The 72089-nt window shown below is 39.0% G+C and overlaps 1 pseudogene; it reads left to right on the top strand.

The window, feature by feature from the left end:
• The first annotated feature begins 55277 nt into the window (after positions 1-55277).
• LOC133776477 (U6 spliceosomal RNA) lies at positions 55278-55376 on the top strand (annotated as a pseudogene).
• Positions 55377-72089: the final 16713 nt, after the last annotated feature.

The following is a 72089-nucleotide window of genomic DNA, read 5'->3' as shown; positions in this document are numbered from 1 at the left end:
ATCATGATCTACCAACCAAGATTAGTGGGATGTTTTAAATGGATAATAAAGTCAAATTCCACGTTAATGACCTCAAGCTTACTTGTCAGCACAAGCTAAAAGAGGAGATGATTTTTCATTGTTTGATTTGTATTTCAAATATCCAGTTGATAAAAGAGCTAACAAAATGTATGAAATCCCTGAGAGCTCACAAATAGTAAACTGAAGGTAAAAACAATTTGTTTAAAGTGAAGAGTTAAAATGAGAACAAATAGCTTCCTTCCTAAGTTCCCAATGAGATGCTTGATTGCTAATGCCAGGAGCAGAGCTTTTTCAAAACTACTGAAACTTGTGAAAATATGTGCCTGTGAACTCAAAAGAGGTATCTGTTGGAGGCCAATTTTTGAAATTATGAGCCTGTCAATCAACCTCCATCTCACCCCATTCCCACATTTACCCTATGTTAGGGTTCTCCCAACAAACAGAACCAGCGGCATATAGAAACATGACATTTATATGAAAATTGACTCCCAGTATTATGAAGGCTGAAGAGTCCCATGATCGGTCACCTGAAAACTGGGAAAGCCAGTGGTGTTATTCAGAGACTGAAGGCATGAGAAGCAAATCCAGCAGTACTGATGTCCAAGAGCAGGAGCCACTGGATGTTCCAGATCCAACACCTTGGAATTCCACCCGAACCCTCAATAGACTGGTTGAATTCTGTTCATATCTATGACAGCATATACCTTTATTCCATCTCATGATTCGAATGCCAATCTCTTCCACAAAAAATCTAAGAAAGTGCATTTTTTAAAAAAAGAACTTATTTTGAAAAGCAGAGGTTCACAGAGAGACATTCAGAGAGGTCTCTCATGTGCTGGTTCACTCTAAATGGCTGCAATGGCTTGGGATGGCCAGGCAGAAGTCAAGAGCATCATTTGAATCTTCCACGTGAGTGCAGGGACCCAAGTACTCAAGACATCTTCTGCTTTCCAAGTCACATTTGCAAGGAGCTGGATCAGAAGTGGATCAGCTGGAACATGAGCCAGTACCCTAAGGGATTCCTGCATCGCAGATGGTGCCTTTACCCACAGTACCACAATGCCAGCCCCCAGAAATATATTTTAACAGCCATCTGAGCACCCTGAAGCCAAGTGGACACATGAAATTAACCGCTCTAACCTCAGTCAACTTTAACTGAAGTACCCACTTATCAAGTACTACCAAATTGTCCAATCATTTTAAAAATTTCATTTTATTTAAAAGGTGGGGTGGGTGGCAAAGAGAGAAAGAGATCTTCTATCTGCTGGTTTACTTCCCAAATACCTTCAACATCCAGGCTTGAGCCAGGCTGAATGACAAGGGGCCCAGGTATTTGAGCCATTATCTGCTACTCTCCCAGGCACATTAGCAAGAAGCTGGATTGAATGCAGAGGAGTTAAGGCACACTGCCATTCCAATATAAGATGCTTACATTCCAAGTGGTAATTTAACCTGCTGTGCCACAACACTGGCCCCAAAGCAGATTTCCTTGAAAATAATTTAGACCCTTTAGCAAGCCGATGACCAAGTATGATCCTGCCACAACCACTTACCTACTGAAACAATAATTTTAACAGCAATTCACATACCAAGTCACTCTCAGTTGAGCTACAGAAACCAGGTAAGAGACCATGTTACTTGCTTTTGGTATAATAAGGAAGTGAAGAGTTGCACATGTAACTGCTTAACCAGCTCCAAGTAGCACAGATTAGAGAAACAGGCTTCCAACTTGGAGAAGGAAGAGGGAATAAAGTCCGGTCCTTAAATTTGAATTCTAGTGCCAATCCTGCTACAAAATATTCAGAACCAAACAGGCCCATCTGCCCACATGTCTTTATCTGCAGACTATTTGTAGATTCTATATCCAGGTGGCCTCTGCCATCCCTCCACTGAGCTCTAACACAGTATATAACACTCCAGTCCACGTGGGGTGCAGAGCAACACTCCTAGATGGAGATACCCACCTAGAGTTGATAGTGACCACTAGCATCAAAGAACTTGTAATTAAAATAAAAGTCATTCATAAGCACAAAACAAAGGCTTCCCAGAGAAGGTCATTATTGAAACCCCCCAAGTTAAACAATTATTGTAGGAGGAGTTGCTTAACACACTCCAGAGAAAGTCTATAAAGCAGTATCTTTGAACAGAATTGAAGAATACTTTCCAATGGCTTTACATTAGTCTGGTTAGCCTTTCTCTTATCCAATGGACAAAACACTGACTTACAAGGCATATGGGTCAGGCAATCTGAGATTCCCCAATGCTGTCTCTAAGATTAGAGGCATCAGTAAGAGTTCAGGCCAATATGATGGGGGATGTGTGTCAAGCTGTCATGTCTGGGTTTTTTCATTTCTGTAAAATAGATGCATTATTTCTGATAAATCCTGAACATTTTAAAAAGCAGAATCATATTACCTCTCAGCCCAATTTGTACATAACTGAGCAGTTACAGGAACGGTGTAATTCTGTATTTTTCAATTCTACATGTCTAAACCATTTTAAGCAACAATTATTTTGCCCTTTGACTCATCCTGTCTTTCCTGTTGTTGTAAGTTTGTTTTGTTTTTTCCTCCTTCACTGTCCCTTCTACTCTTCTCCCTTATTCTCTAAGAACAACACATGTTTTAAAGCCAAAGTGAACCTGTATCCCACAGATCTCTGTGTATCAACTTAAAATATGGAAATTTTCCAGAGGAATGAATAACCAGGCTACAGATAGTGGAGCGGCTGGCTTCATCACCCAAAGTTTAGAAGTTCTCTATACTTCTGCCTGACACTGTGGTATAGCAACTTAAGCCACTGTCTGCAGTACAGGCATCCACTATGGGTCCCAGCTGCTCTAGTTCCAATCCAGCTTCCTGCTAATGCACCTGGGAAAGCAGAAGATAGCCCAACTGCTTCGTCCCCTACTCCCAAATGGGAGTCCCAAAAGAAGCTTCTGGCTCCTAGCTTTGGCCTGGCCCAGTTATAGATATTGTAGCCATGTGGGGAGTGAACCACTGGAGGGAAGATCTCTGTCTCTTTCTCAGGTATCTACCATGAGGCACTACTACTGTAATACTGACTTTCAAATAAAGTTCTCTGAGCCATGTTCCATAAAATGTGAACCTCTTCAACCCATTTCCTTCCCTCTCTGAAACGCATGTGCGCGCGCGCACACACACACACACCTGCTTTCAGGACTCCAGTTTTTTAGAGCTTCTAAGCAGACAATAAAGTTCCCAGTGTCCTTGGCCTAGGCCATTCAGTTTACCAGGAGACACTGGGCAAGAAGCCAAAGATTCACTTTAATAGGCAGAATGTATTTTCTAGTGATTCATCACTTCCTCTATAAATTAGGGAAACACATTTCTGCTGAGGCTAATGATTTATTAAGAGGACTTTCAAGCCATAAATCCTCCCTCTTCCCATTCTCTGGGCAGTAATGGCAGTGTCCAGGTTCATAGAGAAATTGAAGATTGCTTTTTACAGAGGTGAAAACCCTTTCTAAAAAGCAGTTATACTTGCTGAAGCTACTGTCAGAGACCTAGGTGGGCCAGCAACTGCAGATTTGAAGTCACGACACTCACCTCTAATAGGTTAGGGTGTCCTGGATGACAAGCTGGGATGTGGTGGCAGCTCAATGACTCCTGGGAGTAACTGGGACAGTTATCAATATTTTACCTGCCAGCTCTTATCCTAGCTTTGTCCTGCTCTGTGATAGGACAGCTGAACTTTGCAGAATGTAAATTTATTTTTAATCAAAGGATACCTATATAACCTCTCATTTATTCCCTCCATGCTTAATATCTTCTATAAACAAAGTATCTACAAAAGTTAGATTCCCACTCACATTATGCTTCACCTTTCTCACTGAAAATGAGAAGACACAGAAGGTCACTTTTTCTCCACTCGAATCTCAGCAGAGGTGTTCAACCCCCACGTGGAAAGCAGACAAGAAAGATTACATCGTATGATCAAGAGTAACACCTCCAGCTGCTATGATTGTATTTATTTTTCACAGCAGCAAACTACATTTAGTTACCACAGTGTACAGAGACTAACACATCTGTCATAGCAGGCAGTGAGCATTTATTTGGATCATTAACAATTCCTAAGCCATTCATCACAGCAGTGTTAATATATTTGTCTCCACTGAAGGAAGCTACCCAAAGGTAATACGTCACTCCCTGGAATTTTGTTTTTGTGTCAATAAAAATTATTAAGCTTAAAAATGAATTATTATCCAAGAGTGTTTATTGTGTTAAACATTACTAAATTGGCAAAGGGTAATTACTTTGAATGTAAAAAGTTGATTTTCCTGGTTGAATGACTACTTAAGGGTTTTTTTTCCAATGGTAAAAGAGTTCACTAATCAACATTTAGGACATAACAGAAGGGGCTCAGAAATTTTACTGCTAGTCTATTACTTTCTCAAATTATACACAGGTAAGGCCAAGAGGCACTTTTTGTAGCACAAAATTGACATACATTTCTCAAACACTTTAACATTTATATTTTGATTGACTTCCTTGGAAAAAACGATTTTCAAGCAACATATGAGATGACCACTGTGACCCCTAATTGAAAAATACAGTACATCTTAGTACACATAAGACAACCCACATTAAATAGTGAAGAGTATTTTTCTTTTAGAAACATTAACCTATACCTATAATACTACATGGTTGGCACATGGATCTAATAAAATGCATAAGGATCAACTGGGACAGAATGTAGGAATATTTTCTCGTTTTTTACATTAACACAGGTTTATTTTTAAAGGTACTACACTTAGATCAACTGTACTTGAATGAGTTATATTTATTGATTAGTAGATATTCTGCCCTTATATCCTTCATTTGTTTATGGTTAAGTTCTGACACATAGGGATTTTTAACTTCGTAGACATTCAGCTTGGCAAAATTTCAGGATTTTAGGCCCTTTGGAGGTTAGCTGGTTGAAAAATCTCCTTATTCTACTTGCTGCAAAATTTGTTCAGAGCTTCTCAAGAGAATGCAACTAATCAGAGGCAGAGTGGAAATTAAGATTCAATTCTCTAAACAGTAGTTATTTTTACTATTAATTATTGATAGAGGAATTCAAGCAGAGTAATGCATGAATCATATACTTATATGAACAACATTTGGGCCAGCATTGTGGCATAGTGAGCAAACCGCTGCCTGCAGTGCTGGCATCCCAGATGGGTGCTAGTTCGTGTCCCAGACGTTCCACTTTTAATCCAACTCCCTGCTATTGACCTGAGAAAGGCAGCAGAGGATGCAGAAGATGGTGCGTTTGGGTCTCTGTTGCCTATGTCGGAGACTTGTGTGAAGCTCCTGGCTTCAGGCTGGCCCAGTTTTAGCAGTGGCAGCCATGTGGGGTGTGAACCAGAACATGAGAGATCTCTGTCTCTCCCCTCTCTGTATCTCTGCCTTTCAAAATAAACCAATAAATCATGAAAAAAAAAAGCCTACTTTATCTCAGGCACTTGAGATGCAGATATTTATAAAGCCAATAATAATCTTTGACTTCATTTTGCTTATAACATAAAACACGCAACACTAATCAGCTATGTGGATCTATTTGCATGTGCTATAGCAAGGTATTGATAATATCAAGTATCATTTTAAGGATCACTTAAGATACCATGTGGAGAATGTACTAGATGATCAAGAATAGAGCCAGAAAGACAAGGCAGAGATTACAGTGCTGTAAACATGAATAGTAAGAGCTTGATTTAACAACAGATTCCAATGAAGAGAGTAATAATAATATAGTTTGTTGTATAACCTGGGTAAGGGAAGCAGGCCTGGATAGAAGCAGATATTGAACTACAGGATCTCTACTAGTGCTGCAGGGAATTATGAAGTTAGAAATGGCCTGGTGGAGATACTCCAAGTTGAGGCAAGAATGCTGGCCATGGCCAGCGCCATGGCTCAACAGGCTAATCCTCCGCTATGTGGCGCCAGCACACCAGGTTCTAGTCCCGGTCGGGGCGCCGGATTCTGTCCCAGGTGCCCCTCTTCCAGGCCAGCTCTCTGCTGTGGCCAGGGAGTGCAGTGGAGGATGAAGAAGCACCTGGCTCCTGGCTTCAGATCAGCACGATGCGCTGGCCACAGCGGCCATTGCAGGGTGAATCAACAGCAAAAAAAGGAAGACCTTTCTCTCTGTCTCTCTCACTATCCACTCTGCCTATCAAAAAAAAAAAATTTAAAAAAAGAATAAAATTTGACATTCTTGTTTATGATGTCAGTAATCACCTGATTTCTTAATGTTCTTTCTACTTTTTAAGAGTACTTTAAGGCCAGCACCGTGGCTCACTAGGCTAATCCTCCGCCTGCGGTACTGGTACTGTGAGTTCTAGTCTCGGTTGCTCCTCTTCCAGTCCAGCTCTCTGCTGTGGCCTAGGAAGGCAGTGGAGGATGGCCCAAGTGCTTGGGCCTCTGCACTCGCATGGGGGACCAGGAGGAAACCTGGCTCCTGGCTTCAGATCAGTGCAGCACCAGCTGTAGCAGCCATTTGGGGGGTGAACCAATGGAAGGAAAACCTTTCTCTCTGTTTCTCTAACTCTTGCCTGTCCAAAAAAAAAAAAAAAAAAGTACTTTAAGATACAGGAAAAAGGAGCCGGTGTGGTGGCATATTGGGTAAAACTGCCACCCATGGTGCTGGCATCCCATAGGGACACCGGTTTGTGACCTGGCTGCTCCACTTCCGATCCAGCTCTCTGCTGTGGCCTAGGAAAGCAGTAGATGATGACCCAAGACCTTGGGCCCCTGCACCCACATGGGAGACCTGGAAGGGGCTCCTGGCTCCGGCTAGGGGCAGCTCCAGACTTTGCGACCAATTGGAAAGTGAACCAATGGATGGAAGTCTGCTCTCTCTCTCTGCTTCTCCTCTCTATTTGTAACTCCAACTTTCAAATAAATAATTAAATCTTTAAAAAAAAAAAAACAGCCAAAGAAATTATTTTAAATTCAAGCCTCAAACACTACACTCTCATCAGTTCCTGCTACAATATTTCCTATGCATGAGATCAAAAGAATTTGTTCAACTATTTAACACAGTATACATAAGTTAAACTTTGATTTCTAGGCTCCTCATCTACCAAAAAATGTCTTTTTAATTCTTTGTTTAAGAATCAAATTCAGCTGTACTTTGGAAAATACTAGTGGTACAATTTGATTACAGTGAAGTCAACCTTAAGTACCTTTGCCCAAAGGGAGGAGTAATAGATATTAAAGTGCTGTCTCAAGTTATTCAAATACACAGAAAAACAGACTTCAGGAACAGGATTGGGGTTAAATACCCCTAAGCAGTGCTTTCTTTATATCGTTGCCTATGGTCACCTCTTTATATTTGCTTCATTATAGTGTTCTCTTATGCCCATTCCCAGGTAGCATAAGACGACAAAGTTCAAGAGCTTTGTGCTTTATTCAAAACCATCAAGAAAACTATTCCACCCTACTATCAAAATTACTGTGTATTTGCTCACATAATGACTTATTTATTCTTCTTCATTATGTTATGCTTTCTTGGAAATTTCATCCAATTCCCTTTCCAAGTTCTTTTGTTTTTTGTCTTCAGTAATTTGAAGCACAGGTGGAGACTGCGTCTTTCCCAATGTACAAATAGAAGGCAACACAGCTCCATACACGCAGCCCTTCATGCACCTCTGCTCGTCTCCGAGTAACAGCCACTCTCACGTCCATCTTCTTCTGGGAAAGGCCATTACTGAATCCCTTTGAGAAGCAATATGATTAAGCAGGAAATCAAGGTCCTCATAAAGGAAGAGGAGTATCCTGGGTCACTCTGACATATTGACTTCAGGAAACACCACGAATTTTCCAGTAAAATGAAACAAAATAAAATAGGAATAATCCTTATCAAATAAAGACACACTATGTGTTGTCAAGAATTTCTAGATCCATGGACTCAATTCAGAAAACTGAAATGCATCTTTACCTGGAAAGAAAAAAAAATACCTCTCTAGGCCTTATCATGCCTTCCTCCTTCATATTATTCAAATTTCTGCTAACTTCACACCTCTTCAAACACCACTATCTTTTTCCTTAAGCAACATCCATACTTTATATTCCTTACATTGAATGTTTTCTCATTTTTCATCAGTAGATTACTCCTAGTGGAATTTGAGGAATGTATCCTTGTCTTTCTAGTTCACAATTACTTTCTCATCACCTAGAAATGTACCTTAAACAAGAAAGGATTTTAAAAAAAAATGTTGAATAGGTGTACAATGATCACAGGAGTGAATATGGTTTTAAGCAAAGAGGATAAAGAACTTTTGTAGAGACTGAAAGCCCTAGTTTAATAATGAAGTACCCAGGACTCACAGAACCTTCAGGGACAGGCTTAACACCGAACAGTAAGTGGTAGCATTAGAACTTAAATAGAGGAAAATTTATAATGACCCACTATCTTCACATGTATCAAGTATCACATACACTGCCTCGCTAGTATATCATGAGGACTGTGGCACCAGCAATATGGCAGAGTGGTAAAAAAGAAGACCTTTTGAGTTAGAGAAATCTGGATTTAAAAGTTGTCTCCGTCAGTGTGAATTAAATGCAACTTGAGGCAAGACAAGGTATCTCTTAATGTGGGCTCTGGGTGAATTAGGAAAAAAGAAAATCCCTCTGGCATATTGATTAGAAAATATGTTCCCACAAGACTGAAATTACCATAGCTTGCAGATGAATAAAATTTTATATAATCAAACTAGTACATGTATATTAGAAATGCATTCCTGGTTTTCTTCTTCTGACTGCAAATTTATAGAAATGGCAATTGTGAGGTATAAGAACGTGGTAAAAATAAAAATGCATCGAATATACTATGAGACTCCAGGTTCTAGGACTGTACTATTAACTCTATTAGTGATAAAAAGCCCCAAGCTTATCCCAACCCTATCTTAAAGAAATAAGTCTAAGTGAAGAAATGGTGAAGGAAACTAAGAAAGGCAAAGCTTCAGACTTAGAAAATATAACTCAAGAGATAGGGATATTTTATACAAGTGCATATGCAAAGGAACACACAAATGGGGGTTAAATTCTCTATTCCAAATAAAAAGAAAAAGACTTTCTATCTTGGATTTACTACAGCCTGTATTTTAGAGAACACTTATTTAAATCTTCTTAAAAGCTAAATCAGACTCTTGTTAGGTTTAAGATTCAGTACTATCTTTCTCATAGATCCAAAAGCCATGTCTTTGAAAGGAATCATCAAGCCAGAGAGCTCCCCTCTCTCCATTTCTGTAGGAAGGTAGCAGTTGACCTTCCGTGGGTGCCTTGCCCTAAGCTACGGAACTACCTCCTGTAATAAAAATAGTTTTTCCTCTGGATAAAATTAATAAGCAAACACAAATGGTCACCAAAATTATCAGATTAACTATGTGTGACCAACAGTGCTGTCAAATCCTCTCCCTTCAAGACTGGGGAGAGCATTTGGCCCAGTATTTAAGATACTACTTGTGATGTCTGTAGCCCATACTTGAGGTGCCTGGCTCCATTCCCAATTCTAGCTTACTACTGAAGTACTTTCTGGGAGGCAGTAGATGATGGTTCTAGTAGTTGCGTCCCTGCTGCTACATAGAGACTCACATGGCATTTCCGGCTCCGGACTCAGCCCTGACGTCTGCAGGTTTTTGGGGGTTAAATCAGCAGGTGAGAGGGGTCTAAGTGTGTGTCTGTCTTCCCAATACATAAAACTTAAAATGTAAAAACTAGTTACTTTATATCTTAGGAATATAATGCAATGAGTTGTATATGCTTGATTATATCTGCATTGGCTATAATTTTAAAAGGTAGATTTTTCCCCCTCTGTAACCTCTCAGTTGCCTGTGCTGTGCAAATTGTTTTACTGTTTATTCAATAATAAAATTGTTCTCTCCATTTCCCAACATTTTTAAGAGGTTTTCTTGTATGCAAGGATGTTTTGTTTTTAATTCTATTTCCTGAAAATTTACTACCACGGAGTAACAAAAACCTTGAAGAGGAGCTTAAAGAAGGGAGAAGTGGGCTAACACTGTGACGCAGTGGATTAAGCTACTGCCTGCACTGCTGACATCCATAGGTGTCCTAATTGTCCCACTTCCAATCCAGCTCCCTGCTAATGTGCCTGGGAAAGCAGAAGGAGATGGCACAAGTCCCTGGGTCCCTGCCACCCAGGTTGGAGACCTGCAAGAAGCTCCTGGCATCAGGTGGGCCCGCACTGAGTTGCTGTGGCCATTTGGAGGGTGATCTAGCAGAAGAAAAATCTCTCTCGCTTCCCTCTGTAACTCTGCCATTCAAAGAAATAAACCTTTAAAATTATTTTTTTAAAAAAAGGGATGATGACTGAAGTAACTAAAGAGAAATAGTTTTAAAGAAAAAAAAAAAAAGGAAACTTACTACCAAGGCAAAAGTAACAAAGGGATTAGAAAAATCATGAAGCAGAATAGTTTACACTAAAAAGCTGATTTATTAATATATAGGGAAGGCCCAAACATAAAGAGTAAATCTGAGTAAATGAAAAGAGATCATAAAATTAGAGGGAAGGTATTTGTAAACAATAATCCCAGGGAAGAAAATTTGGTAACTGGGGGCTAGTGCCATGGCGCAGTAGGTTAAGCCTCCACCTATAGTGCCAGCATCCCATATGGGCACCAGTTAAGTCCTAGCTGCTTGACTTCCAACCCAGCTCTCTGCTCATGCACCTGGAAAAGCAGAAGATGGTCCCAAGTACTTGGACCTGTGGACCCATGTGGGAGACTCGGCAGAAGCTCCTGGCTTTGGATGGGCCCAGTTTCAGGCATTTGTTGAATGAACCAGCAGATCAAAGACTCCTCTCTCTCTCTCCCTGTATGTCTCTCCTTCTCTGTAACTCTGCTTCTTAAAATAAATAAATCTTAATTTTAAAAAAGCCTGCATAGATCAAAATGTCAAGTTAGATTCATTGAAACACAACCACACTAGGTAAGTTTATAATAGATTTCTTGGAAATGTCTGTACTTAAAAAAGATAATCTGGTATCTAAAGAAACGAATTCAAGCAGTGGAAGATGTGTTTAAAATATAAGACATTTTTCTAAAATAAAGCTTTATAACTGAAATATTAAAGTAACATAGTATATCTTAAAAGTTTGATCTACAACATTTAATACTATCTCATACACTGCAAGAATATGGAAACAACTTTCTTTCATCAAGGCAGAGAAAGAAAAATATTCTAACATTCTTTAGGCTCAAACGTTCCTACTTCAAAATTGAATGTCATAAAACTTAAAGATTAGTATTTACAATCGTCTGAAAGATGGACATCCACATCATGTGTACAAATAGGCTTAAACACAAGTGCTATAGTGAATAAAAAGGTTCACAAACGCATTTCAGTAGAAAGTTAAAAACAAAAAGCACTCTCATCTACAGTTAGTCAAAGAAATGGAATGACAACATCTAAAAACTGGTGCTGGGAAGTGAACCCTTTCCAATGCAGATTCTTTATTAAACTGTGAAGTGAGGTTGTCACACAAAACATTAAAAGTCTTGTCAGTGGAGCAGACATTGGTGTATTAAGAACTGGAAAGTTCAAATCTCAGAGTGCCTGGTTCTCATTCTACATGAGCTTATGTTTCAGCTTCACTGACTGTGCACTCCCAGGGAGGCAGCAGGAAATGGCTAAAGTATTTGGGCCCTTGGTGCCCACAAAGGGAGACCTAGAATAAGTTCCAGCTTTCTGACTTCAGCCTGGCCCAGCCACAGGTGTTGCAGGTATTAAGCATTAAGCAGAGTAGACAAGATTTGAAGCAGGCAGTAAGGATTCTGGATATGGGCACATCAAGCAACAACTTAACCACTACGCCAAAAGCCCATACCTATTTTGACCTCGATTTTTAAATTTCATTTTTGTGCTATAATCAGTTTAAAATCTTTGTAAACAATATGCGAATTTTAAACCAAAAAAGCAGAAATAGACAAGATTTCCCTTAGTAAATTCTCAGGGTTGATAGGACTTATTTTTATATATGTTACACATGCCTAAATTCTCCTTTAACCATGTCTCTATCCACAATCTTTGGACTTTCCCAGAGGTACACATTTCTAATTATTCTGCTATTTATATTTTCAGATACATATCTATTCATTAGAAAGTATGCAGGCATGCATACATGTGTATCCAGTATTATTTAAATATTTGCTTAACAGTTTTTTGTATAAGTCTGTAACTTTCAATTTTTACTTAGTACTGTCTTACAATCACCTAATATGAAAAATTCCCATTTTTTGTAAAGATTCATTTATTTCTTTGAAAAGCAAAGTGATAGAGATACAGAGAGATTTTCCAACTGCTAGTTTAGTTTCTAAATGGTGTCAGTGGTCAGGACTAATCTAGTCTAGAACTCCACCCATGTCTCCTACATGGGTAGCAAGGACCCAAGTGCTTGGGGTGTTATCTGATTTCCCAGGTGCATTAGTAAGGATATGGATTGAAAGCAGGGCACCTGGATCTTGAACTGGTGCTCTGATATAGGGTAGAGGCATTGCTAGTGGTGGCATAGCCCACTGTGTCACAACACCAGCCCTCTCATATTTGTGTTGGTTGTGTAATATTCTACAAGGTGGCTACACAATCATTTATTTAGCCTTTTTCTTCCTTAATTTCAGGTCATCTCCCATTCTTTCCTATTACAGGAAATGTTAGAACACAAATATTTTCTGGGTCACTTCTGAGTTGTCCTGCTTCCTTGAAGCTACAAAAAGAGATGCTACATGATCAGTGAGAACTGATTCAATGCCCTTGTCATGAATAACAACTTTATATCATCAGAATATTTAGCTCTCACGTATATGGTATTACATATTTCAAAATGATTTGGGATGGAAACTTCTTGGCAGAATCACCATAAAGGACAAGATAAACAGAGATTTAGTTCCCTATAGGATAGGCAGGTGAGTAACTGAATAAGAAGTAAGGTATTAAATCTGACCTGTTAGTTTTTAATTAGAGTTTGATATTCTAGAGATTTTTGTTTGTAAAATTGTTTTTGAATGGAATTCTCTCTACTAGTAATCCTGCCAACTGTGAAGTCACATTTGGGCATGGCTAGTATATTTCCAGAAGGCAGCTAGAAAACTTAAAAAAAGAACACTTGTGGGCCAGAGGTGTAACACAGCAGGATAGACTGCCACACACAATCCCAAAATCCCTCCTCAGAGCCCTGGTTTGAATCCTGCCTCTCTGCTTCTGATCCAGCTCCCTGCTAATGTGCCTGGAAGAAAAGTAGAAGATGGCCTGAGCATCTGGGCCTGTGACACCCACGTGCAAGACCTGAGGCATAAGCCTGGCCCAGGCCAAACCATTGCAGCCATTTGAAGATGAATCAACAGATGCAACATCTGTCCCTCTGTCATTGTCACTCTGCCTTTTAAATAGACAAGTCTTTTTTAAATACAAAATAGAAAAACATTAAAATATAACTAAAATAAAAATAGAAAAAGATTGAATAAAGAAGTAAAAAGGGTTGAATAAAGAACAAGAACATTTGCTCTTAGTAGAGGGGTGCCATCTCCTTGGAATTGTCTCCGAAGGAGAACTCTGTATATTTCCAGTCAGTAGCAGGACAGTCTCATATTCTTTAAAAACACAATTACATCCTGGATGTGCTTTCTCACATAAGGGTTACGAACCTCATACCAACCTCCACGTTTACCCTGTTGCCTCTGTACATGAATTATAATTAGAACCTCTGGAATTGTGTCAATAATAGGACATGCATATTTATTGTAAAGTGATACTTTTTGTTGTCCCAAAGTCACAATTCATATTTTTCATTTTTTTAAGCCAGGAAAGTATGAGAGGTATGGAGTAGTTGGCTTGACTCACTTAGCCAAGTCACAGCCTACGGCTGAGAAATTCTTTTACCATATCCACAGCTAAGGATAACATTTCCATTAAAAAGTTAGGATCAGGGTAGCATTGTGGTGTAGCAGGTAAAGCTACAGTGGCCTGCAACACCAGTCTATTACATGCGGTCTGGTTCACATCCTACCTGCTTCTCTTAGGTCCAACTCCTGACTGGATATGGTCTGGATAAAGCACCAGAAGTATCCTTTTGGGCCCCTGCTGCCCATTTGGGGGATCCAGATGAAGCTCCTGGCTTCAGCCTGCCCAGCGCTGGCCATTGTAGCCATTTGGGGAAGTGAACCAGCTGATCAAAAATCTCTCTCTGAAACTATGACTTTCAAATAAATACATCTTTAAATAAGTAAAGTACTACTCTTTATAAAAATCAAGATCCATGGCCTCAAATAATTTGAAAACTAGTGAATAGAACATAATCAATAATATAAAAATTTGATAGCTATTGGAGTTTGCAGGAGCAGGAGGGAGTATAGGAGTCTAGTAAGCAGAAAAGGTGTCTTTTAATATCCTCTTTGAGCCAGCCTGGGCTCTACACATAACGTTTGCCCCTAGGTACTGGGGCTTTACTCATGCCCTCATTCCTCCTTACTTCCCTTCAGCTGCCCAAGTCCTTCAACTCTGTTAAGGCTCAACCCCCAAATTCATTTAATTAATATAACTCCTAATTAACAAGGATCTTAACAAGGATGACCTACCAGGACTTCGGTTTTGGGTCATAAAATACTTGCTTTATGTATATAATTTTTCAAGTTTTAGGAGAAAATAACTTCATCTATGTCACATCTCAGAACCACATATATGGTGTGGGGGGTAAGGAGAGGAAACAAGAAAATGAAAAAGAAATCACTGTCCAGAAATTTGCTGGATCAGAGCGAGATCATCAGGAAGCAGCTTTCCTTAGCTGTCTTAACTACATATGAAAGTGCCAGGACAAAGGAAGACAAAGCTGACACACAGGAGGCTTTCTTTTACATAGTAGAGAAGCCAATCCATTTTCTGAAAGATATCACTAAGTTACTCTCACTAATTTTCTTTTCTCAGGTCAGGTTCTCCCCTCTATACCAGTACAGAGCAGAAATCAGAAAAAAAAAAAAACATATAAATACCATAATCCAGCTTTTAATTTTATATTATCCCTGTCTGAGGCAGGGTAAGATCACTTTTCCCATTCACTCCACGCATTCAGTATTCTCACCATATGAAAAACACCAACTATTTTTCTGTGTCTTTACAGCATATAACCTCCACAGAGTCTGTTACCCTCCGCTCTGCCTCTCTCAGACTGTGCACATCATCTATTATCTACAGAGACCTTTAAAATAGATGTGTTCTCTTGGGGGCCAGCACTGTGACGTAGCAGGTAAAGCTACTGCCTGCAGCACTGGCATCCCATATAGGTGCCAGTTCAAGTCCTGGCTGTTCCACTTCCGATCCAGCTCTGACATCACTTGGCAAAGCAGAAGATGGTCCAAAGACTTGGGCCCCTGCACCCATGTGGGAGACTTTGAAGAAGCTCCTGGCTCCAGATTGGCCCAGCTCTAACTATTGTAGCCATTTGGAGAGTGAACCAGCAGATGGAAGACCTCGATCTCTCTCCCTCTAACTCTGCCTTTCAAATTAAATAAATAAATCTTTAAATAGATGCATTCTCATTGTTTTCTGTACTTTTCTCTCCTGCTTTCATTCTTGTATCTTTGCTCTGTGTTTTCTTTTTCCATAGGTAAATGGGGTACAACATAGGAAATATACCTAACAAGGCCATTAAAATTATATCTGTGACATTGATAAGGATACACAGAAGTACACACATATTCTCAGAGACAGAAGATTGATTCACCGGTTAGACATGTTTCCCTCCTAGGAGCTCCAGTGAAATGGAAGCCCGAGACTACCACTTGATTTTCCATGGTGCTACCTACAGGGAGTCCATGGGAAAAGGCTGATTGAATAGGATGGTCTCTTGGTCCCCATCTCCACTGCTTTTCAGGTGTCTTACCAACCAAGTTCCTTTGGGTCCAGATCATGATGGATGGCACCCAACCATGTTCCTTGAGCATCTATCTTCTATCAACACCCAAAGCTAGATACATCTAGCTTGCTTTCTTCTGGGACAATGACTCTCAGCAAAAATATTTGTTAATTATAAAGTGCATAATTTCCAAATACCCTGCATGACATTGCACTGGCTGAAAATTATTTAAAATCCTGCTTCAGGGGGGAAGGAAAGCTTTAATAATTTAGGCCTTCTTGGCTTTTTAAATTTTCTTTTTATTGCATTTTGGCAGGGCATCCTAAGTATAAATTGACTAAAATGAGACATCGCACATGGAGTATTAATTACCACACTATTAAGAAATCTTATAGCTTTGCCTTCTGAGCTGAAGAATGGCAAAATGTGAAGAAGCTGAATTTTAAAAATTGCCAGCTAATCTTCCTCCACTTAGCACACAAGTCATACAAATGTTGTAAAGTATTTTTCATTTTTCCATGTTACTTTAATTCTGTCATTGAGAGCAACTATGGGCCTGAATGAGGCTAACACTGGACTCGGCGATATTGCACAATGGATCAGATTAAGAATTTGTCTAACAATCAAAAAGTTAAAAAAAAGAAAAAAAGTGGGAGTTTAAGTCAGGAATTCTATCTTAAACCAAAAAAATCCATGAAGATAGCTAAGATTTAATGTATCACTCTTGTTCCAAAAATAAAAATGAAATCAGATGCTGAAGGGGCCAATGTTATGCGCAGATTAAAGCCACCTTTTGAAACACTGGCATCTCCTATTTGAGTGCCGATTAGAGTTGTGGCTTTTCTGCTTTTGTCCCTGTTCCTCCCTATGCACATGGGAAAGCAAGGGGAGATCCTCTGAGTATTTGAGTCCGTGCCACCCACACAGGAGATCCAGATGCAGTTCTAGTTTCCTGGATTTGGCCTGGCTCAGTCCCAGCTGTTGCAGCCATTGCGCGATGAACTACAGAATGAAGACTCCCACCCTCTCACCCCTCCCACCTCTGTCACTCTACTTTCTAATAACTAGAATAAATATTCCTTTTAAAAGACATCCTGAAATCTTGTGATATGAGAAATTTACACATCACAAATTTCACACCATATAGACACAGTAGAACCGCATTGAATCACAGATAATAGAGAACATTGAGCTACTGGCACTGGGTGATATGCATTTTGGGGGGTAGGTATTTGCTAATGAGAGCCACAAGACTTTAGGAAGTAGTTTATGTTGTACCTGGGATATCAATTTGTCTACAAAAAGACTTTTGAACTCAACCGTAAGGTCTTCATTGTGGGTTTTATATGTTTTTAAAGGGAAGACTTCACATCCCCTTCATGGAACTTGGCTTGGTGAATTCATCACAGGGAAAACACTCACCTGAGTAGCAATGGTGAGCAAGTTAACGGTACAAACATAGTGGTGAAAAATAAGACAGTAAGGAAAAGCTAAGTGGTTGGAGAAAACAAAGAATAAATGAGTAGACTACATTTGTCCCCACACACAACCATGATTCCACCACTTTTTATGTGATCCATGATTACTCACAGTATTGAATTATCAGATTTCCCCTTGTAATCAGGCAACAGAAAACGATCTGCTTTTTGAAAATCCCGTACTGGTGGTACCAGCAAGTAAATTAAGACTTAGAAAAGTAATGCCCTACTAAGTAGAAAAGAAAGAAAATAATTTATAGAAGACACGTTTGTTTGTCTGGGAAATCAAATAATTTTTAAGCAAAGCATTAAGAGGTTTATGTATCAAAGGTTAACTAAAAGGTACATGGTGAACTAAGTATTTCACAATTAATTCTATACACAATTGGAAAATGAGCTTGTAAATGTTACCCTTTATAAAAGCAAAGAAATTCTAAGTGCTAACATTTATAAAAGGTATAGAAGATATCTATGCTAAAAACTAAAAAGAAAAAAAAAACTAGGGGTTAAAAGGTCAGAAGAAAATGACTATAAAATTTTCACTTCTATAAAAAGTTTCAAAATTCAACTTGGTACAGATAAAATGATCCCCAAATTGATCAAGGATATTATGTATTACTAGTTGCCACTGTTGTCACTGTGGAAATTAACAATTCTAAAATTCAAATGGAAACTGAAGGGTCCAAGATGACCAGAGGCAATGTTGAGGCAGAAGGAGAAAAGTGGAAAAGGTACAAGACCAAACAGTGGTACTTACTTCAATGTTGTGGTATTTATGTCCTGAACACAAGGACAAACAGTCAAGAACCTAGAATCTAGAAAGTACCCGTACCTGTAAGTGCAACTGGAGTCACTGAAGATAAAAACTGCAATGCAGTAGAGGAAGATATAAACTTAATTTTAAAAAAATGTGTCCTTATTTCACCTCAGACTACAAATTAAAAAGAAAAGCTCACAAATCTGATAGGAAATAAACAACACTCTTCAAAAAACAAAAGATAACAATATAGCCAATAAATATGTAAAGAGGTGTTCAAGGTCTTCAGACATAACCTATATGCATTAAGAACATAGTTAAAATGAAAATATTAACACCAGCTAGTGGTAGTAAAATATGAACTAAGAATGAATAAACCAGAGCCCTTGTATATGCTACCACTGAGTTAAACTGACAGAGCCACATCAAATCATTATCCAGGATTATCTATTAATGCTAGACTATGACGTATCCTAAAAGCCAACAAGTTTACCTGTAAACATCCACATATCCAAAATGTTAACCAAAATGCCAACATTTGAATGTAGCATTTTATCAGAAGCAAAATGGAAACTATCCCCATAGCTTCGAACATTAAAATGAATGTATGGATGGAGAGTCTCACATGTTATTCCTTCCTAACGTAATTATTGAAAGGCTATGAAAAACATTTAAAACAATAGAATACATGCATAGATGAGAAACTGTATGTTTCTATCTGCATGAGATATGAAAACATATGAAGCTCTTCTTTACTGTTAGGAAGTATTAACAGTGCTAAGCTTGGGCTATGGAATATTGGGGGCTAGTTGAATGGATGTGTTATGTTTATAAATACTCATCAAGCTGGAAACATATGATATGTGTATTTATCTCCATTCATGCACACATCAACATAAAGTACAAGTATCAGAAAACTTGTGGCACCATGGTTTATGACATGGACTATGAAGATAGATTATCTGGGTTTCTTGTCACTGCTAACTCTATGGCTCAGTATTTATTGTCTGTGTTACCTCAAGAAAGTTGGTTACTGCCTTAGTTTTCTCATGTATAAAGTAGCAGTCAGAATGAGTGCTATGTATATGAATGCTCCCTTAAATGGACAAAGTGATAAGGAATTTGATCATAAAAATAGACATGGATCAGGGAACAAGGACAGCCTTCTCACAAAATTCAAGCTACAAAGTTCTCATGGGCATGAAACGGGAAGACAACATAAAAATCATGAGGATAGTGGGAGAAAAATTATAATCAGGATAAAAAAATTAGAATATTAAAATAAGTTCCCCCCAAATTTTAGGGTCCTAAGTGTATACAATAAGTAGAAAAATAGATAAATCCAGAAGGAGAAAAAAAGCTAGTAGAATAAGTATACAAGTGGCATAACAAAATACCACTGGGGCACATAGTAATCAGAATACAGGTATTACCATCTAGCAGCACTGATGTGGCAGAAGTTTACAAATAAAATTGACAAAATTTTGGCTTCTTCACTGTAAGACAAACAAAACAATTAAAATAATGAAGATGAAGATGTAAAATCTGTCAGACAGCACACTGATAAATGCTGCCCTTGAAAAGCAAATGGCATAGAAGCAACACAATAAGGTACAGACCCTGACTTACAGGAAGCAAAAGGAGTAGGCATCGTTACAGCCACTTCAAAATATTTTTAAATTAATCTAAAGGAAAACTTTACATACAGCAAATATATTTCTGACAAGTGACACTGACAAGCATGTTAGATGTTTAATACTGTTTAATGAACAAAAACATTAACTGAGAGTAATGCATACATGATGAAAAAGCATTCTTCCCTAAAAAATGTCTGCAATCTTCTCAGGCAATTGTAGCAAGCATGGTTTTTTTTAGAATTTTTTTAAAGATTATTTATTTATTTATTTATTTGAAAGTCAGAGTTACACAGAGAGGAGAGAGGAGAGGCAGAGAGGCAGAGGTCTTCCATCCGCTGGTTCACTCCCCAGTTGGCTGCAATGGCCGAAGCTGTGCCAATATCCAAATTAGGAGCCAGGAGCTTCTCCCATGCCTCCCACATGGATGCAGGGGCCCAAGGCCTTGGGCCATGTTCCACTGCTTTCTCAGGCCAGAGAGCTGGATAGGAAGTGGAGTAGCCGGGTTTTGAACCAGCGCCCATATGGGATGCCTGTGCTTCAGGCCAGGGTGTTAACCTGCTGCACCACAGCGCAGGCCCCACAAGCATGATTTTAAGTAGTGTAACACTGTGATTCTAAAATCAGAATTGGACTTGATTTAAAAGAAATTGAATGTGAAACACATATCCTAAATTTTTAATCATATTTAAGTATACAGTGACATTAAATATATATTTTTGTATGACTATCATCACCATTCAATCTCTAGAACTCTCTTCACCTGGTTTCACTTATATTCAGTACACATTAAACAGTAACTCTCCATTCCCATCCACATTCCAAAATATCTGCAAACCATGATTCAACTTTAAAAACTTGAAGTTTTTTTTTTTTTTTTTTTTGATAGAGTTAGATAGAGAAACAGAGATATGTCTTCCTTCTGTTGGTTCACCCCCCAAAAAAATGGCTGCTACAGCCGGCGTGCTATGCTGATCTGAAGCCAGGAGCCAGGTGCTTCCTCCTGGTCTCCCTTGTGGGTACAGGGCCCAAGCACTTGGGCCATCCTCCACTGCCTTCCTGGGCCACAGCAGAGAGCTGGACTGGAAGAGGAGCAACCAGGACAGAATCCGGCACCTCAACTGGGACTAGAACCCGGGGTGCCAGCACCACAAGTGGAGGATTAGCCTAGTGTTGAAGAGTTTTAAAACTAATTTCCTCTATGGTAACAAAGTCACTCATTTTTCAGCTTGTTTGTCATATGTATTCCCAAGAACAGAGACTGCCAGAAGGGGGACCATGACACTCTCCTAGTATTCTGTATGGAATCTCTGCAGACAACTCCCAGATAGCAATCTATATTAGGATGCAGCCAGCATTGTTGGTTTTCTAGCTTGTAGCATTTATAAACCCATGACATTATGGAACAGGAAAATTCACATTTTTAACAGATCAAGATAAACTCACCTTTCCATTTTGCTATAGCTGATGTGAATCAAAAGGAAGACCTCTTCATATTTATGACCTTCTGATCTACATACTCAGCTATAAATAATCCTCTTTCAAGACCTAACTCCTTTAGCTTCTTTATGTTTTGAGCACCCAGTATTTGTTCATGCTATCATACAAACTAGTAGGCACACAGTGTCTCAAGCATTTCCTTTATGAATTTTCTACTTTCAATGTTGTATATTTGCACATTGCTTTTAGGCAAAGTCCTAGTAGACATACATCACTCATGCTTCAACCTCAGCAAAAACGGTGAGAAGACAGAAATTTCACATGGAATTTGGAAGAAAATCAAAGCCTTGCTAGATCTCAGAGACCCAGCTGACATATGGAAGTTTGAGGGAAGATATTTCTCTCTAACCACACTCAGGCCAGACAAAAATAGAGCCCAAAATGTCATTCCGTCTAGAAAAGACCTCGGAGGAAGAATCACATGTTGGAGAGGGTGCCATCTGACCTACCTCATATAACTGGTTACAAGTGAAGAGGCAGTTACTCTGATATCTGAGTTTAAAAACATACAAAAATAATTATACTCTTATACACGTATTTTTCCAACTAATAATCATACATGGCTTAAAATTATACTAAAAAAACTGCAGCCCAGCCATCCCACTCCTTTTAATTTACCCAAAGGAAATTAATTTGGCAAATAAAAAAGCCATCTGCACATTAATGTTTATTGCAGCTCAATTCACATTAGCTAAGACCTGGAACCAACCCAAATGCCCATCAACAGCAGACTGGATAAACAAATTATGGGACATGTACTCCATAGAATACTATACAGCAGTAAGAAACAATGCAACCTGGTCATTTGCAACAAGATGGAGGAATCTGGAAAACATCATGCTGAGTGAATTAAGCCAGTCCCAAAAAGACAAATATCATTTGTTTTCCCTGATCAGTGACAACTGAGCACCAAAGGGGAAACCTGTTAAGTGAAATGGACACTATAAGAAACAATGACCTGATCAGCTCTTGTCCTGACTCTAGATGTACAATGTAATACTTTATCCTTATTAGTATTTGTTGTTGTTGTTATTGTTCTAGTACTAGTGGTTGAACTCTAATTAACACACAATTGTTCTTAGGAGTTTAAATTTTAACTGAAAAGTGATCCCTGTTAAATATAAAAGTGGAAAAAGAGAGGGAGGAGATGTACAATTTGGGACATGCTCAATCGGACTTGCCCCAAATGGTGGAGCTAGAAATGTGCCAGGGGATTCCAATACAATCCCATCAAGGTGGCATGTACCAATGCCATCTCACTAGTCCAAGTGATCAATTTCAGTTCACAATCGATGGCTCTGATAGGTCTAAGAGTCAAAGGGATCACACAAACAAGTGTCTGCGAATACTAACTGATAGAGTCAAAAAGGGAGAGAACGATCCAACATGGGAAGTGGGATACACAGCAGACTCATAGAATGGCAGATGTCCTAAACAACACTCTGGCCTCAGAATCAGCCCATAAGGCATTTGGATCTGGCTGAAGAGCCCATGAGAGTATTGTAGGCATGGAAAGCCAAGATACCACGGAAAAGAAAAAAAAAGAAGACCTAAATGAAAGATCTCAGCGAGTGAGATCCCAGTGGAAAGAACGGGGCCATCAAAGAAGGAGGTACCTTTCTCCGAAGGGAGGAGAGAACTTCCACTTTGACTATGACCCTGTCGGAATAAGATCAAAGTCAGCGAACTCTAAAGGCTTCCATAGCCCTGGCAACTCATGACTAGAGCCTAGGGAGATTACTGACGCCATGAACAGGAGTGTCAAATTGTTAAGTCAGCAACAGGAGTCACTGTGTACTTACATCCCATGTGGGATCTGTCCTTAATGTGTTGTCTAATGTGCAGTGATGCTATAACTAGTACTGAAACAGTATTTTTACACTTTGTGTTTCTGTGTGGGTACAAACTGATGAGATCTTTACTAATTATATACTGAATCGATCTTCTGTATATAAAGATAACTGGAAATGAAAAAAAAACAAAACCTGGTGTTAAATTGGAAATGGCATAGAAAATTAATAATTTAAAAAATATTATGTAGGATCTCTGTCTTTAATGTGCTGTACACTGTTATAATAATGCTATAACTAGTACTCCAACAGTATTTTTTTTCACTTTGTGTTGCTATATGGGGGCAAACTGTTGAAATCTTTACCTAATATATACTAAACTGATCTTCTGTATATAAAGAGAATTGAAAACGAATCTTGATGTGATTGGAAGGGGAGAGGGAATGGGAAAAGGGAGGGTGGAAGCCATTGTAACCCATAAGGTGTACTTTGGAAATTTATATTCATTAAATAAAAGTTTAATAAATGAAAAAAAAAATTTAATAAAAACAGCTGCTGTTCAACTAATAATACAATCTCACAGATAATTTACTCTAACTAGCTAATAGATGTGAGTGCATGAATCAGATCACTATAGAAACCCATTTCCCTCAGTGAATTCTACCTGCTGGTATCTTATTACTTCTGGATCAGGTAAAAACTTCCAGTTAAAGAAAGGCTTTGAAACTGGCTCTAGACAAAAACCTACACCCTGCAGCTGAAATACCTGTGGATATATTGAGGCTTTTCCACTTTACATGAATACTTGTTTTCTAAGCTTCCTTCTCTAAACAGTCTCTTTATGAAGAGACTCCATAACCGAAGAGGTCTTAAAAGTTTATCCAAAACCCCATTTCGCTTAATGTGTACTGTCTTTCCTCAAGTGTTGCCATTATTCACAATTGTTAACTTTATTACCCATAACCACCAGTTTCTCTGAAGTTCAGTATATCATAGAGACACAGATGTTGGATGGAAAATCAAGACTCAAATTGTCAGAACTTGGAAGCATACAGTACAAAGTGAAGATGTGCACCCTTGATCTAAACAACTCAGATTACTTTTGAACTGCTCTGTTAAATATAAGAGTGGGAATAAGAGGCAGGAGATGTACAATTTGGGACATGCTCAATCGGACTTGCCCCAAATGATGGAGTTAGAAACATGCCAGGGGATTCCAATTCAATCCCATCAAGGTGCCATTACCAATGCCATCTCACTAGTCCTAGTGATCAATTTCAGTCCATAATTGATCACACTGATAGGTCTAAGAGTCAAAGGGATCACACAAACAAGACAAGTGTCTGCTAATACTAACTGATAGAATCAAAAAGGGAGAGAACGATCCAACATGGGAAGTGGGATACACAGCAGACTCATAGAATGGCAGATGTCCTAAACAACACTCTGGCCTCAGAATCAGCTCATAAGGCATTTGGATCTGGCTGAAGAGCCCATGAGAGTATTTTAGGCATGGAAAGCCAAGACATGCTGGCAAAAAGAAAAAAAAAAAAAACTAAAAAGATCTGTGAGTGAGATCCCAGAGAAAAGAATGGACCATCAAAGAAGGAGGTACCTTTCTCTGAAGGGAGGAGAGAACTTCCTCTTTGACTATGGCCTTGTCTAAATATGATCAGAGTCGGTGAACTCAAAAGGCTTCCATAGCCTTGGCAACTCATGACAAGAGCCTCAGGTGATTACTGATGCCATAAACAAGAGTGTCAAATTGTTAAGTCAACAACAGGAGTCACTGTGCACTTACTCCCCATGTAAGATCTCTGTCCTTAATGTGTTGTCCAATGTGAAGTAATGCTATAACTAGTACTAAAACAGTATTTTTACACTTTGTGTTTCTGTGTGGGTGCAAACTGTTGAAATCTTTACTTTATACTAAATTTTCTTCTGTATATAAAGAGAATTAAAAATGAATCTTGATGTGAATGAAATGGGAAAGGGAGTGGGAGATGGGAAGGCTGCAAATGGGAGGGAAGTTATGGGGGGAGGGAAGCCATTGTAATCCATAAGCTGTACTTTGGAAATTTACTAAATAAAAGTTAAAAAAAGGAAAAAAATACTTTGACACTATTTAACATAACTTCTGATAACTAGCTCTTCTCACTGAAATAGGATACAATTTAGTGAAGCAATTGTGTTCTCCTTTTGTTTGCCTCACTGTCCCTTTTCTTGATTTTGTTCTAGTCTGAGAAGTAACCAAAGGCTTCCTAGAACAAATTTGAATTTATCCAAATGGTTACCAAAATTAATCACCTATGACACAGGGAACAAGATTCTAATAAACAGTCTCCAGATAATCTCTAAGTGGTAGCTTCAGATCCATATCTGGCTTTACACTCATTTCTTCAGGAATGTTGTCCTTGCATATATAAGAAATGTTCACTCTGCTTCAGGGCCAGTCTTGACTATTAGCACAAGGTTGAGCACACTAACAATTTACTTGATGCACCGCAGAATAGCTTTGTTCAAGACTGGCTTGTGGCAGGAAGCAACAGTGACTATTGGTAATAGAGTTGCTGTATACTACATTTAGGGGACTTGGAACATGTTGAAGACACAGCTTTCAATATTGAAACCAAAGTTTGTCGATGATGTCTTTTTAAATTGGTGTTTTTATTTTCCATAATAGTTCCATGTTCTACAAAAATAGATATTTAAATGAGAATACAAGGTTCTAGTCATCACTGATAATTTGCATTTGCAATGCACTAACATATAGGGATGGAAGCATTGTGATGTAGGAGTGAACAGAACCAGGTTCCCAGACACTGAAATTTAACCAAGATGGGTTTCCAATTCATTCCTCCTTCTTAAAAAGTGGCAACTTTGGGTAAAAGAGTCTGTTCTCCTTTAATAATATGAAAGTTACGAAATATAGCTCAACACAAATATGTATCATTTAAGTATTCATATGTATTGTTATAAGGGTAAAATTTAGTGATTTATATTTCAGATGTCAAATAGGAATTTAATTCAAGAGTTACACTGCTGCTACACAGTTTCTAACATCCTATGTGGTCTGCAATGATTAGGAATACCTCCAAAGCTATGAATAAATAGATACGTTTGTATACCATTCCATATTTCATTTTGCTGTGGCGTGTTATTTCTGTCATCACTGTAGGGACTGCAAAGCATATTAATTTGATACTTACATCTCTTTGGTAAAATTCTATTCTGTGACTACCCCAGCCTCTTCCCTTGTTCTGTGGCTTAAACCACTGACAAAATTGTTTGACTTCCAATAAGCCCCTGTAGCTCTTTTTGCCTTAGTTTTTTCTTCAGTAAAGTATTTTCCTTCTCAAAAATAATTGACTAAAATTACCTGCGGCCAAAATTATTTAGTAAATGTGAGAACTCCATCAGATGGAGCCATCACATTAGCAATGTAAAGGCTCTGAGAAGCCTGAAGATCACAACTCTGATTCATTCTAATTAACCCATTATATTCCAGACACTTGTGTTTACCAAATTCCTTGTCTGAGTAATAGCAACAATTAAGATCCCAAAAGGCAATTGATTTAGTGATTTAGGCAACTCCAAGTATTTGTTCCCCCCATGTCCCTTTTGAGAGCAAATGTCTTATGAAATCTTGAAGGACAATTCTTGATATTAAATGTATAGATGAAGTTGCAGTGTATTACTTAGGAATTTTGAATTGAAGTTGTAAATCTATACCTCATGTACTACTCTATTCCTCTATCATCTTCCTGGATTAATATACAAATTAACATGGTAAGCAGATACATATAAACATGTATATGGAGATATAGCCCTCTGTGGATTTGGTTCCAGTAGCAGAGAACAGGGGTTAGAAACCAAGTACCTTGACCCATGGTTCAGACTCTGGCTGGAAATTGGTCACTGAAGACTTTAGGAAGATTGAAATATTTCTATTTTAACTTACTTCCCTGAAAAGGTAGTGTCAACAGAATATTACACTTCTTGGTATTTACTCAAATGAGTTGAAAAAATATGCCCACACAAAAACCTGAACATTCATGTTTATAGTAGCATTATGCATAATTGCCAAAATTTGAAGGCAACCAAAGGCAAACCGTGGTACATCCAGGTACTCAAATATTATTGAACACTAAAAAGAAATGAGCTATAAAGCTGTGAAATTTTAAGGAGGAACCTTAAAATCTTATTACCAAGTCAAAGAAGCCAATCTAAAAAGACTTCCTGTTATATGGTTCCAAATATATGACATTCTAGAAAAGGCAATCCAACAAACAAAAACTATGATAGTAAAAGTTTCATGGGTTGCCAGTGTTTGCGGAAAGGGATGAATGGATAAAGACAGACAACGCCTAGGCAAGAAAACTATTCTGTGTGATACTACTATGGTGAATTCAAGTGTATATTACTATGGATTTGTCAAAACCCATAGAATGTGACAGCACAAAAATGAACTGAATATAAACTCTGAGCTTTGATAGTAATGTGTCAATATTTGTTCCTTAATTGAAGCAAATGTAAATCTCAGAGTTTCAATAGTAGGGGAGACTGTTAAGCACAGGGTATGTAAGTACTCCGCTTCTAATTTTGCTGTAAACTAACTGTACTAAAAAAAGCGCCTATTTTAAACAGAAATATCTAGTGAATGTTTTAGATATTAAATGCCTATTTTTTCTATCGTCTTAATCCTCTCACTTGCAATGTATGTTGATGAGAAAATGATGATGGCTTATCATCGGTTTATGCTTTCTCAGACTCTAGAAGGGGCCTCACTCAAAGTTGAAGCGCAACAAATATGTATTAAATGAACAGACGTGAGAGTAACTGCTTAAGTTGGTAAAGCCAAAATTGATTTTAACAAAATTTTTAATGCCTTTATAATGCCTGGCCTACAAATTTACCATGGCTAATACAAGGAATAACTGAGTCGCGTGTTGATACCTATGCACTCTTAAATATTTGCCTCCCTTTTTCTCAGGGGTACTTAATATATTGAGCCTGGTATTTATCAATCCCATGTACCTCTTTATATCTTTCCTACACATGTATCAACTCTCATACAACATACAGCTTTATTGTTTTATATATATATATATAAATTAAGCAGGAAGATTTAGACAGTGAGAGAGAGAGAGACAGAGAGAAAGGTCTTCCTTCCGTTGGTTCACCCCCCAAATGGCCACTACGGCCAGTGCGCTACGCCGAACTGAAGCCAGGAGCCAGGTGCTTCCTCCTGGTCTCCCATGCGGGTATAGGGCCCAAGCACCTGGGCCATCCTCCACTGCCCTCCCAGGCCACAGCAGAGAGCTGGACTGGAAGAGGAGAAACCGGGACAGAATCCAGCGCCCCAACCGGGACTAGAACCCTGGGTGCTGGCACCACAGGCGGAGGATTAGCCTACTGAGCCACAGCGCCGGCCCTATTGTTATATATTTTCAAATGTAAAAATTAAGGAGTCTCTGCAACTTGTTCTTCTGAATTTAAGGATGTTTGTGCAATAAGTTCAGCTCATTCACACCATTCTACACTTGATCTTAGCCAAAAGGCCGAGAGGCGATCATTCATACCATTCTAGTACATTCATTTTGACTACTTTTGGATACTCAAACACACACACACACACACACAAATTTGCTTTCTGTTTCTTATGTTGATAGAAACCTAGGCAGTTTCCACTTTTCACTTTTACAACAATAAAAAAATGGCTTGCTAGTGTGCGATTCCAGCTGTATGATACTCCGGCAAAGGCAGACTGACTCACTGGTTGACATGGTTTAAGGAAAAAGAAAAATGAATAAGCAAAGCCAAGAGTTTTAGGACAATGAAGGCATTCCTCACGATATTATAACGGTGGATACAAATAGGTTATATATTTGTTAGACATTTTCCCAGAACCTTTATATAGATGTCTATTAGGGCAAGTAGCAGTAGGTTGGGATAGGGCATGTTGAGGAATAGAAATATTAGGTCACAGTCTATGAATAGTTCCAATTTCATTATAGCTAACCAAATAGTTGTCCAACTCCTATACAATTTACACTTCTATAAATTTTCATCTTATAAAATTAGTTTTCCAACACTAACTCTTAAGCTCTTTCATGCTGACATTTATGTGAAGATTCTCTTCTCTGTCAATTTTGCTCAAGGAGCTGTATCACAAACTTCCTAGTTCTATCTAGTTGAGGGTAGGGACTCAAGTTCTCCATTTGTGTGGATTCCTTCATCTTTGCATTTATTTCCTCATCCAAAGGAGCCAGGTTGTTCCTTGTTCACAGTACAAGACTCCTTCTTTTAAAAACTCCACTTTTTAGAGCTCATTCATTTTCAGCGCAGCTTCTGCTATAATTGAAACTTTCATTTAGTGGCAAATAAAAGGACTTCATTTATCTAGATGTGACCTGTTAAAGAGTGATCTGATTCACATGCTCTTGTCTTCTGGTGTCTTGACAAGCTTAATATACCATTTCATTGTACTAGGGAATAACAGCACCGCAGGGTGATGATATAGCTGCTGAGATTTTAAGGTCTTGATAACTATAGGCTTCAGCTAATGTCCCGTAACTGGAATTTATTAAATATGTAATCCCAGGAGCAGAGTTTAATAAAACAAACTAGGCAGTGATGTAGTCAGGCCATATTTTAAGGAAAACCTCATGCTAAGTGATCATATAAATAAGGATTTACTGCCAACAATAGTCCATTCTGACTTTGCACCTAGAAAAAAGGAAAACAGTATCAGGAGTCTAATAGTTATTGTTCACCTCAGGTTTCTTTTGGGGAAAAAGACAGGCCTCACAAACACAAATCAGATTCAGGAATCAGGAGGCAGAAAATAAATACATATTGCTATCTGGTCTTTTGCCAAATAAGGATCAGCAATGGATACTAGATATGAAGTTTTTAAAAATTAAATCATGTACACAAAAATACACAGATAATAAACATGGCACATGATGTATTTTCCACCAAGGTAAATGTATCCATGTGGTTTACATCTAGATCAAGCAAATGAACATTGCCTAACTTTGGAAGCCTTCTTAGGTCCTTCTCCTAACACTATTCCTACCAAGATAACTATTAAGTCTTACATTAATTTTTAAATGAAACACCAAGAATGGTTGATGTTTGGCTACGAAAGTTCTATAAAAAAGCAGAGCCACCAGGAGAAAAAAGGATTAACTCAGGGTTATCAAAGAAAACAGAGCAATTGGAGATAAATGTAGGCATTCTGAAACCTTGTCCATATCTCCTACTGAGAGAGAATCATGTAAAAAGCATATGTATTACTTTACCAGAGAGACAAAACAAATTAGACTTATATCCATTTATAATGCTAACTATCTTTGGTCAATGTGGAAATGTAACATTCTTATTTCTGGAACTTTCAAATAAAGCAAAGATGACCCTTGAAGAAGTTAAGTTGACATTACTCTATTTATGAAGTGACTTCAATGAATTACTGAGAAAAGTAGTAGTAGGCAAGCTTTCCATCAGTGGCCCTCACCCAGTGACCGACATCTCCCTCTACCAAATCCTGTTGCCCTCTCCAGTTCTCTGTGTAACCAATATTCGCCAATGCTTCTGTATACTTGAACTCTGTTCAACAGATTTATCTTGGATAACCTAACCTGCCAAAACTTTCAATATATCCAGATGTTCTAATTTCTACTCCAAAGACTTTACTGTGAGACCAGTCCCTAAAATAAACATTTAACTGGGGGTTTGATATAGACTGATTCAATATAGAAAACTTGAAGATTGACATTTTTCTCTTATATCCAGTTTCCTCATGTATATTACTGTGTACTAATTCCCTTTTCTCTTGCTTTTTGTTCTTCATCTACTAACAAGAATAATATTTATTATGTTTGTTAAAGGGCATTCAAAAAGATTTACAAAAGTCAACTGTTCAGTCCAGTGCCCAACATCTTTAGGTCCTTCTTTGTACTGAATTAGACAGGAGAGTCTATGTTCTCATTTTTTGGTACCTATGTCCTTTGTGACAATATCGTTGCCAATCCAAATTCAGAGGATATTTTTCTAATTTTCCCATCCCTAGAAGATGGTTCAAGTAGCATAAGAGCATGGGTATTTCACATCAGGGAGATACCATAAATATTGGGATACTCATGGAAAGATCAATGAGAATTATTTTCAATGAAGCTTTTTCAACAAAATTCATTATCTGCTGGCAGGACATTAGAAGTAAAATACTAACCTCCACCATAACACAGAAACTTAGTTTAACAGCTAGCCAGTAGGCTAGTAGCCGGTAGCCAGTAGCCAGTAAGGCTGTTTCCCTTTTCACAACAAATAGAATCCTAAACACATGTGGGTAGTGGACACATACAACTATGTAAGCACATTAACACTCTACAGGAAACTAGAATTCTAGCCAAAAAGTCTTATCAATCCTAGTTGCTCCATATTGACCTATCAATTCTATATGACCTGTGCCAGAGAGATCAAGTCTAAAGGAAACTAGAGCTTATTAGCTCACCTCAATCCTCTTTGTTGCACCTAGTTATTTAAGAAATTTCTGTATATGTTAAGTGAAATACTGCATGTATCCAAGTTTCAGAACTTTAAAGTTTTGTTAATTGTGTGTCTATAAATACATTTATTATAAGTAATGATTACTACACTTAAATGAGTAAAATATCAGAAAAAATGGAAATTGATTAAAATTTGGTCAAATGGAAACAACTTTTATTAGGACAGAGATGAAAAGGAAATATTATAATTGATGCTTCAAAAATACAAGTAATCAATAGCATTTACTATAAACATCTGACAAATTGGAAAAGATTTCCAGATGCATATAACTTACTAAAATTAAACCATCAATACATAGAAAATCTGAACAGATCAATGAGCATTGAGACTGAATCATAATTAAATGTTTTCAAAGAAAAATCCAGGACCAGATGGCTTAACTGCCAAATTATAGCAAATTTGAGGAAGAACAAATACTTGTAATCCACAAATTATTCTTAAAAGTTCAAACAGAAGAGAACCCTTCCTAATCAATTCAATGAGACCAGCAATTCTCTTATCCTAAAAGCAGACAAGAACATAGTAAAAACAATATACACTGACATCCCTGATTAATATAGATACAAAAATACTATCAAGTTGAAATGAACAATTCACACAAAAAAATTCACCCTAATTAAGTGGATTTATCATAGGGATACCAACATAGAGTCAATAAATTTAATATATCACACCAACAGAATTAAGGATAATGGCCAACTAAACTGGTTCAGAAAAATCATTCAAATTATTCATAATATAACCTTCAAAAACTTGCATATAGAATGAACATACCTATGATATACTCACAGCCTACATAATATTGCATGGGGAAAAGCTGGAAGACTCTCCCTCCTAAGATAAACAACGAGACAAGGATTTCCATTCTCACAAACCTCATCCAACACAGTTCTGAAATTTTTAGACACAGACAATAGAAAGAAATGAAGATACATAATAAAGATATACAAATAGGAAAAGGGTAAATCACACTGTCATTGTCAATAATGTGATTCTATGCATAGAAGACCAAAAAACACTTCAAGAGACTATTACACTTGATAAGAAAGTAAAGCTGCAGAATGTAGAAATCACCACTAAATCAGTATTATTTTTATACAACAACGATGAGCTCAGAGAAAAATTTTAAGCACAACCCTATCTACGATAGCCATAAGATATGCTTTTGAATAAATTTAACCAATAATGTGAAATACTTTTACAAGGAAAATTATGAAACACTTGTGAAAGAAATTGGACACAGACACACACACACACACAGAGAAAATAGCTTTTGTTCATGCATTGGCAGAATTGTTCAGATGTCCAAGTTATCCAAAGCGATTTACATATTTATCACACTCCCCATCAAAATACCAATTGTATTCTTCACAGGATTAGGAAAAAATCCTAAAATATGGACATATCAAAGACCCCGGACAGTTGACTCCATCTTGAACAGTAAAAACAAAGCTATAGGCATAACAATATTACATTTAAGCTATTTGTGACCAAAACAACACTGTTTTGTAAAAGTAGACACATAAACCAATGGAACAGAATAGGAATGCCAGAAATGAATCCGTGCATGTACAGCCAATTTACCTTTAACAGAGGAGCTACAAACATACTCTGAGTAGTAGTCTCTTCAGTAGATGTTGGAGGAAATTAACTATGCACAACATTAAAACAAGAGCCTAGTCTACCACCTTTCACCCAATATAAAAATCAACTCAAAATGGATTAAAGATCTAAATTTAAGGCCTGAAATCATGAAACCATTAAAAGGAAATGTAAGGGAAACACCTCAAGACACTGACAGAAGGATTGACTTTCTGGATACACCCCAAAAGCACAGGCAACAAAAGCAATAGATAAGTGGGGTTACATTAAGCTAAGAAACCTCTGCAAAACAAAGCAATCAACAGAATAAAGAGACAACTGACAAAAATCTCAAAAAATATTTGTAAACCTTCCATATGGCAAGGAATTAATACCTAAAATACAGATACTAGAAAAAAGTTAAATTTTAGTTTAAAAAATAAACAGGATAAACATTTCTAAGAAGAAATATAAATGGCCAATAAATATATAAAAACACTCAGTATCACTAGTTACATTGCAAATGCAAAACAAAACCATAATGAGATGTATTCTCACTCCAGTTAGTATGACTATTATCAAAAAGACAGAAAATAAACTCTGGCAAGGAGGTAGAAAAAAAAAAAAGGAATACTGACACATTTTTGATAAACATGTAAATTAGTACAACTGTAATGGAGAATATTACAGAGGTTCCTCTAACAACTAAAAACATGACCAGTTTCCCCAATCTGATATGTATCTAAAGGAAATGAAAAGGGCACATGGAAACATTTCCTGTATGTCCATGTTCATTGCAGCACCACTCACCATAGCCAAGATATGTCATCGACTTAGATGTCCATAGACAGATGAATGGATACAAAAGTAAACGCCTGCACAATGGAACATTATTTTGCCATAAAAACATGAAATCCTGGGCCGGCTCAATAGGCTCAATAGCTCAATAGGCTATTCCTCTGCCTAGAGTCGCCAGCACACCAGGTTCTAGTCCCGGTCGGGGCACCAGATTCTGTCCCGGTTGCCCCTCTTCCAGGCCAGCTCTCTGCTATGGCCTGGGAGTACAGTGGAGGATGGCACAAGTGCTTGGGCCCTGCACCCCATGGGAGACCAGGAGAAGCACCTGGCTCCTGCCTTCGGATCAGAGGATCATAAACACAAATCAAGCCAAATTGCATTGAAGACTAGCATAAACCTAAAATTATAAAACCTCTTGAAGGAACAGAAGTAAAGCTTTATCTCAATAGTGTTGGCAATAATTTATTGCATATGATACTCAAGGCACAGCCAACAAAAACCAAATAAGTAGACTACATCAAACTAAGAAGCTTTGCACAGCAAAGGAAACAATGAACTGAGAGAAAAGCCATCTATGAAGTGGGAGAAAAGGTTACAAACCATCCATCCGAAAAGGGGTTAAAATCTGAACTCCATAAGTCAAAAAAATTCAGTTACAAACCCCACCCTCTAAAAAAGAAATAATAATACAGCAGAACATTTGAATTGACACTGCTACCAAGACGACATGTGAATAGGTAGTTTACAGGTGTAGGAAAAGATATTCAATACCACTAAATGTCAGAAATGCAAATCATAACCCCAATAAGACATTGCCTATCAGGAAGGCATACAGGAAAGCATAAGTAACTGTTAGGATGACAAGAAATAAGAATTCTGTGTACTGTCAGGAGGATATAAAATGATGTAGTTACTATAGAAAAAACACAGAACATGCATGCAGAACCACCTTCTTCCTCAGCAGTCTCTTGTGTAAGTATTTAACCAAAACAATTGACATCAAGATCACAAGGAGGTTTTGCTGCTCCCGTGTTCCATTGCATTATACAGAGTAACCAAAAGGTTGAATGTCCATCAATGAATGAATGGATAAATAAAATATGGTATAAACAATGAAATATTCCCATCTTAAACAAAAGGAAACCTACCACATGTTACAACATGAATAACCTTTAGAACACTATGCTAAGTGAAACAAGGCCAGTCACAGGAGGACAGATAATCTGTGCTTCCCCTTACGTGGGATCTAGCATAGTTAAAGTCACAGAAGCAGAAAACAGAATGTCAGTATCCAGGGCCTAAGAGGAGGAGTATCTGGAAAGTTGCCATTCAAATGCTATACATTTTAAGTCATGCAGACAAAATGATTTAGAAATAAAGGTGTGTACAATAATGCACATATAGTTAGCAATATTTTACTGTACGCTAAATATTTGTGAAGTGTAACTATTTCGCATGTTTATTCTCCGCCTCTCAAGAAATACTTCAAAAACTCACAAATACATCAGCAGTGAGGAGGGGGAAAGACATTCATGTAAATACAACTTAAGCTAAAGCAGAGAGACAACATAGTGTATTAGATAATTCTGAAGCAGCTAGCAGAAACAGGAACTTACGAAGTGATCAACTTGCTGATGAAATGATTGATCAAAAGTTAACTCACACTCCAAAATGAGTCTTTTCAATATAAATACTATAGTCAGCATATACAAAAAATTCTCTTGGTTTACATTCATTCTGTTCAGTGGCCTAGAGTAAGTTCTGAAGGCATGTTCCTAAAGAGGCCAATCTCTGGATGCCTCATCAATATGAAACAAAACTCCTCCAGCATTCTCTGCAGGACAGCAGTGACTTACCACAAATAAATCTTTCTCCATTCATTTGTCTCAAATGTCATGTTAGTATTACAAGTTCTACATTTGGAAGGAAATACTAATTACCTTCAAATAATTACTAAGTAATATTTTATGTGGGTTTCTTTCTAAATGTAATTCCTAAAATTGCTCAGAGACTCATGTGATTCTTTCCCAAATTGTTCTAGAAGTAACATGTATTAAGTAATAGGTATTTTTGAAATCAAGATTATGTGATCAATTGTTTCTATTAATAGCGAAGTGTTCTTGGTTGGGGGATATTTTTCCTCCCTCTTTTACTGTTTTTTTTTTTTTTTTGCACCACCACTTAGTAGTATGAAGATACACACCCAAACCAGATTGAGTCACATGGTTTGTGTTCTGTTAAAGAGAAGTTGTCATCTGATACCCAGACGATCAACTCTGGATCACAGGTGTGCTTTATATGTTCCACACACAGGTAGCCTGTACACTGTTTTATAAATTAAAATAATAGTACTTAAAAACAGTACTAAAAAAAATCAGGAAATGCAAATAAAAATCTGCATTTCTGGCTCCTTATAAGGAAAAAAAAAATCAAGACTCAGAAATACTATACATTACCCCATGTTAAGAGCCACCTATAAAAAATGGGAAAAAACTCTGCATGGATATAAAAAATTTGCATCAAAATATACTTAGATTTTAATTTAAAAGAAAAATAACCTGTAGCTGAGGAGAGATATCTCTTTAAAGTTCACTATCTAATCACATAGTCATTATTACTCCCCCTCCAGAACTTCAAGTCTGATGCAGTTGTCCTATATAACCAATGAACTTAAATTATCAAAGGAAAGGAGTTATTGGTATCATCTCTCTAGCAGAAGTGGAATCACTAAGCTAAGTCAAGACAATAGGACTTGAACTGTAAATTGATTAATAAATGAACAATCAAGAGACCATTTTTCACAAAAGTCGAGTCTGATTATTTGGTTAATTATACAAACTGTGTGTGATTATCTGGTGGTTAACAACAATCCTGACTCACAAACTCCCTCTGCAGTTATGGGTTCTGGAGACAGAATAAAATATCATTTTAACAGTGCTGCTTAGGTGCTGGGGAAGCAGAAGGAAAATGAAGTACCATGAAAGTAGTAAGATTCAAGGTACTGCACAAAGCAGCTAATGACCCAGGACAGGAAAAACAACGAGAAGAGGCTGGAACCATTTCAACTGTAAAATTTGGAAACTCAGCCATCTACTGAAGAGGAATTCAGACCCATGGAAAGAAGAGGCTACTGTTAGACACTACGACTTAGCTAACTGGAGTCCCATTTCACCAGGGCCTAGAAGTTTAAAGTAAAGGTACTATCAGGATGATGCCAGAGTCTCTGGCTAGTTCTGCAATTGCTGGAATCAACTGATGGCACTGCAATAAATAGCTACTGTGAAATGAAGAAATTTTGCTAGGGTGTTGTTAAAAGGATATGAAGCTAGAAAATCAGTAAAATGAATGCAGAAGGAGTACAAAGCAAATCTCTTCTTTTTTCTAATCCCCAATTAGTTTGCCCTATTAGCAGAATTTAACAGAAACCAAATGTGTGATGTATTGCTCAGCCCTGGCATCAGAAATTAGCACATGTAAGTGTGGGTTCAAAGGTGGGAGATAAGAAAGCAATAATCAGGTTACCTAAAATGTCACTTAGACATGGGTGTGCTTTAGTATACAGGTTTATTTCATGTCATTTAGTGCACTGATCTCCGCATGGTAACATAATACATTTTCCATGTGAAAAAACTTAGGTTAGACTTACAGGGGTTCTGACTGCAGTCTGCATAATAATCATATAATCATTTGGTGTGGCCCTGCCAAGGCAAATGCAAGCAAGACTTTAAAGGCAGTAAATCCACAGCAGGCTAATTTTTAAGTTGATAATTTTGTATGGCCACAAATGATGTTATAAACATCCACACAGGCCTGGGAAGAAAAAAATGTTTCCCATGCTGGTAGAGGGTACGATACTTAGACATCCAAAGCCACACAGATTTCAGTCTTATGGAAACCGTCACCTCCATGACTCTGGTAGCCACAACAAACAAGTTTGACAGGCAATGAGGCTTCTCTAATGCTAGTTGATTTCATGACTCTCACCATTCCACAGAAATGATATTGGAAACTTTGGAATTCTCATTTTCCCAAGTTGCAAATTATAGTCAGTTGTTCTAAGTTCATCCCACTGAAATTACAGGAGATGCTAGATGGTCAACTCTAATATTCACCGAAAAATTAGCTATCGACTAAAAACCCTGGAAGGGGTGGGCATTGAGGTGCAGCAGGGTAAAGGACCATTTGGATTGCCTCCATCCATATCAAGGTGTCAGGGAATGAGTCCACTTCTTCCTATCCAATTTCCTACAATTGCACACCCTCAGATTCAGCAGGTGACTGAAGTACTTAAGTCCCTATCACCAACTTGGGAGGCTTGGATGGATATTCCAATGTCCTAGCTTCAGGCATGATCAAGCCCCAGCTGTTGTGGACATTTAGGAAGTAAACCATGCAACAGAATATCTATCTACCTCTCTTTCAAATAAATAAAGCTAAATAAACTTTTCTTTTACCAAATCTGGAATAATATAATTCATTTCAATACCTTTAAAGAACTATCACTAAGGCGAGAGATAATCCTTTCCTAAACCCACGTCATGGGTACATTCTCCATTGTGTTTAAAATAACATTTGCAGGGGCTGTTGCTATGACATTGTGGGTTAAGCCACTGCCAGCAGTGTCAGCATCCCATTTGGGCACCAATTTGAGTCTCGGCTGCTCCACTTCCAATGCCACTCCCTGCTAATATGCCTGGGAAAGCACTAGAAGGTGTCTCAAGTCCCTAGACCCCTACATCCCCATGGCCCAGACAAAGCTCCTGGCTTCTGGTCAACCTTTCAAATAAAATAAACATTTAAATAATATTTCTCTCATCCTGCTACTACTACCCTATAAGGCAAATCACTAAATTTGAAAAAAACTCTGCATTTTTCCTTGGATATGGCATGCCTCATTGCTACCCCCGCTCCCCAAGAAAAATAGACTGTTCTAATTGCAAACATACAATGACTCCAGGGTTAGAGATAGCCCCTAGCGATCTACAGCTGTGGTTTACAACTAAAACCAATCTGAAGTGATAGGTTGTTTTCCACAGAACACTATCAGCTGTATAGCAATTGGTAAATGCTTTTTTGGGAAAATACAAGCATGGGATGATTAAGTTAAACATACATTTATTAAAAATGCTGGACTTAACTGATGTGTTAGTATTTCAGTGAACGCTGGGAGCTTAATGTAGGATGATAATATCATTCTCCACTTTTTCTTTTTGCCAAAATGCTAATAGATTTTTCTAGGGGAATCTACAGAGAATTATGCAAGGTCCATGGCGCAAATTTTGGAGAAGTATTTTTCAAAGGAAAAATAGGCCCTATCACAATATCCTTATCTCCTATGGACTATTAGAAAAGAAAAAGAAAAACAGAACACTTATTCTCAATTTTTTTTTAATGTTCCTATTTTAACCCCTCCACCCCCTCAGGTTGCTTTAGCTTTTTAGTACACAACTATACTATGTAACAAAACCTCAAACATTATAGGTGGAAAGTAGGCCAAAGAGACCTCCCTAATTCTAAGATTTTTTTTCAGAAGGGTTGATTCAAGATAGATATATCTTCAAAATTCCACAATAGGCTCTTTGAGCTTTTCCAGGGTTGATCTCTTTTCTGTCTATATCTCCAGTATATTTCCTCCTCCCTCTAAAAAAGTTCCTTGAGCCATGAACGTAGAGAGAAACTCTGTTAAAACTGGTCTTCCCTCCTTTGCTCTCTCCTGTGGGACCTTCCTGGGCTTCAGAACCCCTCAAAAGCAGAGGACTGAAAGAAGTTTGCAGAAGGGGAATATAAAATTGGCTAGGATACCTCTCTCTCTCCAACTCAGACTTTTTTGTCGCAGTAAATTTGTGCTAAAAAGATCATTAGGATCACTTAACCCAAGTCTTACCTTTTTATGATGAAAAGTCAGCATAAAGTGGCTGTCTGCAGCCCACAAGTTAGAGTCCAGACCTGGTGGAAGATGGAGCTCTCTTATGCCGCCTCTTCAGAGCTGTTTATTCCCTAGCGATCCTCTCTCAGGTGGGCTGAGTTAAGTTGGACTGCTCTACATATGACTTAAATCCATGACAGGCACACCTGATTAATCGTCGGATTCAGCTGGATGTTTCTTAAAACCGTAGAATCCCAGGTTCCAGCCATCACACACCTGTGATATCTGAATCCTGGAGTCCATTCCTCTCTAATTTAAAAATATGTCCCAATGAATCCAACGTACCAAAGATTGGAGAAATGTGGAGAAGACTAAACAATTTGAAGATCATGGGACATAACTTCATTTGTATAACACTTCCTTTATTGTGTCAGAACACGTATACAAGAAAGACCTTCATAGCTAAACCAGCCAAGAGTACATTTGCTGTTCTGATCATTCCAAGCTTTTTCTTGATAATAGGACTATAGTAAGTCACTTAACTTTTCTTGCAATGTCATATTCATTATGAAAGCTGAGTTACAACTACCTGTATTGTTGTCCTACCAAAGCCTAATTAATTTCAAGAAAGAAAGAACATTAACCATCTAAATCAAAAGGTGTCAGTAAAGTGTAATTCGACTTTTTCCTTCTTCACAGCACTTTGAGTTTCAAACACATCAAAATGATACAAAACTTTCCAAATAATTACCCCTGCCTTTACCTGGCCAGCTCTCCTCCCAGGCCAGCCAAGTCATGAAAGTCAACAGAGTGCCTTCCCCTAGGAGGTTCACACCTCCCTTAGGATATACCCCATGTGAAGAGATAGATAGGTCTGGGCCTCTTAACTTACAAGGCCTAAAGCCCAACAGATTATTATCAAGCCCCTTCTATCAGGTTCTATTTGCCTCTCAATCAGAAAACTTCATTGTAGCTTAGACAGCACCTTTCTTAGCTCCTCTAATAATGACTCTGTCCTTTGTTCTAGACCCTGTCTAGTGTACTTGGGCCTCACTCCTTCGTAATCATAACCTCTACTCTACCACCAATGGCTCTACTTCCAACCTGTGTGTACTGATGGTCCTCTTCCCCACTTAATGCTGTATAATTGTTCAAACCTGGTAAATGCCACTCTTAGGATCATTGGTTACTATCCTCACTCTGTCTTTTATGAGCTTGTCTAAATATGATCAGAGTCGGCAAACTTGGAAGGCTTCCATAGCCTTGGCAACTCATGACGACAGCCTAGGGTGGTTACTGGCGCCATAAACTAGAGTGTCAATTTGTTGGGTCAACAACAGGAGCCACTGTGCACTTGCTCCTCATGTGGGATCTCTGTCCTTAATGTGCTGTACATTGTGATTTAATGCTATAACTAGTACTCAAACAGTATGTTTCACTTTGTGTTTCTATGTGGGTGCAAACTGTTGAAATCTTTATACTAAATTGATCTTCTGTATATAAAGAGAATTGAAAATGAATCTTGATGCAAATGGAAGGGGAGAGGGAGCAGGAGAGGGGAGGGTTGCGGGTGGGAGGGAAGTTATGGGTGGGGGAAGCCATTGTAATCCATAAGCTGTACACTGGAAATTTATATTCATTAAATAAAAGTTAAAAAAAATTTTTTTTAAAAATTTAAAATTCGAAACACCAGCTCAGAAATTCCACAGCATGAAACATTTGTTTGAGGCAAAAAAAAGAGGTGCCAAGTATTCTAAAAATACAGTTCACCCTAAATAGTGTTTCCATTTTCTCTTTTTTTTTCCATTATCTCTTTAAAGTTGGGCTATCTCTTCTGCTGCATTATAGAAAATAGAAAATAACAAGTGACATTTCAATCAGAGATTAAAATACATACGCCGGTGCCGTGGCTCAACAGGCTAATCCTCCGCCTAGCGGCGCTGGCATACCAGGTTCTAGTCCCGGTCGGGGCACCAGATTCTGTCCCAGTTGCCCCTCTTCCAGGCCAGCTCTCTACTGTGGCCCAGGAGTGCAGTGGAGGATGGCCCAAGTGCTTGGGCCCTGCACCCCATGGGAGACCAGGAGAAGCACCTGACTCCTGGCTTTGGAAGAGCGCGGTGCGCCGGCAGCAGCGCGCCAGCCGCGGCGGCCATTGGAGGGTGAACCAACGGCAAAAGGAAGACCTTTCTCTCTGTCTCTCTCTCACTGTCCACTCTGCCTGTCAAAAAGTAAAAAAAAAAATAAATAAATACATAATGTGCGTGTATTTGTGTGTGTGTGTGTGTGTCTTAGGCTCACCCTGAGGAAAAAAAATCACCAGCTGGCCAATTATGCTCCAAAAGGAACTGCTATGGAGCAGAACACTGAACTAAGGTGCCTTAAATATTTGCATGTGTGGAAGGTGCAAGTGTTTAAGATTCAAAAGGGTTCTCAGATTTTGCATTTTTCTTTTTATGTCATCATAAATTTTACTTAATTCTGCATATTTTTCCATATTTTATAGATGAACAATTCAAGAGCTGAAGTCTAACTTCTAATCACTAAGTCCATTGTGATTTTCTTCTCCCTTCACTCTAGGCTGACAGTCTAACCTGTGTTAGAAACCCTGCATTTAGGGATAGCGCACTTTGTTGGAACTTCAGGTGCAAACAGCTTTCCTCCTTAAAAGCTCATTAGTTGACATTATTAGCAGCTGCTATCATTATCAACAACAAAATACTTTTACTGTGTTCCTGCTGTGTGAAGAGAATCACAAAATCAACCAAATCCTGGAAACAGTACAAAGTATGAGTGAAGAGTATGCATTTGTCATTAGACTTTCTGGGATCAAAGCGTGACTCTAGCAATGTCACAGGTCTGTCTATGAGATTAGCTCCCAGACAATAAATGCTTTAGAGTGAAAGCTAGAGGGGGCTGGTGAAAGTTAGGAAGGACTCATAGGTTTTTTCCAGGTCTATACATCTATGAAAATTAACTATTTTTTTGTCTCAGCTTAGTCATAAATAAGTAAAATGACAAAATAGGATGACATTGGATTCTTCCAAGTGTTCAATCATGGTATGTGTAAGGAGTATTCAGTGGTGGGAACTCAATATAATACACTGTTTATCTGCAGAATGTGAAATCCTAAATCAGAAATAAACATTTCCATGGAATGTGATACTCTAATTTAATCAAATTGCTTTGAGGATGTGATTGAGATTCTTGCTATGTGCTAGGTACCAGGTTGGATGATAGAGATGACACACACATAAAGACAGCACTTTCTTGCCCTTGAAGAGAACTCAATATAGATAGTTAAGTAAAGTATGAATATGCAAATAATGTCACCAGTCTGCATGGTCAGTTGGGACATAGAGAATAAATGCTTTGCATTCAAGGAGGAAGGGCTCAGTAAAAATTAGTAAGATTCATGGATGAGCAAGATGATTAAATATATATTGACTTAGGATGGGATATATACATATAAACAAATGTGTACATGTGCATGTGTGTGGCTGTGGGTGTGAGTGTGTGTAATAGGAGTTATAATTTGTTTTGACCAAAAAAACAGAGTGAGGGAAATAATATTCTAAACTCCCAGGAAATGAATTAAACAGGTGTATAGTTTTATAAGGGGCACATTACTGATCAGCAATGAGTGGACTTTCCTGTATGTAGCATATTCCCCTTATTTAGAAAAAGCAGATGCAAATGCAAGGTGAAATTAAGACCTAAAGGCAAATGTGAACAAAGTGTAAAAATTGATTGTCCATTGAAGTTCAGCCTTGAGTCTCACGGAGCTCTCTCCAGCAATGACATTGTCACAGGGAAGCCCTGCATTGGGTGCAGTGAGACTGGCGCATGACCTTCATGTTGTTGTTGTTTTTTTGTTTTTTTTTTTGTTTTGTTTTTTTTTTTTTTTTGACAGGCAGAGTTAGACAGTGAGAAAGAGAGAGACAGAGAGTCTTCCTTCCATTGGTTCACCCCCCAAATGGCCGCTACGGCAGGCGCAGCGTGCCAATCCAAAGCCAGGAGCCAGGTTCTTCTGGTCTCCCATGCAGGTGCAGGGCCCAAGGACTTGGACCATCCTCCACTGCCTTCCTGGGCCACAGCAGAGAGCTGGCCTGGAAGAGGAGCAACTTGGACAGGATCCGGCGCCCCGACTGGGACTAGAACCTGGGGTGCCGGCGCCGTAGGTGGAAGATTAGCCTAGTGAGCGTGGTGCTGGCCGACCTTCATGTTCTAATACCCACATTCATAACCCTATTGGGTTTCCCCTGGAGAGCCAAAGATGTGCTACCACAATGGAGATGAAGAGATAAATGGGATATTTGTGTCCACATCTCTGCTGGCTGTTCAAGAGAGACTTCAGTAAGTCTCTCAGAGCCTGGTTTTTAAGGACTCTGTGATCTAATTCCTTTTGCAAAGGTCTGATGAATTCTCTGTGACTGTGTCAAGGAAATGGTATGGAAAATAAGATAAATTTGATAGTAACATCTGAGAATCAACTTTGAGAACAAAACTTTAATCCAATAGTCAACACTCTGCCCTTTTATTTCCCTTCTAGCTCCAACCCTATCAATACCTCCAGGGTTAGAAATTCCCTCACCTCTCTAATCCATCTCTGTTTGTGCTGACACTGTGCTAAGTACCTCCTATGCAGTGTTATAGTTAACCAGCACTGGGTTTTCACAAAGTGGGCACTGTCAGTGTCCCAGTTTACAAATCAGAAAGTCAATGCCAAAGGCCACTTAGTTTATAATTGGCCAAGCCAGGCCAAGCCAGCTGAGACTTAGCTGATGCCAGGGAACCTCCAAGGCTATCTCACAGGGCTTTGAAGCTCCTTAGGCCCTGGCTTCAGGGAACCCAGGGCTTGCCACATTATGGCCACCCAGGGCCTTTAATTTGTAATATTGATTGACGATATTCTCGCTTGAGAAACAACACTAGAGTGTCTCCCTGCCATTGAGAGGACAGATGCACAGAGTAAATGACCCTTTAGCCATAATGGCATGTTATAAGGAAGTGTAAACAGTCATACTAGAATGTTCATGAGAACAACTTCCTGTTGCAATGGAGCCACTAACTCATTTTTCTCTATGTAAATAATTTAATCATTTTGACTTCAGGTTCATCGTCTGTAAAGTGGATATTGCCAGCCATTCCTACTTTCCAAAGTTTCAATAAAGGTAAAATGAAACACTGAATGCTAAACATTGTTATCGAATAGGAACTTTGGTATAACAGAATGACATAGATTAAGCTTAAACTAAAGTCCTGGGAATGCCCCTTCAACCATGTGATACTGTGCAAATTACAGTCTCTGAGGCTGTGCTTTTTAATCTGTTAAAAAAGTGATACAAAACCTACTTTTAATAGTGATGTTGTTAAGATAAAAGTGAGAAAACTGATTAGAACTGAACTCTACAAAAAATTAGACCCAACAGGCCAGTCCACTGCAGTGGCTTTCAATGTGGTAAGCCTGGGCTTCAGCAGAAGTCAGCTTGTGAAGAGCCCTGGCAGCTCTGCCAAGAGTTGGATCACTGGAAATGGACCTGCCCTGGAGTCGAAGGATGCCCAGGTCAGAGCCACAGATCTTATTGGCTCTAAGCTGAAAAGCCCTTCACTCAGCCCAACTTCCAAAGTGACCACTGCAGCTGAGGGTATGGTCAAGTTAGGGTCAGCAACATTGCAGGCAGAACTGTCAATTTCTTGTTAGAGATGCCCCCTGCCTTTACCTGGCCAGCTCTCCTCCCAGGCCAGCCAAGTCATGAAAGTCAACAGAGTGCCTTCCCCTAGGAGGTTCACACCTCCCTTAGGATATACCCCATGTGAAGAGATAGGTAGGTCTGGGCCTCTTAACTTACAAGGCCTAAAGTCCAACAGATTATTATCAAGCCCCTTCTATCAGGTTCTATTTGCCTCTCAATCAGAAAACTTCATTGTAGCTTAGACAGCACCTTTCTTAGCTCCTCTAATAATGACTCTGTCCTTTGTTCTAGACCCTGTCTAATGTACTTGGGCCTCATTCCTGTGTAATCATAACCTCTACTCTACCACCAATGGCTCTACTCCCAACCTGTGTGTACTGATGGTCCTCTTCCCCACTTAGTGCTGTATAATTGTTCAAACCTGGTAAATACCACTCTTAGGATCATTGGTTACTATCCTCACTCTGTCTTTTATGAGCTTGTCTAAATATGATCAGAGTCGGCAAACTTGGAAGGCTTCCATAGCCTTGGCAACTCATGACGACAGCCTAGGGTGGTTACTGGCGCCATAAACTAGAGTGTCAATTTGTTGGGTCAACAACAGGAGCCACTGTGCACTTGCTCCTCATGCGGGATCTCTGTCCTTAATGTGCTGTACATTGTGATTTAATGCTATAACTAGTACTCAAACAGTATGTTTCACTTTGTGTTTCTATGTGGGTGCAAACTGTTGAAATCTTTATACTAAATTGATCTTCTGTATATAAAGAGAATTGAAAATGAATCTTGATGCAAATGGAAGGGGAGAGGGAGCGGGAGAGGGGAGGGTTGCGGGTGGGAGGGAAGTTATGGGTGGGGGAAGCCATTGTAATCCATAAGCTGTAAACTGGAAATTTATATTCATTAAATAAAAGTTAAAAAAAATTTAAATGTTATCTGTCTTTAATGTGCTGTACATTGCTATTTAATGATATAATTAGTAATCCAATGTAGTTTTTTCACTTTATGTTGCTATATGGGCAAAATGTTGAAATCTTTACCTAATATATACTAAACTGATCTTCTGTATATAAAGAGAATTGAAAATGAATCTTTACATGAATGGAAGGGGAAAGGGAGTGGGAAAGGGGAGGGTTGCGGGCGGGAGGGAAGTTATGGGAGGGGGGAAGCCATTGTAACCCATAAGCTATACTTTGGAAATTTATATTCATTAAATAAAAGTTTAATAAAAAAATTTAAATGTTATAATTGATTATTTAGTAATGAATTCATGTACATTTTTTGAAATTCAAAATGTAAAAAACACATTCTTAGGTTATCAAGTTAGGATTCCTTGAGAGGCTAAGAAACCTGTGTGAAAAACAAGTGACTTGTCTTTTTTTTTTTGGGGGGGGTGGAGGACTTCTTTTTTAAAATTTTTTTAAGTTACATAAGTTTCACATATTTCACATATACAGATTTAGGAACTTAGTGGAAAAAAAAAAACTTGTCTTAAGAGGTGATGTTATGGCCAGTTCTCTGACACACAGGCTGAGATACAAAATCTCCTGTAGCAAATGGGATGCTAACAAGACTGAGTCAACAGGTGTTGGTACTGACACAGCCCTCACTGGGGAAGCGCCACGAGTGCCAGGTCTGTTTTCCTCAGTCATGGCCTTTTCACCTGGAAGAACAATTACAGCAGCTTCTTCCTGTGTGAGGCTCAGGTAAGCACATTCTGAGAGCAAGATCAAGACCATTTTGTGATCTCTGTTGCCCTCTCTGATATTTGGCTGGACCCAGCGCTGCTCAGCAAAGCGGCGTGCAATTCTCTTCCCTTCATAGAATGAATGGAGCCCTGCAACCTCTAGACCCCATACTCTGGAAAAAATGAGAAGGAATTTGTTCCATTATGAAAAAGAAGCAGCCTAAGAGAAGGAAGCAGGTCCCCACCCCTGGAAACACTGACTTCTAGTTTCTTAGAAGGATTCTGAGGTCTGCCTCATCATATGTGGATTTTATATTCTTAGGATGCTACATAAAATTCTTAGGCTGAAGTTTCTTCCAAAGAGAATAATGCCAGTGTCTCTGCAATGCAAGAATTAATTGAAGTATTCACTGGCATAGTGAATAACTATTTTTAGGTATTCAAATGCACTTGTTTTTACTATGATCCTTTTCCATTTGCAGGATACAAGTGTACATAGGGATCTTGTAGCAAGTTCATAATTATTTGTGTCAATCTGAACAGTTTTCTTTAGTGCAAGTCATAAGCAGGAGGATTTGCTAGAAGATATTTCATCAAAGCTTTGTGTTTAAGTAGCTTCATAGGCAACTGATGAGATCCAGCATATGGAGAGAATGAGATCTAACAGAAAGAGGTACACAAGGGTACCTAATGAGTAGTACCAGTGGCAGGTGCTACAGAAACTGGGAAGAGCAAAAGTAACCTACTGTGGGATAGAATTATCTAGAAAATTTGTTTGGACTAATTCATTTTAGTCAAATCAGGTGCTATTATTGAATGTCTATTCTGTTCTGTGAATTGTGCCCAGGGTTATGTTTGGATATAAGTGGCACTTGTAGATTTTTATAAAGCTGAGGAGGAGAGGCAGGTGGATGTGACTATTAATGTGTATAGTGAATTTGTGGAGTCACAAAATCAGATTCTGCTATAAAATACAACATGTAGATAGTTGAGTACTTTTGTGAACATATTAAAAACATTGCATTGCACTCTTTAAAGCAGACATGAAGTTTATGGTATGTGAATTGTGTCTTTAATACAAGTATTAAAACAATTTTTTTAAAAAATAAAATGACAGTTAACAATCTTTTTGGCCCAATTCTTCATGCCATCATTAACAGGAGACAAAGTTATCTTTTTACAAGATTTTTATCATGATATCCTCCACTCTGGATCTAGAACAGCTGATTAAAAATGCATTTTTAGAAGGAAGCCCAGTTTTTCTCCCTTTATATCCAGTGCCCATTAGATTTGCCTTTTTATGATTCCTGACATTCTACAGAATCATGCATCCCTTTGATCCTTTGATATAAGTAAGTAAAGGCACAGAAAACACGGCTTAAGAAAACATACAGGATGCTGACAGTGCCCAGTGCACTCTGTATCATCATAGGGCATCTTGGAGTCTTGTTTGGGAAATAGCTTTCAGCTGTGCTTACGGGAGGGTGTGGCTTCTGTATGCACATGCATCCTTTCATCCTTCAGTCACATATAGACACAGCGACTATTAGGCAAACATTAACCTTCACAAAAACATCAACACAAAGTAAACAACTACAATATACTGAAACTACAAAACAATTAGGTCTCCTACGTTTTTGGTTAGAAAAGGCCGCTGGCTATGTGAATATTGAAGTATAATTGATGTTGGGTGGTTTTTCTAACAAAAAAATCCTATAATTGATTCTCTTGTCTTTAAACCATAGTATCTTTGGAAACACACTTTATAGATTGTACAGGGTCATAAAAGTATAAGGTACTTGTCTTATTCCATTCAGATTGCTGTAACAAAATACTGTTAACTGGGTAACTTATGAACAACAGAACTTTATCTCTTACAGTTCAGAGGCAGGAAAGTTCAAGATCAAGGCAGCCATAGAGTCTATTGAAGGCATGCTTCCTCACAGATGGTGACTTCTGGGTGTGCTCACTCCATGAAAGGAGCAAGGGAGCTCTACAGGCATCTTCATAAAGGCACCAACCCCCTCTGCGAGGGTTCAACCCTCATGACCTAGTTACTTCTTGAAAGTCCCTACCTTCTAATACCACCATCACTAAGGGAGGAGGCAGGGCAAAAGCTATCAGACAATAGCAGCATCATTTTGCCTAGTAACGTAAAACTGCTATTGGAAGTGTTAACCTATTAGATTTCAATGACTTTTAGGCTTCTAATATGAGTTCTTTGTTCTACAGGAAAATAAGGCACATGTGCCTTTGGAAAAGGAAATGTTTAGACAAGTTACTATTCAGTAAAAGGGTGCAGAGGATGTAGGCTTTTGGTTGTGTTCAGCAGGAATAGGGAGGAGAAATTTTCTTTTCTTCTTTTTTAAAAATTTGTTTATTTATTTATTTATTTGAAAGGTAAAGTGGAGTGAGAGTGAGAGAATGAAGGAGAGAGAGGGAGGGAGGGAGAGAATGAGTGAGTTCTTCTATCTGCTGTTTACTCCTCAATTCGCCACAACAGCCAGAATTGGTTCACTCTCCAAGATGGCTGCAACAGCTAGAACTGAGGCAGGCTGAAACCAGGAGCCAAGAACTCCATCCTGGTCTTCCATATGAGTGACAGACACCCAAGAACTTGGCAGTCCTCTCTTGCATTCCCTGGCACATCAGCAGGATGCTGGATCAGAAGTAGAGAAGCTGAGATTCTAATCAGTGTTCTGATATGGCGAGGTGGTATCTCAAGAGCCAGTTTTCACACTGCACCACAACAACAAATCCTGTTTTTCCTATTTATTTACTAATTTTGAGAAGTGTGTAGGGAGCCCAGGAAAGCAGGCGAATCCAATGATCTGGAATTTGGGAGACAAATGCAGACTGAAGACCTAGTTTGGAAATGATTATTATGTGGATAGTGACAGTAGCCAGGGTATAAAGACAATTTCCCAAGGAAGAAGGTGGAGCTGTAAAGTACCAACAACACCGCCAATCAAAGAGTTTCAATACAGGAATATTAGTTATAAAGGATTATTATGGGGCCACTATTATGGCAGAGCTGATAAAGCCGCCACCTGTGTACCAGCATCCCATATGGGCACTGGTTCATGTCCCAGCTGCTTCACTTCCATTTCCAGCTCTCTGCTATGGCCTGGGATAGCAGAGAAGATGGCCCAAGTCCTTGGGCCCCTGCACCCAGTGGGAGACCCAGAAGAAACTCCTGGCTCCTGGCTTTCAAATCAGCACACCTTGGATGCTGGGGCCATCTGGGGAGTGAACCAGCAGATGCCAAGACCTCTCTCTGTCTCTCTCTGCCTCTGCCTCTCTGTAACTCTGCCTTTCAAATAAATAAATAAATCTTTTTTTTAAAAAAAAGAGTATCACATTATTACAGAACCAGATCCTTCTGCCTTTATCCAACACTTTTTTCTCTAAAAGTATCTCCCTTTCAGCAATACCAGTGTTTGCTTAGTTCACCAGATATTCAACACGCAGTAGATTTCATGCAGAAAGGAACAAGCAAAAGAATGGACCACTGAAGAGGATACATTGAAAGAGACTGTTCCTTCTGTTCCCTTCCTTGAATTAGATTTCCATGGTGTATCTGTGAATCACTAGACATTTCATATAACCTGAAGCCCAAGTTTTGGTCTTTCTATTTAGTGCAGTTAGAAGATCAAGCCAGGATTATCTTTCAGAGTTGTTCCTCCTATACATAATGATTCCCCTTCACCTATGGGATAAAAATCCAACACCCTCAGCCCAACATCAAGCCTTCCTCATGTGGCATAACCATTCTTGCCACTCATGTCTTCTCCCTATAGCAAAGCATCTGATGGACCCAAACTGACACTTTCCATTACACCATTTAAGACTCTAAATCAGAAAACATATCATTCAGCTTTTGTATATTCTTATTCCATTTCCTCTACCTATGTAAATTGCATTTATTTAAAGATTCCACTTACAAGTCATGTCCTTTGGGAAAATGTCCCTTAGAATTACATCCTACCAGCCAGCGCCATGGCTTAACAGGCTAATCCTCCACCTTGCAGTGCCGGCACCCCGGGTTCTAGTCCTGGTTGGGGTGCCAGATTCTATCCCGGTTGCCCCTCTTCCAGGCCAGCTCTCTGCTATGGCCCGGGAAGCCAGTGGAGGATGGCCCAAGTGCTTGGGCCCTGCACCCGCATGGGAGACCAGGAGAAGCACCTGGCTCCTGGCTTCGGATCAGTGAGATGCGCCGGCCGCAGTGGCCATTGGAGGGTGAACCAACGGCAAAAAGGAAGACCTTTCTCTCTGTCTCTCTCTCTCTCTCACTATCCACTCTGCCTGAAATTTAAAAAAAAAGAGAATTACATCCTATCATTATCTCTGCATAACTACTTTCTATAACTGGTTCAGTCCAGAATATACTGTTAGATATTTTGAATACACCTTATTATTAAAACAACAGGAGAAGAAGGCCCTCAACGTAAGAACTGATATATGCACATATATACATGTGTGTATGTATATATCATATGTGTTATGTATACGTAAATAATATATATATAAATAATATTGCTTTGATCAATTGATTAAAGAGATCAGAGACAATTAATTCAAACAATGAAAGGACAGAATACAATATAAGTTAATTATAGGGATCTGAAATATCATAGGTAGACTTGAGTTTAGGCTTTGGGACAGTCGAGTTTTAATCTAAGAAATCCTTGAAAGAGCAAATATTTCTGAGCACCACCTTCAGGCTACCTGGAAAGTACAAATAAGGCCAGCTGCCCGTAGCAGTGGGAGAAATGAAGGAAAATAATTAAAACTCAACCGCACTGTATTGTTTTCGATGCCATTCTGTGTGAGTGCAGAAGCCTCAGGGCCTATTACAGAGTTTACGCTCTTCAGACAGTCCACGCTGTACCTGTGGGTTCCAGAGGCCTCTAATCTTGGCAAGCACTCATTAAAATAAAAGGCCGCCTGGAGACCTTGAAGAACTCTGTCAGGAAGCCAATCAGCTTAGGTCCACCCCTGACTCTGTCAGCTCAGAAGTTACGTCAGGGCAATTACCTATTCCTATTTTATTTTTATAACCTGTAATTAGTTACTGTGTCATATAATTTCCATAGCCACTGCAAGCATTTAACAGTAACATCAGGGGCACTAGGGATAAAGATTAGCTCCAGGGAGATTGGATTGTTGATGACAGCACCTCAGAAAAGAACATCCCAATTCTCTGAGACATGTCCCTGATTTGAGGATCAAAGGCAGACTATGTGCTTGCATGCCCTACTACGTTCCCTCTCCCATGGCCCTCTGACCCAGCTGAGAACAGCACACGCTCCTGAAAAGTGTCACTGTCACATCTGGTTCCTGGGGTGTAACCAGATGCTGGTCTTCACTTCTGAGAGGAACACAGTCCTCTTTCCTCAACCGAACAATCAAAGGCGGCTCAGACTCTCATTTAGAAGGATGATAGCTACAACTAGGCTTTGGTGAAATAGCACAGCTCTATTTAGTTTGGCATCTCATTCTCAGCACCCATGACACATATATGCACACATGCATGCACACATAGGCACGCAGACACACACATGCACAAATGTATGCACAGACACACTTTCACACCGTCCTCCACCTGCTCTCAACCCTTCTATATACGTCACAGTGGCAGTGAGTGTGTTACTTTTTCTTTGCTATTCATCTCATTCTCATTGACCTTAACATTTGTTCAGCACTCAGTTGGACAGTTTGAAAGACATTTTGGGTAAACCCTAAAACATTCTTGCCACAAGAAATATTCAGGATTAGAAGAAGGTAAAACCAGTATCTGTGGATTGTTTCTAGCTAAGGGATGAAGTAGTGTCTTCTGTCTCTAACATCTGCTACAAAGTAAACATTATTATTTCCATTTTTAAAATGAGGAAATAGATTTGGAAAAGTTAAATATTTAAAGTCTTTGAATGTATCAGCATTAAGGCTAAAATTTGAACCCAGAAGTTCCTGTCTCTAAAATCCATGTTCATTTTAACTATCAAATTTGTTTCAAATGAAAATACTATCATATCATTAAAGGATATACTCTAATAAGACAGAAGATATATTCATGGAAATTATGTAGACGTTGTCTTTCTTTAGAACTAAATTACTTTGACACTATGAAATGCACAGTAGAACTGAAAGTCAATATATATTTGTTGGGAAAATACTACAGTGGAAGAAGTGTGTAGTGGCCAGATCACAGATCAAGTGAAAACGGGCATCCTAGGAGCCAAAGGCATATCTAGTACTGGAGATTTCTGCCAGAGCAATTCCCACACAGTTTCTTTCTCTTAAGAAAGATTCTTCTTGTATAGATTCCATGTGTGCGACTAAAGAAAATTACAAAACACACTCGTAGAACACACAAATCATAATGGCGGGCCAGGTTCCAAGAGGGCTATCTACCCATATCTCAGTACAAGCGATTTCTTGACAAAGCTTAAAGAAAGGAAAAGATGTGCAATGGACTCAGAGCATAAAGTGCATTTTACACACACACACACACACAAGGACAGAGTAAGCAAAACTCTGCAAGTATAAGAATGTTTCTCTCTTTCCCCACTAGAAATGTGGACCCATTTGACTAGCAGTGTATTCTCAAAACCAAACCTCTTCAGAGTTTTGTCCCATCTTATCTCTGAAATATGTTATTCAAAGTCCCCAGCTCTCCTTCCTCAGCAATTAGAGCTCAATTATTTGCTTTACTGATTTGCCCTTGGCATCACAGCTTATTTTTACAAAGCCACGAAGATTTAAAATTAAATTTAAAGAAATTAAATTTCTTTAAAATTTAAAATCTTATAGATTGTGAAGTCCATACTCACAAGCTGTGTCTCCAGCCATTCTTAATTTCTTTCTACTTCCAAAATTTCAAATCTCTTTCATACCACATCTTCACAAATGTCTTTTCCTCTCTATGTCATGCTTTACCCGTTTACCTGTTGTTTTTCCTACCTAACTCAGTCACACCTTTACTGTTGGGAAGATCACGTGATTTCCTGAAAAGCAAGGCTGACTTAGACACCCAGACACCCTTTGTGTGTGCTCATATATAGTATCTTTTTTATGTGTGAACATATGTATGCTTTATGCCCCTGCTTCTATTAGGCTTCTTCTCAGATGAAACACTTCCATTTGGGAAGAGAGAGAGAGAGAGAGAGAGAGAGAGAGAGAGAGAGAGAGAGAGAGAGAGAGAGAATCGTTCATCTGCTGGTTCACTCCACAAACAGCTGTCATGGTCAGACTTGGGCCAATCCTAAGTTAGGAGCCAGGAGCTTCTTCCAGGACTCCCATTTAGTTGCAGGGGCTCAGGCACTTGGGCCATATTCTGCTGCTTTCCCAGGCCATTAGTAGGGAACTGTATAAGAAGACGCCAGTTCCGCTGGTGGTGGCTTTACCCACTAGACCACAGCACCAGCCCCAGCATATTGTCTCTTAACTAAGATAATTTCTTTGCAATAGTTTCAAATAAGATATTCTTTAAATTTTTAATGGCCCAATTTTTTTCTTGTCAACCAGGACTTATAATCCAACCCACCTAAATCTTTTTTCATTTATTTATTATTATTTATTTATTTTTATTATTCATTTATTTATTTGAAAGGCAGCACAACATAGAGAAGAAGAAAAGTAGAGAGAGATCTTCCACCTGCTGGTTCATGTCCCAGACGGCTGCACCAACCTGGTCTGGGCCAGGTGGAAGTCAGGATCCTGAAGCTCTATACATGTGTCCCACACATGGGTGGCAGGGGATTAAGCACTTGTGTCATCCTCCACTGCTTTCCCAGGTGTGCTAGCAGGCAGCTCTATCAGAAGCCAAGCAGCAGAATTTTAGCCAGCCCTCTATCATGCATGCTGGCCCAGCAAAAGGTAGCTTAACCCACCACACCATGATGCCAGCCCACAAGTTGAATATTTTAAACAGAGAGAAGGGTGAGTAGGTAGGAAGAGAGGAAATCCTAAAGTTTCTTTTATATGTTGTTATAAATGAAGGAGGAGAGCCAAACAATTAAAGGGATTAGATTAGTGCTCAGCACATATACTAAAATTGGAACAATACAGAGACGATTAGCATGGCCCCTGCGCAAGGATGACACGCAAATTTGTGAAGCGTTCCATATTTTTTGCTATAACTAGTACTCCAACAGTATTTTTTTCACTTTGTGTTGCTATGTGAGGGCAAACTGTTGAAATCTTTATATATACTAAACTGATTTTCTGTATATAAAGAGAATTGAAAATGAATCTTGATGTGAATGGAAGGGAAGAGGGAGCGGGAGAGGGGAGGGTTGCGGGTGGGAGGGAAGTTATGGGGGGGGGAAGCCATTGTAATCCATAAGCTGTACTTTGGAAATTTATTAAATAAAATAAATAAAATATAATAATAAAATTCATTAAATAAAAGATTAAAAAAGGAATTAGATTAAACTGACTATGGATAACCTTGGAAAAATTTAAAAAGCTGAACAAACCTTAATGTACTCTACGGTGTACACCAACACCCCCATCAAAGAACAATGGCTTTCTTCCTGTATAAGGAAGTTATTTCTGTTTGTGGATGCATGTGCTTTGTTTTTATTTTCATCTTTTTAGAAAAAAAAATGGGATCTTTCCCAAAGTATTATGGGTTTGTAGAAAAAATAAATTCTATATTTCTTTTGAGGGACTAGGGTGTTAGAAGGGAAGGACTGCTCTACTAAACATTTATGTGCCAGGAATTGTACCAGATATTCATACACATTATTTCACTTAATTATCACTGCAACCTTGAGTTGTTATGGTCTCTATTTTATGCTGTGTACGCAGTCTTAGAAAGTCTACCTAACCTGTACAGAGTCACCAAGCAGATTAAACTACTCACAGGATTTGGATTGTCTGTGATAATCTGATTTTTTTTTTTTTATTGTACGACAGTACTTGCTATCCCAGTCTTCCATTTCACCTGCACTTATAGTTATGCCTAGAAGTTTTTGGTTATTTCCATTTAGTAAACCAGTCTATAGTCTTTCCTGCCACATATTCATTACAAGACATTTTATCTACAGAAGCACTGTGGAGCAATGTCAAGGTTTATGCCAGGAGAGTTTCTTCTAGGATTCTTACCATCTCTCAGATGAAGGGGCAAAACAATGACAGGAATTCAAGTTTATAATTCTTCCTTTTCCACAAAGGATGCATGTGAAAAACAGTGAAAACTACCAGACTCTATTGCATTCATAGAGATCATGTGTGAATTTAAGGGCTTATCTTTGTGGTTTGTTGCCTAATCGTGTGAATTACTGACCATCTGTATGCATATTTTCCAGTAAATGAACTGAGGATGAACATAGCATGGTTTGACCTCACTGGACCAAAACAGAAATGGTGATTTTAAGTTCTAATGAAAATAAATTGTGCTGAACTGGATTCTCCAGAGATAATTTATGTGAAAGAGTAGAGACAGAGTTGGCAGATTATACTCCTGTCAGCTGATGTTTTAATTCCATGGCTGGTTTGGTCCTTAAAAGAAACCATAAGAGAATTTCTCAAAAGAGATATTACATGAAGAATTATGCATACAAGTGAGATTTATGAAATATTCATATGCTTTGAAATTATAATTTATATTTTCTGATAATGAAGCCAAAAAATATAGCACTTCCTTACTTTTAAATCACTTCCATATTGCAGGAAAGAGCTTCATTGAATTGTTCCATTATCAAGAATGAACATGGACGTCTGATGTCTTGCCCACTTGCTTTTTTGCTTTCAAAAAGGTAATCTTCGAATGAGAGTCATGAAATATAATTGGGGCTAAAAGTATTCCTTGGTGTGTATAAATTCAGTTTTAACTATCCACTATTGACCCCCAACAGTCACTGTTTAGGAATGTTCACAGCTACCCAATAGAATCATTATGGAGATAAAATGACACAGTGTATGCAAAATTTCTATGAAGAATTTGAATGAGTTAGTGCTGAGTCTAACTCATTGGTATGAAAGAGCGATTTATGAACTGGTAATTGTCCCTGACTAACTATTCTGCATCTTTATCTCAATTTGTGCTATTATCTGAGAGCATATGAACTTACAATGCTTTGTAATCAATAACACTTCATTTCTCTATTCCTGTGTCCACATATAAAAGCACTTAGGTCACAAGGGAGTTCTAAAGATGAAAAAAGAAAATAAGTACACCTGGAACAGTGGTTGGCATGTAGTAAATGCTTAATGAATGCTAAGCACCGCTACCAAGATTGAGGATCTGGAAAGTGTCCTGAATAGGTTCTCACAATAATGGCCAGGGACAACTGTCATTCATGTGATTAATGCTAGTCTGGCTGCTGGGTCCAAATCTCTTGCACCAAGTTTGATGACAAACGGTTTTTGCAATAGATTTTTAGTCATGCTTTTCCCGGTGGCACAGAGATTTAAACCCCAGCTTGGGATGTCCACATCCCATTTTAGAGTCCTGACTTAAGTCCTGGCTACTCCTCACTTCCTGGTAATGTGTCTTCGGGGCATCAGATGATGAATCATATTCTTGGGTTCCTGCCACCCACATGGGAGTTGGATGGAGTTCTCCTGGCTTCTGGTGGGCCCATTCCAGACTGTCTTGGCCATTTGGGGAAAGAACAATGGATGGAAGATCTCCCTCTCTGTCTCTCTCCATCTCTATCTCTCTCTGTCTCTTCCTCTCTCTCTGTCACTTTTCTTCTCAAATAAATAAACAAATAAATATCTTGTTTTAAAACAGCAGGCTTGAGAAATATATGGTACAAACCCATGTTCAGGGTGTCACCAGCACACTTTCTAAGGTCAGACCAAATCTTAGAATCCTTTGCAATATTTGCTGTCATAGATTACAACACACCAGAGGAAATCTACTTAACAGCATTTCATGAAAACTCAGTCTGACGTCAGTCTTCTGAATCACACCTCAGGGTAGGAATTGAATTTTAGAACATGAATAGAGTGAAGATAGGAGAGAAGATAATAACCAAAAACGATGACTCATATTCCTTCAAGCATCTTCAGGGTCCTTTTCGTATCATGAATACAGAGCTATTCCAATAAAATCTTTAGATTTCTCACTCACAATGACTGAAGACTTCATTTGTGCAACTAAGGAGAGAAAAGGTAATAATGAAGAGAATGCTAGCTGTTATTTTTCTTTAATGCATGGCTTAAATGTCCTTTATAAAGCTTTTTCCAGATTCCTCTTGCCATTTGTTGATTATATATAATGATCCTTTCCATGGAGTCACCTCCCTTCTGCACCACAGCTCTAAATCATGCCAGTCACATACCTTTCTCATAATCCAGTCTGCAAATGCATTTGTAGTACAATAGCTGTCTTTATACCTCTCCAAAATTTCTAAGGATACTTGAGGAAAGAGATGCCCTTGAAATGGACACTACTATTTCTTTTCCAAAGTCCTCACAAAACGAGAAATTTCCACAAGATTACTGCAACAAGAAACCTAACTGGTCTTTCTGGAGTTAACCCCAGATTGGTTAAAATGAGGATATGTTACTAAGAAGCTTACTTACGCTTTTTCTCTTACAAGTCCAGAGGCCCTTATTTCATTACTGCCTACTCAGAGCATAGAATCTGTCAGGAGTGATAAAGGGTCATCCTATAAACTCAGATTTACCTCCCTTCCACTCATTTACTCCATCTTTATTAGAGCAAGATATGAGCTTCAGAAACCCAAGCTTCATAGAAAAGTTTATTGTCATTTAAGATGTGATGCCAAACAAATCATTGCTTGCTTTCAGTTTATGTGTAGAATAAATAATGGAAAATGTGGCATTTCATGTATGCACAGCAAACTAAATATCACAATATTCCTATAAAAATAATTTGCAAGTTGCCTATCATTTGGTCATTTGCCTAGTTTCCACTTGTTCACATTCATATTTATTGCTCTCTTCCCCTCTCTCCCTCCATCCCACTGCCCCCGTCTTTGTCTCTCCCTTTTCTTCTATCTCTTTCTAAAAGTGGGAGAGAAAGTAACAGACAGAGAAAGGAACATGTAAGATCACTAACTGATGAATGGACAGAGAGATGAAATGATGTAGACAACAGAGGTAGAGTCTATCAAAAAACAGCTATTAAACAAATCATAAATAAATAAAACAAATCATATCACAGTCAGTTCTAGTTCAATAAATGCTTAGTTATTGAATAATGCACTTCTGTCTAGCATGTAGAAAGTGCTAATATTTCTAATTAAAGTGAAAGAACACTGGTGTCTGATGTTAGATAATAAATATTAGCCTTCCACTTTATCTTTTATCTGGTGATCTCAAAGTTTACTCAGTCTAGGCTAAACATTTTCAGATGGAGATAACAATATAGCATGTTATTGACTGAGCAATTAAAGTCAAAGGAGTTGTTCCTACACCAATGTGATGAAATTAGGAAGATTCATTCTCTATCATTTTTCCAACCCCTCTGCTGGAGGACCCCTTCCTTTCCTCTATGCCATGTTAACTAGTTTTTGTTTTATGATTTGCTGATTTTTGTACTTAAAGGCTGAGGGTCAGCGAAAGGGGAAGACAGAATGAGAGAGAGAGAGAGAGGAGAGAGAGATCAAATGTCTATCAACTAGTTCACTTCCCAAATATCTGCAACAACTGGACTGAGCCAGACCTAAGCCAGGATCCAGAAAATCCATCCAGGTTTCCCACATGGCTAGCAGAGAAGCAAGTACTTAAGCCATCATCTTCTGCTTTCCAGGTGCAAGAACAGGGCATTGGATAAGGAAGCAGAGTAGCTAAGACTCAAACCTGCATTAACAATATAGGATTCCAGAGTGTAGCAGTTTAACCTGCTGCTCCACAGTGAGGGGCCCTTATGTTATCTAATCTTAATTTTTGTTATTAGTGACAAAATAAAATTTAACTCAGAGTATTTTAAGATTAATAAACAAAAGCAAATCTAAAGGATATCTCCAGAGATGGTTTCTATTTCTAATTGTCATTTTATCCAGCTTCAGCCCTGAATTGTCCTTAAAATTTATGAACCCACACAAGAAAAGTCCATTTAAGTATCTCCAAGGAGATTCCTTTTTACCCACAGCAATTCCTTTAGTTTCACTCTTATCCTCTTTACATCCATATATGAAATACACCTCCAACTGGGAGGTGTAACAGCCTTTTCTAGAGCTCTGCCAGTATCCTGAGAGGCTGCCTCCAATAAGACTCCATCTCCACTTAACCTCATACAACATTCTGCATTACCTACCCTTGTGTTTGATAACACACTATCCCATATTACTCACTACCATTACATGTGAGTTATTTTCTATTGCCAGATAGATAGTAAAACCATCCACTGCCTCCATTCCTGACTCACCTTGTCCATAAAGTTTATGCTGTTTACAATAAGTGTATAATTAATAAAGAATATAAATGCTTTGTATTTATTGCCTGTTATATTATTTGGAGGAATAATTAAGTTATTGCCTAAAAGGGCTTATCAATAGTAGGCATGTCAATATTAAAGTTTACATAAAAATGATCAACTTTGCTAATCATCAGGGAAATGCAAATAAAATCACAATCACATCCACTACAACAGGTATTAGCAAAAAAAGGACAATATTACTGGCAACAGTACAGAAAAAGGGAAAACATCAGGTAGAGTGATATGAGGCTATAAATTAGCACAGCCATCATGGAAATGATAAATGGAGGCTCCTCAAAAAACTAAAAATAGAATCATCACATGATTCAGCAATTCCACTTCCAAGTATATATCCAAAAGAATGAAAATCAGTATGTTGAAGAGATGTCTGCCTTCCCATGTTCATTGCAATGTTAATTCATAATAGCCAAGAAATGGAAGCAACCTAAGTATCCATCAATGGATGAATAAAGAAAATGTAGCATATATAAGCATAGATTATTACTCATCCTTAAAAAAGGAAGAAAATTCTGACACTGGAGACAATATAGATGAACCCAGAGGACATCATGCTGAGCAAAATAAGCCAGACACAGAAATACAAGTACAGCATGATCTCATTCATATGTGGATCTAAAAAAAGAGAAAAATACATAGACATTGAGAGTAGAATAGTGGTTCCCCTAGGCTGAAGGGTGGGGTTGGGTAATTGAGAGATGTTATATAAAAGGTGCACAATTTAAAAAAGTTTTAGAAATCTATTGTATAGCATGGTGACAATAGCTAATAAGTATGGATATACATTCTATAAGCCAGAAGGCACAGTTTGATTCCAGCAGGCAACCTGTTGAAATCTTCATGTCAGTAGAAAGGACCTATTTGGGAGGAGAAAGGAGGTGACAAGGAGACTAGGATGCCCAGGCAACTCTGTCTCTTTCCTTTCGGAATGGTACAGAGCACATATAGCTAGTTCCTCCTTTAGGTTAAAAAAATGCAACTAAGAAAAAAATAGACCACTTTCAAGAGGCAAAAGTGTTCTTCAAGACAAAAAAGTTTATTTGTTTTATTCCAATGTTAGTTGTAATTTAATATAAAACAGAGCTTCATCTTTTGCTTACATTTCTATGTATGGATTACTGTGGCTAGTTATCTCAATCTTTTCATGAATTATTGAAACTCATAGTCCTGAAAAAAAAATTATGTGATTGAATTTAACAAAAATAACAACTTCTTGGGGCTGGCACTGTGGCACAGTGGATTAAAGCCCTGGCCTGAAGCGCCGGCATCCCATATGGGCGCCGGTTCTAGTCCTGGCTGCTCCTCTTCTGATTCAACTCTCTGCTGTGGCCTGGGGAAGCAGTAGAAGATGGCTCAAGTACTTGGGCCCCTGCATCCATGTGGGAGACCCAGAAGAAACTCCTGGCTCCTGGCTTCGGATCTGCGCAGCTCTGGCCCTAGCCACCATCTGGGGAGTGAACCAACGGATGGAAAACCTCCCTCTCTGTCTCTACCTCTCTCTGTAGCTCTTTCAAATAAATAAAATAAATCTTAAAAAAAAATTCTTTAGCTGTAGAATCAGAGAAGATAGACAATGGTTTCTATAAAAATGGAAATTTGAAACATTTAAGGGAACCTTACTACTGGCAAGCCTCTGAGTATATATTGTAGAGGGAAATCTGAGAACAGAAATCCATGCCTCCTGGAAGTTTAATTATATTGTAAGAAGTATCCAAAGGTGCCCAGTAATTTATGATTCCTCTTGAGCCCACACAGGAGCAATATAGCATGGGGATATAAATCAGAGTGCTTTAAATAGACAAAGTTGAGTTTGAGCCATGAGTCTAAGATCCCCTAAGTGATCTTGTGTAAGCTCTTTTTGAATTTAAATTTTCTCACCTATAAATAGTAGATCTCTCATATCATAGCAAGAGAAGTTTATAATGACTAAATGAGATAATATATGCAAAGCAGTTGGCATAACTCTGCAACACAGTAAGCCCTCAACAAATGCTGCTAAAGATAACGATGTGAGATATCACACTTATAATGTAGCCTATCTCAAGGAATTTCTTTTAGGGAAATAAACAAACTTTGAAAATTATTTTAAAGACTTGCAAATAAATAGGAGTGAAGAAAATACTCGGGAATTCAGTAACTCATCTTGTGGAAAGCTGGTATAGGTCCTAGGACAAACCCACATGAACCTGAAGGAATCTGTCACAAAGCTAGGTATAGTTAGAGTCTGGATTAGCCACTGTGAACCTACTCTCCCAGGTCAGTGCTTTGGCCTGCATCTTACTGAAAGCCTCAGCAACACTTCCAACTACGTCTCAAAACCTGAGGAATCCATGTAGTGGAGTAAAGGTGGTGGAGGTGCAGACAGCCAAGGTTGACAGAAACAGCAAGGAGAACGCAGATCAGTTGGACGGAAGAGGGAAGAAGGAATCCAGTATCAAGTCGTATCCTTTAGCTTGTATGTTCTGCCCTCCGAAAGAGAGGTGAGGTATATACCAAACCCGTGTTTTCATGACTTAGCGACCACAGGATTTTACTTCCTAATTAACCTAACTTACCTCTACTGAGGATTTTTGTTTTAAATCAATCGATCCTCTACTGAGGATTTTCTATATTAATGGGTCGATGAAAATTTCAGATCATGCCATCCACCGCCGTCAAAAATTACTAATTCTTCTTTACAAAATGAAAGTAGCTAATATAAATAGAACAAAAGGAAATGGGGGACAAATCACCTGTGGAAACCACCAATGCTGCCAATTCTCCCACAGAGGAATAACAGCTTATTGCTAAACTCGTTGTGGGGAAGGAGTTGGAAAATAGCATATTTACACTGCTTTGGAAGCTATTTACTTATGACAAAGCAGAAAAAAGTGCATTTACCAAGAAGAAATCCAAGTGTTCCTGTAGCCGAATAATCCAGACGGCATTTGTCAGTGGTAGGCACTTGGATGCGCCCCTTTCTGCGAAGCAGTGGGCAGAAAACACAATCACTGCTGTAGTAAAGTTCTGCCCAGAGGACAAAATCAGACAAGCCAAGAATAAAGACAATTGTATAGATGCTTCACTTTTACTGTGTAAAAAAAAGTCAATGCCATGAATGAGAAAGAAAAGTGACAAATATACTCTGGATTAAAGAGATTAACAAACCATAATAGCTTAATGCAAAGCAGGTAGTTCACCTTTCTAGAGCAAACATTGAAAGTCTGCTTAAAAATGTCTAGTGGTCGGCGCTGTGGCTTACTAGGCTAATCCTCTGCCTGCGGTGCCGGCACCCTGGGTTCTAGTCCCGGTTGGGGCGCCGGTTCTGTCCTGGTTGCTCCTCTTCCAGTCCAGCTCTCTGCTGTGCCCCAGGAGTGCAGTGGAGGATGGCCCAAGTACTTGGGCCCCTGCACCCCATGGGAGACCAGGAGAAGCACCTGGCTCCTGGCTTCAGATCGACGAAGCACGCCAGCCATAGCAGCCATTTGGGGGGTGAACCAATGGAAGGAAGTCCTCTCTCTCTCTCTCTCTCTCTCTCTCTCTAACTCTGCCTGTCCAAAAAAAAAAAAAAAAAAGTCTAGTGCAGCTGCAGCACTGAAAAGAGATTCAGGTATCCCATATTTTATCTAAAATCTGGGATGGGGAAGGGGTGGTTACTTCGACATACTTTTTCAGATACACTGCCGCTCTTGGCAATGCATCTGGCATGCCCCTACATCCAGTTTATTGCATTTTCTTAGTCCTACACCAAACAGGCATGGAACCCTCTCTCTCTTCCTTCAGCTCTTTGCTATAAATATATTTCTATGAACACTTAAACCTCCAGCTTTTCCTTCAACCATCATCCTTCTCTGCTTGATTTTTATCCAGAATACTTTTTTCGCTAACATACTATAAACATATTTTATGGCCAGCACCATGGTTCACTTGGCTAATCCTCCGCCTGCAGCACTGGCATCCTGGGCTCTAGTCCCAGTTGGGGTGCTGGGGACTAGTCCCAGTTGCTCCTCTTCCAATCCATCTCTCTGCTGTGGCCTGGGAGGGCAGTGGAGGATGGTCCAAAGTGCTTGGGTCCCTGCACCTGCATGGGAGACGGGGAGGAAGTACCCGGATCTTGGCTTTGGATTGGTGTAGCATGCCAGCCATAGTGGCCATAAGTGAACCAACAGAAGGAAGACCTTTCTCTCTGTCTCTCTCACTGTCTATAACTCTCTCCTCTCTCTCTCTCTCTCTCTCTCTCTCTGCCTGGCCAAAAAAAAAAAAAAAAAAAAAAAAAAAACTTGTATTTTACTTGATATATTTATTTTCTGTCACCTTATCTTCAAAACTTAAACATCATGGTAACCGAATTTTCTCTTCATTAGTTTCAAGTGCCTACTGTGTAGCAGCATTCTATAGCTTGCCACATTTCCTGCCTGCCCAGAAATTCCAGTCTGCTGGCCTGCATGAACCCTTTACAGTCCAACAAAGAATTCCAAGAGAGCTTGGAATCAGCCTGTGCTTGCCACAGATGTTGGAATGATGGTCCCAAGGAGGACATACTCAGATGTCACAACAGAAGCTTTGCTTTTCTCCACCCTGAATGATCATGTTGAATTCAGTAGTGAACAAAATAATCAGGAATTAAATTATAGCTGAAAACACTAAAAGTATATCAATACAGAATTATTCTTCTAGAAGTATTTGCATAGGGTGGGTGTAATCTCTCTGATGCGCTACTCACAGAAAGTCCTGTTGCAAGATAAAAAGGAAAACATATTTAGGTGATAAGTTCTCTTGTGAATCTAGCTCCTTGTTGTAGCTAGATAACATTATCATCCTGGCTGTTCAATTTCTTATCCAGTTCCCTGCTAATAACCCCGGGAAAATAGCAGAAGATGGCACAAGTACAGTTCCCTGTTAATGTATCTGGGAAGCAGAAGATGATGGCTCAAGGATTTGAGTTTCTGCTACCCATGTGGGAGACCTGAATCGAGTTCCTGGCTCCTTGCCTTGACCTGGCACAGCTCCAATCATCACACTCTCTTGAGTGACTAATAGATGGAAGATCTCTATCTCTGCTACTTTGCCTTTTGAATTAATAATACATCTTAAAAAAAAATAAATAAACTCATCCATCCTTGAAGGTTTTGACAAGGCGACCATCCGGGCATCCATGGTTCCTGCTCTGTATTCCAGAGCTACTTTACACTGGAATTGTCCTGCAGACCCATCGTCAGGAAACTGCATGCAGAGGATCTTCTATGGGGACACGCTTTTGTACTGAGCCGCTTATGTAACCTTCCTCTTCTATTCTTCTCGTGAAAAATATCATTCCATCTTTTAAAATGACTCCTTTAGGGGCTGGCACTGTGCACAGCAGGTTAAGCCACCACTTGCGATGCCAGCATTCCACATCAGTGCTGGGTGGAGTCTTTGCTGCTCCTCTTCCAATCCAGCTCCTTGCTAATTAATGCCCTTTGGGAAACAGCAGAAAGCCCACGAATTTGGACCCCTGCTACCCGTGTGGAGACCCAGATGAAATTCTGGGCCGGGGCTTGGGCCTAGCCCAGCCCTGGTCATAGTATCTCTTTGGGTAGTGAACCAGCAGATGGAAAATGTCTTTCTGCTTATTCCTGCCTCTGTGCCTTCTAAATAAATAAATACATCCTTGAAAAATGATTGGTGAGGGCTGAAGCTGTGGTGTAGCAGGTAAAGCCACCGCCTGTAGTGCTGGCATCCCATATAGGCGCTGATTCGAGACCTGGCTGCTCCACTTCCAATTCAGCTCTCTGCTATGGCCTGGGAAAGCAGTAGAAGATGGCCCAAGTCCTTGGAGCCACTGCCCTGCATAGCAGACCCGGAAGAAGCTCCTCACTCCTGGCTTCAGATCGGCGTAGCTCTGGCCATTGAGGCCAATTGGGAAGTAAACCAGTGGATGGAATATATATATATATATATATACATATATATATATATATATGCCTCTCCTTCTGTCTCTGTGTAACTCTGACTTTCAAATAAATAAATATATCTTTAAAAAATTATTGGTGTGAATTTAATCTACAACTATAAGCTAAGGAATACCTCAAGTTACCTGGGTCCCCTGAAATTGAACCACTGACTATAGATTCAATACTGCATCACCTTTAATACTTAATAGCATATTTGAGACACAACTATACAGTTGTGATGTCATGAATTAGTGGTTAAGAGCCTAGTTCCATCGAGGGCCCCCTTGTGCAGCTGGTGAGCTGCAGGATGGACAGTGAGTTCTTTTTTATCCGAGATCCAATTTCTAAGGACTACAGGATTTCCTGACTAGATCGTGTTCCAGGACTCAATATGCTTCCACTTAACTAATATTGATAGACTCTGCTAGACACATCCAGCACCTCATTCCTTCTCTGCTGCTTCAGTAAATCAAGCATCACGAAGTCCTTGTCTCCAGTTAGTTCCATGATGAACTAGGCAATCAGAATGTCACTACCAGCTTATTACACAGACTCCCCAGTACTTGCCAGCACACATGAGCAACAGTCTGGGGACCTCCACAGGTCGGCCCCACTGCTTGAATGAACGCACACAGAGTGTCAAATAGTGTTAACAAATACTGATGAAACCCGTTTTGTCCCAAGAGTGATGAGCCTTGGAGGGGGGTGGAGAGGAAAAGCCTACAGATCACACTCAGGCAAGATGCCAAAGAACCTCAGAGAAACACTTCAAATGCATTAGAGCTTTGTGCATCAAAACTGCTGGAGTGTTTATAAAGAGATGCGTATTTGCCAGGACTTCAGGGTAAATGAGGTGTGAGACCAAGCAGGACGGCTCTGCATGTAGTTTTGAGACAAAGAGCTGGGTAGGAAAAAAACAAAATCTTTCAGTTTTCCTTTTCCGCTAGGATTCTTGCACGTGAACTCAAGATTAAAGCATAGACGGACAATTGCTCTGGTCTGACAGACGTTCCTCTACCTCATTTCTGGTAACATTCCCTGATTTTCTTTTACTAACAACCCACCTCTCACTCTCAAATCATGCTGAGATTGAGGAGCAATTATCCCAGTGTCTGCTACAGGAATTGACATGCGATTCAGGAATGACCAATCAGAGCATCACACCTGCTCTACTTAGCTGAGGTAAAGATATGCGACCCAAGTCAAGAAAAACTGAGCCAATGAGATGTGTTTTCTTTTTGGAATCACTAAGAAACAGAACATTTCATTTGCTGGATTAAAACTAACAGGATACAAATCATGAGCTGTAGTGGACACCATAAATGGGAGCGAATGTTATAATGGAGTTAGAACAGAACATAGAAAAGAAAGAAAGAAGTCATTTTTATCATAACAAAACATAGATTCAACTTTGTCCAAGACTTTTTCACTTGATGAGTCAATAAATCTATTTTTTGCTTAAACAGTTGAATTTAGATTTCTGAAACCAAATGGGCCCATACTTTTTTTTTAAGATCTTATTTATTTATTTATTTATTTGAGAGGTAAAGTTACAGACAGTGAGAGAGACAGATAAAGGTCTTCTATTCACTGGTTCATTCTCCAAATGGCCACAATGGCCGGAGCTGCACCAATCTGAAGCCTTGAGCCAGAAGCTTCTTCTGAGTATCCCATGTGGGTACAGGGGCCCAAACACTTGAGCCATCTTCTACTGCTTTCCTTGGGCATAGCAGAGAGCTGGATAAGAAGAGGGGCAGCCGGTACTAGAACTGGTGCCCATATTGAATGCTGGTGCTATAGGCAGAGGATTAACCCACTGCGCCACAGCACAGGCACCAAGGGCCCATATTTCTAACAGAATTTATAGGCTTCATTCTGTCAATATCTGAACCCTGGAGACAATGCTTTTCCCTCAGGGTTCCTATTTGTTAAGTTTGACATGTGTGTTTTAAAAGAACATAGTTTCCCGGATAGTCTGATATTAAAAGACTCCTTTTCCTTCTCAGCTTCCTGCAATTATTTACTTCATTTTACCAAGATAACCATCTATATTCTTATCACCTTCTCCCAGAATCTCTGTCTCTGACCTCCAATAGTCTCCTGTCAGGATTAAGCTTCCTGTCCCCATAACTGAATGACTCAAGTTAATGAAATGAATATTTCATCTTCTACTTTTGCTCAACATCAGATTTTCCCATTTCCTCCAAAACAAATTTGATAACCAGCAATCCAGAAACTGACCTCTGCTAAACTCAAGAATTCAAGTCCTTTAATCTACATCTCTTCACCTCACAGAAACCACTACTAACCTTCCTTATCAAAGCCAAAAAAAAAGCCAAAAGAGAAAGTTTCCTGAGTGGAACAAATAACTCATACTTCCAAGCAGAAAAGACCTGATAAGAGCTTCATGCAATAGTAATGGGAGGGGTCAGTGCTGTGGCACAGCAGGTTAAGCCGTGGCCTGCAGTTCCGGCATCCCATATGAGCGCCAGTTCAAGTCCCGGCTGCTCCACTTCCAATCCAGCTCCCTGCTAATATGCCTGGGAAAACAGCAGAATATGGTCCAAGTCCTTGGGCCCCTTCACACACATGGGAGACTCTGAAGAAGCTTCTGGATCCTGCCTTCCGATTGGCTCAGCTCCTGCTGTTGAAGCCACTTGGGGAGCGAAGCAGCAGAATGGAAGACCTCTCTCTTCTCTCTCTTGGCTTCTGCCTCTGCCTCTGCCTTTCTGTAACTCTGCCTTCCAAATATATAAATAAATCTTTAAAAAAGTGACTCAGCTTCACTACACCTCAGTTTAAAAAAAATTAAAAATAATAATAATGGGTACCAGATAGGTGCTTGTTTATTCCCTGCAAATGAGAGGCTGTTTCCCTGCCTGGAAGAGAGTTCAGTTGCAATGAACAGAATTTTAAACAAATAAAATGTCAAAAGATTTAAAAAATACTGTTACCTGTAATAGGAAACATACCAAAGTTTCATGCTGAAAGGCAATTTACCCAGGCTTCAGATACACACAGCACAAGTATGGCTCTTCACATGACGAATGCATGGCATTGGGGCCAGCACTCTGCCATAGTGGGTTAAGCTGCCGCTTGCACCACCAGCATCCCATTTGGGTACCAGTTCAAGTCCTGGCTGCTTCACTTCTACTCCAGCTTCCTGCTAATGAGCCTGGGAAATCGCAGAAGATGCCCCAAATGCTAGGGCCCCTGCACCCACCTGGGAGTCCTGGAAGAAGCTCCTGTCTCGGCTTCAGATTGACCCAGCTCCAGCCATTGTGCCCATTTTGGGGGAGTGAACCATTGGTTGGAAGATCTCTCTCTCTGCCTCTTCCCTACCCCCACCCTTCGTAACTCTGCCTTTCAAATACATAAACAAATCATTAAAAATGTAAAACAAACAAAAAAGTATGCAAGGCATCAGGACAAGTTGGGTAGAAAGTTTCACATGGGGCAAGTGAGATATCCCTTCAGATGCTCTTTCAGTTCCGTATGTAAGGACATGCCGCCCTTACGAGTTTATTCTGTTTTAGTCTCTTAGACCATTTGCATCTCTGGTTGGGCAAACAAGTTTTGTAGTCATCTGAAATCTCTTTACACAATACAAAGTCAAATTTGTTTACATACATGCACTGATCTTCTGGCTTCAGTACTACTTCTTGCTTTGTATCCCAGGACAAGAGGTTGCTTCATGGTCCAGTCCCTGTCACTGAATTCAGACTCCAAGCCTCCGAAGTTTTCATCTATGCCCTCGTCACTTCTCCCAGGTCTAAAATCTCCACTTCTGAAGTATCATCCACGTGATGCCGTTTCTACAGACCCTTCCCCATTCTGCTGACAGCCAAACGCTGCCCAGTAGAGTGTTCTTCCCAGCAGAATCTCTGGAGTTAGACACATTATATTCAAATCATTTTTCTTCAATTTGTTGCTGTGCAACTTCAGATAATGTATCTTTCCTACTAGCCTCATCTATAAAGTAAGAAAACTCATATGACTGTGAAAGGGTAAAATATAATTATATTTGTAAAATGTTTGTCATAGGATGTGGTATATTTGTTCATTCCTGAATTCATTCAAAATGTTTATTAAGCACTTATGTTTTGGGAATGGTGCTAGGAAAGTACAAAGTACGAGCTATCAACATTATATTCATTGTGATCATTGCCATCACTACTAAGACCAGAACCAGCAAAATTCCTGTCCATTCATGCCTGCATTCAAAAATAATTAAAATTTTAAGTATAGCATTTTCACTTAAATAAGAATAAGCTATTGATCCCTTACTCCAGGAACTCAGGGCTTTGAGTAGCAGACAAAGCTGCTGTGGAGTACACAAAACTGCACTAGCCATTGTGTCCACATCAAAGGGACACACTGTATAATTGTAGGGATTGCAGTCAGAAAACTGCTTCAAGCTTTTCAACTTTTCCAGATACCATTTCAGTGAAACAGAGTCACTTATAAATAGAGATGTTCTCTTATCATAGTACTGTTTTTTAAGTGTCTGGGTAAGCCAGGGAGGAAGATGCCCATCCATAGGACCCAATATGGGACAACTCTGATGAGTAGTATTTCCATGGGGCTGGCACTGTGGCACAGCAGGTAAAGCTGTCCCATATAGTGCCAACATCACATATGGACACAGGTTCGAGTCCTGACTGTTCCACTTCCAATCCAGGTCTCTGCTATGGCCTGGGAAAGCAGTGGAAGATGGCCCAAGTCCTTGGGCCCCTGCACCCATATGGGAGACCTGGAAGAAGCTCCTGGCTCCAGGCTTCGGATCAGCACAGCTCTGGCAATTGCAGGCAAGAGGGGAAGTGAGCCGGTGAATGGAAGACCTCTCTCTCTGCCTCTCGTTCTCTCTTTGTGTTACTCTGACTTTCAGATAAATAAATAACTCTTTAAAATTTGCTAAGAAAAATCTTGCCAAATGGATTAAGATTTAAAGACTAGAATTGCAATTTAATTGATCATTTCTCTCACTATTACTTTTTTCCTCTTCCTTTCTTCATTACCAATCTCTTAAAAATATCTTGTACTCTCCAGTCCATCTTAGCATCTGCTTCTGGAGAACACAGCCTCAATAGGAGCTACTACAAATAATTGCCTGAAAAAACAGATAACGGAATGTAATTTCTGTGTAGACTAATCACTGTCCTGGAAATCAAATATCGCCACTGGTAGCAGATGGAGCACAGATAGCACCTGCAAAAACAGAAATGATCGATTGGTAAAATATTTGACAGTAGTGAATGGTGTTTTATATCGGAGGAAGTGATCATACCAGTGGACTCACTATGGCAAACTTTGCAGATGTATGGAAGAAATAGCAGAGACCATGAGTTTGGATGATTACAGCTAAGCAATATTAACGATCTACAGAAAGATAATGAACAACTTTATAAGAGTAACAAGACATGGAAAGATACAGAATCTCTTTGGTTGCATCCAAAAGAAGTTCTAATCTCCTATACTGGGAGGGCAAAGAAACAGGATGAAGATAAGACCCTA

The sequence above is a fragment of the Lepus europaeus genome, chromosome 17 (assembly GCF_033115175.1).
Source record: "Lepus europaeus isolate LE1 chromosome 17, mLepTim1.pri, whole genome shotgun sequence".
NCBI lineage: Eukaryota > Metazoa > Chordata > Mammalia > Lagomorpha > Leporidae > Lepus > Lepus europaeus.
The sequence above is the reverse complement of the archived record's forward strand: the minus strand, read 5'-3'. Positions and strand labels throughout refer to the sequence as shown.